The sequence below is a fragment of the Eulemur rufifrons genome, chromosome 8 (assembly GCF_041146395.1).
Source record: "Eulemur rufifrons isolate Redbay chromosome 8, OSU_ERuf_1, whole genome shotgun sequence".
NCBI classification, from domain to species: Eukaryota; Metazoa; Chordata; class Mammalia; order Primates; family Lemuridae; genus Eulemur; species Eulemur rufifrons.
This window is the reverse complement of record NC_090990.1, coordinates 8156479-8228567: the sequence shown is the minus strand read 5'-3', so window position 1 is coordinate 8228567 and position 72089 is coordinate 8156479. Positions and strand designations below refer to the sequence as shown.

Here is a 72089-nt window from a genome sequence, read left to right as displayed (position 1 = left end):
ACTGAAGCAGGAGAGAGACTGTTTCCAGAAAGAAGGGACAGCCCACAGCTATAGAGAGGTTTTGGGCCCCAGGAGCCAACACCAGACCTCAGCCCGGCAAGGCTCCCTCTTGCAGGAGGATTTCCCACTGCCCCATCCCCGACCCTGCGGCTCTCGGTGGCCTGATGCTCTCTCAGGCCTTTGCTCTTCCCAACCTCTGCCTGTAGCAGACTGAATAAGAACCACTCCGAGAAATCAGTTCCTAATTCCTGGGATCCATGACTGTCACCTTGCGTATGCAAAAGCCATCTTTGCAGATGCGATTAAGTTAAGGATCTCAAGATGGGAATGATAGCTCTGGATTCACTGGGTGGGCCCTTGTTATAGGCTGATTTGTGTCTCCTGCCCCCACCAAGTTCATATGTTGGATTTCTGACTCCCAGAACCTCAGAGTGTGGCTGTATTTGGAGATAAGACCTTTAAAGGGGTAATTACAATGATGTCATTAGGGTGGGCCCTAAATGACTTTAGGGTGGGCCCTAATCCAACATGACTGGTGGCCTTACAAGATGAAGAATTTGGGCACAGACAGGTACAGAGGGAAGGACCACCTGAGGACCCAGGGAGAAGGTGGCATCTACAGCCAAGGAGAGAGGCCCTGGAAGAGACCAGCCCTGCGACACTTTGCGGACGTCCAGTCTGCAAGACTGTGAGACAGTAAATTTCTGTTCTTTAAGCCACCCAGTTGGTGGTATTTGTTACAGCAGCCTGCGTGGACTAATACAGCTCCGAATGCAATCACAGGTGTCCCTACTAAGACAGCGAGCTGGCAGGTACTGCTTTAGGTACTGCTCTGGGCATTGCTTTGGGTGCTGAGGCAGCATTGCCTAACTGAGTCAGGAAGTCTCCAAAGTTTCAAATTGCTCTGATCAAAACAGGATGGAGGCAGGACAAGTTCCAACCAGTTAGAACCCAGATGGTGAAACACCACCCCTTGTTAATTAAGCTGTTGCTTAAATAGAAAGGCAACAGGAACCCGGAGGCGGGTTCTCTTGTGCAGGGAAAACTTGCCTCTGCTCTGTGGAGTAGACTCTGTAGCTTCTGAATAAATCTCGCTTTCACTTTATACCGTCAGCTCGCTCCTGAGTTCTTTCTTGCGCGAAGCCAAGGACCTAGTTGGACTTCAGGTGGGAGTCACTTCCCTGTGTCACTATGACAGGAAGCAGAGGGGTACTTGGCCCATAAACACTGAAGGGAGGGAGACAGTGCCACTGTGGAAGCAGAGACTGGAGGGGCACAGGCACAAGTCAAGGAGTGTGACAGCCACCAGAAGATGGACGAAGCACGGAACTGATTCTGCCCCTGGAGTCCCCAGAGGGAACGAACCTTGCCGACACCTTGACTTCAGACTTCTTTCTTCCAGGACTGTGAAAGAAAACATTCTGTTCCTGTAAGCCACCACATTTATGGCAGTTTGTTACAGCAGCCACGAGAACAGATACACTCCCTAATTTAAACATATGACGCATCTTTAGTAGGGACCAGGTGCAGTTCTAGAAAGTGGAGTTATGAAGTACGGCAGAGATAAAAAGTGTTAGGTTACTTTCAGGAATATAAAACCTTAGCCATGTAGGACCTTTGACGTGGGTCGCAGGGCAGAGCCGGTGAGCAAGGCCCTTTGGGAATATTAATTCACCAAGTGTTTATTAAGAACCTACTACATGCGCAGGATTGTCCTAGGTACTGGGGTGGGGCGAGGGGGTTGTGAGACAGTGTCAGAGAGGATTTTTAAACTCCCTGTGCTCCCCAGAACTCTCCAGTATTCTACAGTGAGTCTAAGCATCATTTTTACTATTGGTTACTGTACTGGCAGACTTTCGTGTTCATGATCTCTCTTAATCCTCAGAACTGCTCATTTCCCCCTTCTATGGATGGGGAGAAGGAAAAGTGATTTGTTCAAGGTCGTGCAGATGAAAGGAGGGGAACCCTGTTTTGAAAACCAGGAAGACCAGCTTGCTGGGCAGAATCGGACTCAGCCCTCCGTTACGCACGGTTCACCTGGGGAGGCGAGAACCTCCCCCTGGACGTCGGCTGCGTGAGGCTGCTCTTCTGTCGATGAGCAGCGTAAGCAGATTAGAATAAAGGCACTTAAATCACGACCTGAGGGACTCAGGTTAGCCAAAAGAATGCACTTCTTGATGGAAAAGCACCAGAAATTGCTGACCAGGGAATGAATACAGAAAAGCTAACTCTGGATTTATTGAAAAATAGGAGGATAATTTCATCTGTCTGAGGGACTGTCCTGAGGACTCGGGAGCCCAGATGCCCCGACCGCTGTCACCTGGCACCCCTGGCTGCTGGAGAGAGGCCTTTCCCGCAAACACCTGAGACCTACTACTGCGCTTCCTCCAGGGGCGCCCAACGGGGCTTGGGCAGGGAGGGGCGAAACCGGCACAGGAGCATCTCAGATGCTGTCTGTGGACCACACGGCCGCCTCTTCCCCTCACTCAGGGGCCCCTGCCGGAACCAGCACTCGGGTTTCCAGTGTCCCAGGTCACCCCACCTACCAGCCACCGGGTGCATAAAAAGCCTACGTAAGATCTCTCCCTCTAACTCTCCCTCTAGGTTTAAAATAGTCTGTCTCTCTCTCTCTCTGTTCCTCTTTCTCTCTCTGTTTTCCCTCACTCACACACCCCCAGCACACATAGACTGAGGGCAAATATTGTTTTAAAAAAAATTATCTCCCTGAAGAACAGCTGTGTTAAAATCTCCCACCATGACCCTGGATACACTCTTAATTCCATCACTTATTGCTATACATATTGTGAGGTGATGTTAGCAGGTGTGCATGAATTTTTTTATTTATATCTTAGATATTGTATCTTTCAGGAGGATTGAGCCTGTTATTTTTATTGTTATGAAATGTTTCCCCTTATATCTAGGAATGTCTTTTACCTCAAGGTCTACTTTGTCTCATACTAAAATAACACTAGCTTTCTCTTGGTTAGTGTTTACATGGTATATCTTTTCCATCCTTTTACTGTCAGTCTTCCTGTATCTCATATGAGAGCTGTGTCTCTCGGAAGAGCATCGTGTTGGATTTTTTTCTTCTTCGTTCATTAATTGGAATATCTAATCCACTTACATATACAATGTTATCATCGACACATCTGGGTTTATGTCAACTATCTTATTATTTGTTTTCTATTTGTCAAACTGTTTTATCTTATTTATTCTATTTTTTCTTGCCTTCTTTTGGATTAATCAAGTACATTTTATTATAATTAGCCCTTTAGAAGCTTTTTAATTACACATTTTTCACCCTTCTATTAGTGGTTACCATAGAAATAATGACACACATCCTTGGCTTACTAGAGTCTAATATAAATCACCACTTTTACTGCTTTGTGGCCAACTCAAGGAATTTATAACACTAAATTTCTTTACTTTCACCTGCCTTTGTGCTAAAGTGGTTATATATTTTAGTTCTACATATATTTTAAACAACCTTCTTGCACTATATTTTACTTATCATAAAATTCACCATCTCAAGTGTACAAGTCAATGATGTTTAGTAAATTTGGCCAAGTGGTGCAACTATCACCATAAATTAGTTTTATAGCTTTTTAATCCCACAATAAAATCTCTTCACGTCCATTTACAGTTAATGCTCATTCCCACTTCTAGCCCCAGGCAACCACTAACCTACTTTCTGTGTCTATAAACTTCCCTTTTCTGAACATTTCATGTAAGCGAAATCACAATGTGTGGTCTTTTGTGTGTGGCTTCTTTCATTTAAGCATGATATTCTTGAGGTTCATCCATGACGTAACGTGTCAATAGTGTATTCTTTTTATTGCCAAATAGTATTCCGTGCATAATATACCACATTTTGTCCGTCCATCACCAACTGATGAACATTTAGGTTATTTCCACTTTCTGGCTATTGTGAACAATGCTGCTGTGAGCATCTGCATGAAAGCCTGTGTGTGGACGTGTGTTTTTTATTTCTCTCGGGTACACAGCTAGAAGTGGAATTGCTGGGTTGTATGATAGTTTTATCTTTAACTTTTTAAGTAACTGCCAAACTGTTTTCCAAAGTGGCTGTACCACTTTACATTCCCACCAGTAACATATGAGGTTCCCATTTCTCCATATCCTTGTCAACATTTTTTTTTATTTTATTATGTTTATTTATTTATTTTATTATAGCCATTCTTGTAATGTGAAAGAGTACCTCATTGTGATTTTAATTTGCACTTCCCTAAGGACTAACGATGTTGAGTATATTTTCATGTGCTTATTACCCATTTGTATATCTTCTTCAATGTACCATATAGGCTTCTTTTTGATTGGGTTACTTGTCTTTACATATATTATTTGTTTTACAAAATCAATCAATACTTAGATAATTACCCTTTTTATTGGACTTCTACCCTTCCTGCATTTCGGTTCTTCCTTCTGGGATCATGTTTTCTTCTACCTGAAAACTCCCTTTGGTAGGATTTCTTTTAGTATGGTCTGCTGACAACAAGTTCTCTATATGTTTTGTTTGTCTGAAAACACCTTTATTTAACCTTTGTGTTTTAAGGTGATTTTCTATAGATGTGGAGTTCTAGGTGACTGGTATCTTCTTTCTGTGCTCTAAAGATGATGTTCCACTGTCTTTTGGTTTTCACTAAATTAGGGAACTCCGCTATTTGTCTTGTTGTTCTTTTGAAGGAAATGTCTTATTTCTTCTGATCTTCTCTTTGTTTTTGGTTAAGTTTTATGCTGGGCTGGACACAGTGGCTCATGCCTGTAATCCTAGCACTCTGGGAGGCCAAAGGAGGAGGATCACTTGAGCTCAGGAGTTCGAGACGAGCCTGAGCAAGAGTGAGACCCCATCTTTACTAAAAATAGAAAAAATTAGGCGGGTATGGAGGCATGTGCCCGTAGTCCCAGCTACTTGGGAGGCTGAGGCAGGAGGATTGCTTGAGCCCAGGAGTTTGAGGTTGCTGTGAGCCAGGCTGATGCCATGGCACTCTAGCCCAGGCAACAGAGCAAGACTCTGTCTCAAAACAAAAAAAAAAAAAAAGTTTTATGATGATGTGCCTGTGACAGTCCTCTTTGTACTTACTATACTTGGAGTTTGTAGAATTTCTTGGCTCTATGGCTTGATGATGTTCATCAGTTTTGAAAAATTCTTGGCCACTATCTGTTCAAATATTGCTCCTGTTCTGTTCTCTCTCTTCTCATTCTGGAACTTCAATTACACATATTAGATCTTTGAACATGTGCCATATGTCTCTTACTCTCTTTCTGTATTTCCCATCACTTTTTTCTCTTCATCCTTCAGTGTGTATATTACCTGTTGATCTTCCAAAGGTTGCTAATCCTCTTTTCTGCTGTGTCTAATCTGTTGTTAAACCTGTATATTGAGTTAATGTCAGCTAAAGTATTTGTCAGTTCTAGAGCTGTCATCTGATTTTTTAATAGATTCTAGTTCTTTGATAAAATTATCCATCTTTTCTTCTATTTTGTTAAGCATATTAACCACAATTATTTTAATGCCCATGTCTATTATAAATAACTGCAAGTCTTGCCTTGGTTTGGGTTTATTTGGTCCTGTTTCCTAGCAGGCCTGGGCTTTTGTATTGGATGCCAGCGACTGTGAATGAACAAGTATAGAAAGAATTTGAGGCTCTGGTGAATTACATCTTCCTCCAGAGATGACTTGTTTTGCTTGGGGTACAGTGGAGGCAAAATCACTGAATCCAGATGAGGACTGAGGAATTTGGAGCTGGGACTCAATCTTTTCTGAGGGCTGCTCTATTTTCAATTCACTCTAACTCCTAAAATATAGCCATTCCAGGACACTACCTGGAATTACCAAGAGGACAGTCCCTGATTTCAATATTGTCTGCCCAGACCCATGAGACCCTGCTTTGCTTTCCTGTCTTTTAGCTAGGTTTCTTTTCAATGTCTTAGCTCTCAGCTCCAAGCAGCTTACAACTGCCAGATGCCTTAAGGGGGCAACACAGCAGAATATTGGACTAACGTCACTGGGCTTTTCTTCCCTCCATTACCTGGTTCCCTAATTTCTGCCTTGGTAGCTCCTTGATGTTCTCAAACACAGAATTTGGTTGCTGTTAGTGGTGGTGGTGACAGTAAGTTTTGTTTGTTTTATTTGGGGCCAGTTTTCCTAGTTGTTCTCATTAAGGACATTGTCTGCAACAAGTTTCTCTTCCATTATTGGAAAGAAAATCTGAAACACAGCTGCACTTGTTCTAAAGTGCCATTTGCTGCCAAAACTCCAAAATACAGAGCCCCCAGGAAAGGATGCTTCCTGGGAAAGAATATACAAATTCCATTTGCTTTATTTAAGCACTTGCCAAGAAATCACTGTCCCTGACTTGATTTGCCAACATCTGGGGCTACCAAAGTGAAAGGTAAGCAGAGAGGAGACCTGTCCAACCTAAACATGAAGCATAGCATGGGTGACCATGTGTTGAGGACCAAAGACTCCCTGAGCTGTTCCCGATTCATCTTCAGCATATAGTAGATAATAAATGCCTGAAAAAGGGGAGGGAGTTGTTTGAAAGGGCGTGTGGAAAGGCCTGAAAGAGCCCCATCTTCCCACATACTACTGGTTGACTTCTACATGCAGATTGTTCTCACTTAATATTATAGATGCATTTCAGAACTTTTAGGTATAAATAAAATACACATTATCAGATATTTAAAATGAATTCTATTTAAGAATCTTTGCAACAACTCATTCTGCATTTTAAAAAAATTGAACTGAACACAAGTAAGCTCCCATTAAGAGTAGCGGCAAAAATTTTTTCAACCCCAGTCACATACGAGGCACTGCGTGGTTTTTTTCCTATTAATTTTTCAGTTCACTCAATCTCTCTTCTGTTGTGTCCAACCTATATATTGAGTTAACTTCAGTTATAGTATTTTTCAATTTTAGAGTTGCCACCGAGTGCTTTTTGTGGATTCTATTTCTATGATACATTATCTGATATGTTTATATCATAAAACTAGAATATATAGTGTATATCCTATACTGCATATTACATATGTACACTAGGATGATAGATACATATCAGATAATATATATATTCTAGTATATACATTCTAGTTTTCTGATATACATATAAATTTATACAACTTTATACACAAACATATATCATCTTATTCACTCTTTAAGACTTTGAAACGGATGTACAAGTAATTATCCCCATCCTACAGATGGGGAAATTGGGGCTCTGGGGTGTGAAGTGGCTTGCCCAAAGCTTCAGCCAGTAGTGTCATGGTCAGCTGTTAAATTCAAACCTAACTCCAAAGTTCGTGTTCCATCTACTATCATGCTGTAAACTCCAATATTTACATCATAAGTTTCCTTAATTCAAGAGCCAACTACACGGGTGTTGGGGCTTATATGCCAGCGCTAGCACTGTCTGTTAGAAATGTGATTTCCCATCGGTGAGTGGGAGATCAGTGCACTAGCTCCCTGAACCCTTCACACCTCGCTTGCTCAGTTCCAAGCCATCACGTGACATCCCCAAAGGCCAGAGTCTTGGACAACACCCAAAGTTCTCTTACGTAGACTAACAGCAGCACAGGACATCAGTCAAGATCACAGGCTCTATTGCCAGACTACTTGGGTTTGAATCCCAGTTTCTAGCCTTCCCAGCTGTGACAGCTTGCTCAAGTCTCTTGCACTTTTCTGAGCCTCACTTTCTGCATTGGAAAATGAGAACAACAATAGTTCAGCCTGTTGGGAGAATTAAATATCAGAATATATGTATAGGCTTAGCACACGTAAGTACCGAAGGCTTATTACTATACTAATACAATTCCATTTCATCTCAAGGTGAAAACGCTCAGCTAACATTTGTAAAGGGCAGCCCTGTGCTGAGTTTAGGGACTAGATTGACGAGCAAGACCCAGTTCCCACCTTCAAGGAGATCTCGGTCGCTCAGAGGAGATGGGCAAAGAAACACGACCGAAGGAGACAGAGTGAGTCTTGCCGGAGGAGTAAATACAACGATTGGGAGAACAGTGATCAGAGCAACTGCTTCCAGCATTGGGTCTTAAAGGATAGAAATGATTTCGACAGGCAAAGAGAGAGAGAGAAAAACAGCAAGCCAAAGTCACGGTCATGCGACATGCCTGGAAAGTAGGATTGAGAGTGTTCACCACCAATCCCATCTCCTCCCGGGAACCACTGCGGGAGGTTTTCCAGCATCGTCTACCACCCGCGTTCATTTGTTCCACTCGCAGGAATTTCACAGACTTTGGCAAAAGCACAATTGACATTAAATTTATAGGTAAGGATTTGCCACCAGCTGAGCTGCGGGCTTATCTTTCTCACAGCTGCCTTTTGTAGACAGCCCTTTCCAGAAGCTTCTGTGGGGAGGGAAGTCTCAAGGTGAGGGCTCCTCTCACTTCCCCAGTGGAGGTTTACAGAAAATCTGAGGCATGCTTCATCCTTGAGACAACTCAGCCTTCCTTTATACTTTGTCACAATTTATCTGGCAGAGAGGCAACAGTTGCTTTTGCTCCTGTGAGCCGAGCAATAATTCATGGCTGTTCCTTATCTGTTATGCATCTACTCCATACTAGTTACCAGGGAGAAATGCCTATGTTGTTAAAAAGGATTGGTACAGCTATTCCCATTTATCCAAAGGTGGAGAGAGATTCTTGGTAATTTTACTTCAGAATGGTTTCCCCTTTGGGACTGTATAAAATCACATCTTTGGCCTCTTGGTGGTTTTCTTTTAAGGATTCATCCATCCATCCAATCCATTCATTCATTCATTCCCACACAATGGTAAGGGCATCAGCCTTAGAAGAATTCATACCTGGGTTAGAAGACCTAACCTGCCACTAACCAGGCATGGGGCTTAGGAAAGTTACTCTACCTTTCTGAACCTCACTGGGTCACAATATCAATCAAACAAGCATAGCACCTGCCACATAGCAAGTACTCAATGAATGATTAGCTATTATTCTCACCATTAAAGTGATCATTCAACAAACATTAGCCTGACATGAGGGCAGGATTTGGGTTTGTTCTCTCCACGGCTGCGCCCACAGCATCTAGAACTGAGCCAGGCACAAAGCACAGATTCAATAAACATTTGTCAATGAATGAATGAACACTGACTTTGTACCAGACCCTGCCAGACTTGGTGGATATTTTTTAATGGCGGGAAAAAATGCAATGTGGGATCCTAAATGGGACCCTGAAACAGAAAGAAGACATTAATGGAAAATCTGGTGAAATCCAAATAAAGCCTCGATATCTTTTCTCAGTGTCTATTTTTTAATAAAGTTTTAATTTTGGAATCATTTTAGAAAATTATCAAATGAGACTTTCAGAAGAAAAAGATTCAAAGAGGACCAAAAATATATATGCTCGGTATCATCCTTCCCAGATTTTGGAACAGTTCAGATAGCAAACATTTATCAACAAACCCATTTTACTGGCGATTGTGAGTCAGACCCAGAGCCAGACTGCCTGGGTTTGAGTCCTGGCCCTCCCGTTTCCTAGCTGTGTTACTATGTCCACCTAGCGCCTCCCCTCTGGGCCTCCATTTCCTCATCTTTAAAATGGGGATAAAAATGATGCCTATCCCATGGTGATGACATGAGAATTTATTGATTTAATATGTTTAATGAGCTGAGGATTGTTGCCTAGGACATATAAGTGAAGGTAAACTACTTAATAACCTTATTCCTTCTTGTACAGATGAGTTATTAAATGTAAAACTTAAGCTGCATAATTTTGTAAGGTGTTTCATACAAATACATTTACCAATCAGAAAATTTAATTGTGGGGCATTTGCATCCTGATTTTTGATTCTGAAATAGCTCAGTCTAAGCCTATAAGAAGAATTAACATTAATATGCCAGGGGCCAAACACACACACACACACACACACACACACACACAAATGACAGTCATTGGGGATTGTCCCTGTTTTTTATTATCCACGCCCTTGATCTTCTCTCATTAGTCTGGATAATGGGGAAGTCAGGACACTGTTATAATGCATGAGTGCTTCTGGCTTAATCTTCCCTGAGTCTGCAATGCTAAGCCTCAACTCAGCACCTTTCAAGAAAAAGGTACCTGTCCACGCGTGCGCACAAGAAAACACACGCCCCTCTGGCTGAAAAACATCGGCAGTTCCCAAAGAAGCAATTTGCTTCAGTCACACCCGGCCAGGCTTTCCTGCACCGCAAAACACAGCAATTAAAACATGTCAGGGAAGCTGCACTGCTATTTGGAGGGAGATTTACTAATTTGTGTTTACGGTTTACAAATCAAATCATAGCTGTGTACTTGGACCATTACGGTTGTGTAATAAAAATATGGTAACCACTTTTATTTTGCAGAAACTATCATTTCCTTAGATTTTGCAATTCACTAACATTAATTGGCAAAATTGAATTCTTCTAGCATGAAAGGAGATGAATGGCTCTTCATTATTTAATCAGGGGAAACCTAGATGCCCGGACCACAGGATTTCATTGGAATGTGGAGCAGCTTCTTGCTTCATTCAAGTCCAGACAAGACAGGCTTTGCAGGGGAGGAAAAAGTCCCTGAAGGTCTAGAGCCCGGGACTTCCAAGGCCTTGGGGCAGATCTGTGGGAGTTATCTTGGCTGGCCAAGAGGGGTCAGTCTAGGACCTCCTAAGGACCATTGGACTTTTCTCTTTCCAACCCACAACTGAGTGACTATTATGGGATGACTAGGAAAGCACAGATTAAATCTGGCACTTTGCTCTAGAATATCAGTTCTGGCAAACTCCCATGAATGCTACAAAACCTACTGCCTCAGTAAAACCTTCTCCAATGACTCTCGCTCTTTGCTTGTGTTTCAAGTGTAGTACCTTAGCTTACCTACCTATCGATAAACTCCCCCACAAGACTGGGATCCACGAGGACAGGGACCGTGTCTATGTTTTCCCCAAACCTAGCATAGCAACTGTCACAAAGTAGGTGTTCCATGGAAGAGGGGGCAAGAGAAAGGGAAGAAGAGGGAGAAATGGCTTAGCAGGTCCCATTGTGTCAGGCGGCTATTGCTGCAGTAAGGCTGGGTAATGACGCCCAAGCCCAGTGGCTTATGAGAAGCATTTATTTCTCACCTGTGGACCTCCAGGTAGGCTACACCGTGTTGCTGTGGACTGGTTTGGCTTCAGGCTGCAGGTTGGGTTCAGATCTACCACATGGAGAAGCAGCTTCTCCAGGGCATGTTCTTCTCACATAGCAGAAATGTGAGACTTTGAGCTAAATCATACCAGCACGTTTAAAGTTTCTGTTTGAATCCTATCCATCAACATTTCATTGGCCAAATCAAATCATATGACCAAGTCCAACATCAAATGGCAGGGGGAGGGGCAGGACTTTCCATCTCTGCTGCTGAGATGCAGAGCAAATCTGCATGGCAAGGAGCGTGGAAATATATATATATATATATATATATATTTTTTTTTTTTTTTTTTTTTTTGAGACAGAGTCTCACTCTGTTGTCCGGACTAGAGTGCTGTGGCATTAGCCTAGCTCACAGCAACCTCAAACTCCTAGGCTCAAATGATCCTCCTGCCTCAGCCTCCCGGGTAGCTGGGACTAGAGGCATGCACCACCATGCCCAGCTTTTTTTTTTTTTTCTATTTTTAGTTGTTTGGCTAATTTCTTTCTATTTTTTTTTTTTTTTTAGTAGATATGGGGTCTCGCTCTTGCTCAAGCTGGTCTTGAACTCCTGAGCTCAAGCAATCCTCCTGCCTTGGCCTCCCAGAGTGCTAGGATTACAGGCGTGAGCCACAGCGCCCAGCCGATTTATATTAATATACAGGAAGGGAGTGAAGAGGGACCAACAGAGGGCAATGGTTAAGCGTTAAGCTCCAAAGTCAGATTGCCCGAGTTCAAATCCCGACTCCAGCCCACTAAGATTGTGCCCCTGGGGAAGTGACTCAAACACTCAGTGCCTCGGCTTTCCCAGGTAACAAACGGACATAACAATAATACCTATTTCAGGGGCCTGCTCTGAGGACCTAATGAAAAGGTCCATGCAAAGCATTTAGCACAAGGTCTGGTTTTAGCACGTGCTCAGTAAATTCTACCTGTAAGTTTAATCCTCTCCCTTCCTCTCATCGGAGGAAACACCCAAACACTCTCCCCAAAACACCAGACTTCCCAGCCCCCATCCTTTCCTTATGCCAACCCGCCTGTGGACAGACTCCCTAGTTTCTCCCCAGTTGGTCCACCTGTTTTATGCCATTCATACGATCCTTTTATTAACACCAAGTAGATCTTTAGTAGCTGCTCAAAGTGCCCTCAGACGTCAGGCTTACAGCCGGCACCAGAGCCCCAGGCTGACATTGACGTGAGCGTCACCAAAGTCATTCTGCCCATAAAGAAGGTGTCGCAGTGATGGATGGCTGCAGGCTTCCGAGCTGCAGTGTGCCTCCCGGACAATCCATCTTTCCCTGGAAGCCAGAACACAGCCGTGAAGATAAAGAGAGCGCAGTGGGAGTCAACCTCACTCCCCGGTGGATGCGCAGGGTACAGCAGCAGCCTGAATTTTCAACTGGATTAAATCAGGACAAAGGAGTTCACGACAAAACACGGGTAGGTGCCTCGCAGGTGCCGCTCCTGGGTCCAAGGGGCCCAATCCCACGTTAGAATCAAAGAGCCTTGAAGCGGAGCCAGACCTCGGTCACCAGCTGGCTCAGCGCTACCTTCTCAAAACCGTTTTACAAACCAGAAAGCTAATGTGCAGGGGGAGAAATCCCTCCAATCCACAGCTAGTCTGGGGACAGAACAAGGATTAGAATCTATCCCATTAGGTCTCTTTCTCCAAAATTAGATATCAGGAAAAAGAAAAAGATTTTCTTAAATGGAGCATTTTTTTTACCCCAAGGCATTTACTCATTCAAAAATTAAAGATTACAATATTTTATAAGAGGGTGGTGCTTAGCTCACTTTGAAGAATTCTCCTACCTGGAACGTCACTCCTCCCCTCAAATATGGCCATGACCTTCACCACCACGCAAAGCCTGTTGGTTGAATATTTTATTTAGAACCAGAACACGGTGTTTTGTATTTTTTTTTTAATTATGTTGGCCACACATAGTACAGACAACGGCATTCTGGATGTGGTGAGTTTCTAAACTCTACTTCTAAACTCGTTCCTTCCTGATTTGCGGTTCAGAAAACTAGTGAGAAGCCTGGTTCCAAAAGCAATACTGACTCCGTGTGACCTTGGGCAAGCCACTTACCATTTCTAAGCCTCGGTGTCATCAGAATAAAAGGAAAAGAGAAATAGTTCCCAACTCGTACGGATTCAACGAGATGCTACACACGATGCCAGGTGTATAGCAAGTTCTCAGACAAAGCTGTTACTAAGGTCGTGGTTGTCACCATCATGGTCATGTCAGCATCCATGACCCAGCAGGACCCAGCAGAAGGAAGTAAGACAATGGGATCATCCTCCACCCACACTGCTTAACAATATGGGAAAGCCCTTCCAGAAGAATCCCAGATGCTTCATGTTTTTAGAGCCCCAGGTTGCTAGTTTGCAGAAATCTGATCTTCCCCTGAAACCTGAGCAATGAAACTTCTGACCACTCTGCGGGAACATGCCCTCTGGTCCCTCAGCTCTGTGGTTAAGAGTTTGAACTCTGATGGAGTCAGGTTGGAATCCCAGCTCTGCCACTGACTTGGCCCTCCTTTCTGTTCTTTGAACATACTACCAGGCTTGTTCCCACTGTAGTGTCTTTGCACAGGCTCTGCCTGGAATGCAACCCTGCCTCCTTCATCACTCAGGTCTCAGCCCAATGCGGCCCTTGTATAGCAGCCTCTGAGTACCATGAACACTGTAGTCCCTTCCACCCTGCACATCCACCTTCCTCTGTTTTAATCACTGTGCAACCTTATAAGTAACTGAATATGGGTTTGTTTCTGGCTTCCCCACTAAGATGTAAGCTCCGTGGGGACAGGGACCTTCTCCATCCTGTGTCCACGGTCTTGTCCATGCCTAAAAATGTGCCTGGCTCAAAACAGGCCCTCAACCAAGAGCTGCTGAATGAAAGAATGGAACAGTAAAGTTGCGATTCGGACACAGGTCTGGTGGTGCAAAGACCAAGATCTCAGCCTACCTTCCTTGGCTCTTTGTCCGGCTGTTTCTAACCCTGCCTTCTGCTGTGACACACAGAACAAAACACTTCTTCCTTTGTGAAACTCTTCAGGTGTCTGAAAACAGCTCCTAGGCCCCATTTTTAAGTCCTCTGTGAAACACCCTGTCATGCTTAGCTGTGTTTCACACAAAAAGGTTTCAAGACCTGGTTTAAGGTCCCTGTGCGACCTCCTGATTCCTCAGGGTCCTTCCTCTCCAATTGCCCTAGGACTACATGCACCCTGGGGAAGGCAGCCTGACCTTCCTGTGGGTCTATTAGCACAGGCACCTCGACATTCCACTTCTATTAACAAGCCCCAAGTCTGCATAATGTTTAATCTCAAAAGGCTTCTGAAAGGGCTTGATGGAGCAGGGAAATTGAGTCACATACAAAAACATGAAGGCCACTTGAAGACACTGAAAATATGGCATCTCTTTATCAGCATAGCTGCCACGCTGCAATGACAGAATCCCGCATGAAGGTTTTCATGGAAAGTGATAGGGACTTTACTTTTAGCTACTTTAAGACAAATGCATATTTAAAATGTATATTTTTGCAGGTTTTTTTCTTTGAGCACAACAGCAATATTAACCTTTGAAAGGGACTGAAAATCATAGATGATGAATGTTTCTTGTCTCCTTAGCTATTCCCCTTGAAGCCCTAACTTGGAAAAATGGCAAATGAGGAGGATGCTATTTTAACTGTCACCGCAATATTAAATGTAATCTGTCACTCACGCCAGCAGTTCGTCACCTTAAGATACTGATTTGTGCTCGGGAAAATTTACAGCCATTTATTGCAGTCATGCACTGAAGTTCCCAGGAGATTTTTTAACTCTTAAAACAAAGATAAATCTTCCTCTCATTTTCAGTGCCTGGTTATTTTTACTCATTAATAAGAGGGACCTGTAAGTTTCACTTTAATCAGGACCCAATGTCACTCTCCATGTGTGTACATGCCTTTGCACAAAGGAGGCTTGAAATCAGGGAAAAGGCTGGGGAAAAGCAGAAGAAAGTCATCGTGTGACTCAGAAACACAAGTGGGGGTTGTTCATCGCTTCATTCTTGTGTTAAACATTAAATTAGAAAATTTCAAGGTGAGAAAGGAAAGTGCCTCCACGTCATGTAGGCAGGGATGCCAACGAACGAATGGTAAGCATCTGTTCTCCCAGCAGGGATGGACACTGTTCATCGGTGGTCTCAGCCAGCCAGGGCAGAGCCAGACTGGTGTGTCCCTGCCCTGCCCACTGTGGCAGGAACGGCACAGTGAGCTCAGAGCACAGGGAAGCACCAGGTGCTGTCAGAGCCAGCAGCACCCCAACCCAGTTTGGGGGAGAATCGGTGGAAGCTTCTTGGGAGAAATGACTTACAAGTGGAGACCCAAGCCTAGTAATTTTAAGACTGTATAGAGGCTGGGTCAGATCTAGACTCCTCAAAATGAAAAAAACAAAGGTAGAGAAGGAACGTTATCAAACCAAATCACTGGTCTTCCCCACCACCCCACACATGGCCCTCCCGAGTCTCTACCGTCTCAGTCAATGGCCACCCCATCGTAGGACCACTCAGGGTAGACACTCTGATGGTCAGCATCAACTCTGCTCTTGTTCTCACATCCCAACATTCAATCATCAGCAAATCCTGTGAGCGCTATCTTCAAAATATATCCTGACTCTTGTTCTGTCTCCCTGTGCTGGAGTCCAAGTCACAGCCACACTGGACTGGACTCCCTGCCTCTGTCCTCTAATTCTTATGGTCCATCGTCAACACAGCAGCCAGAGGGGGCTTCGAACTTGTATGTCAGTCAAGGCACTTTTCCATTCAAAGGCTTCTCACAGCACCCATTTCACCCATAAGAAAAGCCAAGTTCCTTCCAATAGTCTGCAAGGTCCTAAGCGATCTCCATATCTCAACCCAAAGCACCTCTCCGCCCTCCCTTCCTACTTCTTCCTCCTCATTCACTCCCTACCTTGACATTCCTTAATCTATGCCAGGGTCTTTACACCTCATCTGCCAGGAGCACCTGCTCCCAGGTACTCACACCTCTTTCAGATCTTTGCCCAAACGTCACCTCCACATTGAGGCTTTCTCCAACCACCCAATTTAAAATTGAACCCAAGCCCCCACATCTCCATCCCCTTTTGATGCTTTACTTTGCGCTCAAAGATAAGAATATTCTTTCAACATAACCACAATAGATTATCTCACCAGGTGGGAAACTTTTTGTAACTACAGAAAAGTACAAAGAACTACACCAGCCCTAGGAAAGGAATGAAGTCCTGACACCTGCACCAACACGGACGAGCCCTGAAAACATTCCAAGTGAAAGGAGCCCGTCACACACAGGCCACGTCACCTATGATTCCATTTACACAAACTGTCCAGAAGAGGTAAATACATAGCTACAAAAAGCAGATCAGTGGTCACCTAGGGCCGGGGGGGACAGAGAAGTCAAGGGTACCTAAAGAGCACAGGGGTTTATGCGAGGTGATGAAAAGGCTCTAAATTTGACTTTGCTGATGGGTGCACATACCTCTGAATATACTAAAAACCACTGAATTGCACACTTTAAATGGGCGAATTGTATGGTATATGAATTAAATCTCACTAAAGCTGTTTTTAAAAAAAGAACAAAAAATAAACAAAGAAAGAAAGAAAGAACTATATCACCCAGAATTAAAACGTGATCACTGTTTCAGCTTTTTTTAATAAAAGAAAATATTACTGACATTTAATTCCCCTTCATAGCCTTTTAAATTTTGTCACATTAAAAAACTTATTTAAAATGTTTTATTTGCAGTTTGAATACCACCGTCTTCAACCTTTAAACCCCACCCCCACTCTTCCCTCTGGAACTTTAGTCCTTGTTTACATGGATTTACTTTGAGGGGCCTTTCCAGTCCCAGCCACCTTGGGATGACAAGGGTCTCAGGGAACCACCAAGTCCAGGCGTGTAGAGGGGCTGGAGCAGGTCTGGAAGCAGTGAGCACCCAGAGCAGTTAACTACACTGGACCCTTGAACACCACAGATTTGAACTGTGCAGGTCGAGTTATAAACAGATGTTCTTCCATCTCTGCCACCCGAGACAGCAAGACCAGCCTCTCCTCTCCCTCGTCTTCCTCAGCCTACTGAACACGAAGACGACGAGAATGAAGACCTTTGTGATGATCCACTTCCACTTAATGAATAGTAAATATGTTTTCTCTTCTTTATGATTTGCTCAATAACTAGTTTACTTTATTGTAAGAATACAGCATATAATACATATAACATATAACATATGTGTTAATCGACTGTTATTGGTGAGGCTTCTTTCTGGTCAACAGTAGGCTTTAGTAGTTAAGTTTTGGGGGAGTCAAAAGTTACATGCAGGCCGGGCGCGGTGGCTCACGTCTGTAATCCTAGCACTCTGGGAGGCCGAGGTGGGCGGATCGTTTGAGCTCAGGAGTTCGAGACCAGCCTGAGCAAGAGCGAGACCCCATCTCTACCAAAAATAGAAAGAAATTATATGGACAGTTAAAAATATATATAGAAAAATTAGCCGGGCATGGTGGCGCATGCCTGTAGTCCCAGCTACTCGGGAGGCTGAGACAGGAGGATCGCTTGAGCTCAGGAGTTTGAGGTTGCTGTGAGCTAGGCTGACGCCACGGCACTCACTCTAGCCTGGGCAACAGAGAGAGACTCTGTCTCAAAAAAAAAAAAAAAAAAGTTACATGCAGATTTTTCTACGGCGGCGGGGGTGTTGGCACCCCAACCCCTGCACTGTTCAAGGGCCGACTGTGTCCCCACTCCAGCTGCTGTGAGCACATTGCTCTGAGCCAGACACCGGACCAGTACACCTGAGTAGCCCACCAACCTCATTCGTTAGAGTCTAAGTCCTGCATCTGCTATGGCTGCCCAGTGTTCTAAGCACTAAACTACAGAAATAAAATCGTACAGCTTTAGACAACACTACCAAAAGTAAGAAAAAACCTTCCCAGAGAGCCAGATTTCTGGCCCAAACTGGGGAGCTCTGGCAGGTGACCCTGCCGCTGACTCTGGAGCTGGACAGGGTGTCCTCATGCCAGCTGCCCCGGATGGCCCCGCCAGCCTCTGAGGCTGTGACTTGCTGAGTCATGTCTTCTCAGGGTGACCAGAAACTGTGCGTTTAAAGCTGTCAAAATCTGGGCGAGAAGGTAACCTCAGGCTGTGCTTAACCATGACAACTGTCCTCGCTCAGGGGCAGACCACAGCAAAAACCCAAAGCACAGCATGCACGGCTGGCTCAGCCAGGTGGTGCCGAAAAGCAGCCCCAAATAAACCCTTCCCCTAGCAAGCCAGGTGCAGAGTGTAGCCATCCAGATAGAAATGTGATCCCAGGGGATATTACCAAGGGATTTCCAACGGGAAAGAGAAATACCAGCACCTTCTCCCTCTGAGAGTATATTCATTCGGAACTCACAGAGCACCAGGTTAAAGGCTGGGAGGTAAATAAACACAGGCCTGGCTTTCCAGTGGCCCAGCGCCCGACTCACACATGTTCTTTCTGGATGTCCACGGGAGCCAGAACTTTCCTGGAAGAATATAAGAGGGGAAGGACTGATGGCCCATAAAGAAGAGACAGAGCCACGTCTTGGGGTCATGGACTTCCCCAAAACGCTACAGAAAAGGCAGAGAAAGGCAAGGCCCAGGCACCCAAGGGTGAGATTCTAAGCCCCTCCTTCCCCAGTTCTTCTTCAACATCAGATTCAGACCCTGGTAACTTATTGCACCATTACATGTGTCAGACCCTGCACAGAGTAGCAAAGGAATAAGAGAGATGGGAAAAATCCCATTCCCTGGTCTCAAATGGCTCATGACCTGATTGTAGACTACAACAAAAATGGAAACAATGATAGTGCAAGGCAGGACAAAGTGTGAGGAGGGGATTACAAAGTACAAAGATAACAGGATATGATTCCCAGACTTCTGGGTTTCATAGAACAGAAAGATACAAAGGAACTTGGAGGAGATGCTCATGGATTAGAACAGGGGTCAGTAAACTACAGCCCATGGCCAAGTCTGGCCCACTGCCTCTTTTTGTAAATAAAGTTTTACTGGCACACAGCCACAATCATTCACTTGCATATTACCTACGGAGGCTTTCACATCACAATGGCAGAGTTGAGCAGTTGTGACAGACACCATCTTGCCTGCAAAGCTAAAAATATTTATTATCAGGACCTTTACAGAGAAAGTTTTCTGACCTCTGCATTAGAAGATTAGATATTGAAAAGATACGTATTCACAAACTGACCATGAATCAATAAAATCCTAATAAAATTACATTTCGATTTCATTGTGAATACTGATAAACTGAGTATAAAAGGTAGCATGCAAATGCAAAGCATCAGAACAATCAAGGCAATCTAACTTTGAGGGACCTTTTCCAATATCGACCATCCTTGGACAAAAAATACCTCAAAGAATGACAAAGACGAGGCATATAGAGGTTTGGCATGGGTCTGGGACACAGTGAACACACAGGACAGTTAGCTACTGCCATTCCAAATGCTATGTTCACATTCCTGTTGACATGTACACCTGGGCCACCAACCTCACCTGTTAGACTCCAAGCAATGCTGGGGGACTTACACTCTTAAAAGGCAAGCCTCACATGCCACAGTAATTAAAACAGTGTCCTGCAAGTACAGTAGAGGCAAATGGGTCTGTAGAACAGAAGAGAGTCAAAGACAGACTACACACAGATGGACACTGGATTCATGACAAAGAGCACTTCAGATCACAGGGGGAAAGGATACTCTTCCTAAAATACATCTCTGGGTAAATAGCGTATTCATAAGGAAAAGAAAGAATCATGACCCCAACTCACACCATATACAAAAATCAATTTCAGATAGATTTTAGATCCAAATGTAAAAGGTAAAACAATAAAGTTTCCACAAAATAACATAAAAGAATATCTTTCTGACCTGAGGGTAGGTAAAGATTTCTTAAATAGGACACAAAAAGTACTATCCATAAAGGAAAATATTCATATTGTAGATTACATTAAAATGATAAATTTTAGGCAAGCCACATATCTGCCATCCATATGGCTCAAGGACTGGTACTCACATTATATATAAACTTTTACAATTTAATTAGGAAAAGACAGATAAAGCAATAAAGAAATGGACAAAAACCTTGAGCAAACACTTTATAAAAGAAGATATCTAAATGTCCAGTTTAAAAATATGTTCATGCTCATTAGGCATCAGGAAAATGCAAATGGAAATAGCAATGATTTGCTACTCTGTAAGCAACAAAATGGCTTAAATGAAAAATACAGACAATACCAAGTATTGGCAATGACATGGAGCAACTGGAACTCTCCTATATTTTGATGAGAGTGTAAATTGGTGCAACCATTCAGGAAGATGGTCAGCACCTAAAGCACAGGCACACCCATGATCCAGTTCTTCTATTCCTAGAGATGTGTGTGCACATATATACCAAAAACTTGAACAAGAATTCACTGTTATATACTTTCCATAATGGCCAAAAACTGTAAACAACCTGAAGGAACATTAATAGAATGGACAAATTAAATGTATGTGATATATTCATACAGCAAGATACTGTGTAGCAATGAAAAATAAACAGCTATTGCTACACAAAACAATGTAAAGGATTCCCATAAGTGGTTGAGCAAAAGAAACCAGATAGAGTATGCTTTCTATAAGATCAAAAACAGGCAAAACTGCACTATATTATCAGAAGTCAGGATAGAGGTCACCCTTGGGAGAAGTTGGGAAATGACAGAAAGAAGGAGTTTTCCAAGCATAGATACGTGCATATTTTTTGTATGCTATACTCCAGTTTTAAAAGTTTCATTGTCCCTGTGTGGACAAGGATAAGTTTGCTAATTGTTTACTTTGCTGAGTATAAACATTAGAAAAACCTGCCATCTAATCTCACTTTTATTCTAAAAAAGAAAAAAACATTTGAACACCAAAAAGCCCATGAAGAAAAAGGTTAGGATAAAGGAGTCCATTAAATTGAGTAAATCTGACTTTATGAAAGAGTTTTAAACAAGGCTTTAAAAACCATCTGTATGCCCACAACTCCCAAATTTCCATCTCCAGCCCAGTCCTGCCTCCCCACCTTGGCTTGTATTCCAACTATATTCTCACCACCTGCCCTTGAATATCTCATAGTTGTCTCAACCCTAATGTGATCTGACCCCAACCTTCTGCCCCAGAGTTCCTCTACCCGTAGCTGTCACCATCTCCGTGGATGGTAACGCCACCCTTCCAAAGATTTGGAACAAAAACCTTGGAGTAACTTCTGACCCCTCTCTCCTGTAGCCTGTGTCCCATCCATTGGGAAATTCTATTGACCCTACCTTCCAAATGCATCCAGAATCCAGCCATTCCCTGTCACTTCTACTGCCACCACTCCGGTTGAAGGCAGGCATCGTAATGTGATATGTATCAGTGGTATTACACACATGTGTCTGCATGCATGCGTGCACACATACAGCATCACATTTCACCTAGATTACCCATAACTGGCAACTGACATTCCTGCCCCTATAATCTGTTCCCCACACAGAAGACAGGTTGATTCTTGAAAAGCTGAAGTCAGAACCTGTATTTCCTCTGCTCAAAAGCCCAAGTCCTTACAGTGGTCTATAAGCTCTTCTACCATCTGTTTGCCTCATCTCCCACGATCCCAATCCCCCCTTCACCTCCCTCAAACACCGCAGGAGCTGTCTCCCCTGGAGCCTTTGCCTTAGCTGTTTCCTTCCTAGATATCTGCACAGCTCGCTCCCTTCCTCTTCCTCACTTTGCTCAAATGCCGCCTTCCCAGCCAGGCCTCCCTGGACCACTTTATTTAATAAGGTGACCTGCCCCCCCGCTTCCCCCCTCCACCCATCACACTCCCAAGTTTCCTTAAGTTTTCCACTTTCTCTTTTTTCCATACCCTTCTAACACTACCTAATTTACTTACTTTGCTTATTTTTTATGATCTATTTCCACTGCTAGAGTACCAGCTCCAGGAGGACAAGGATCATTGTCTATTTTTGTTTATTCACATATTCCAAGCAGCTACAGGAATGTCCGGCACATAGTAGGTGCTCCACAAATATTTTCAAGTGAATATACTTGTGGTATTGTCCCTGGGTTTCTCTTTTTGTGGCAGATGGACATTGGGAACCACTGAGAAGTTCCAGTCAGTTTGGGGTTCCCAGAAAGAAATCTCAGAGATCTCAGAGACTCTCAATGTTGTCATCAGTCACCTGATATTTACTGAGCGCCTACTCTGCATCACACGCTATCCAGGCACTGAGGATACAGCAGTGCATGTAAAAGGCTGCCCCTGGGAAGGCCACTTTCTAGGGGTAGGAGAGAGAGAAACGGCTACACAATGAGGTCACTTCAAAGAGTGAGGAAATTTAAGGTATGTGGATGTGCTAAAGCATAACTGGGGAGGGGCGGCGCCACTTTAGATAGCAGTGAAAGAAGGAAACAGACATGCAGTCATGGGGGAGGGGGTCAGAGAACATTCTAGAAGTGATGGAAGCCTTTGGAAAGTCTTTAATCTCGCTTTCTGCTGAGTGGAGAACAGTCTGAAAGTGGGCAAGAGTGAAACAGCTCCTGCAGGAGAGGCAGAAGGGTAGAAAAAAGTCACCAGCAACGAGGAGCTGCCCTAGTTTTTATTCTTTCAGTGGAGAACAGTATTTTCCCCCAGCTTTACTACGGTATAACTGACAAACAGGAATATGTTTGTGGTGCACAACGTGATGCTTTGATATACAGGCATACCTTAGAGATACCGCGGGTTCAGCTTCGGACGACTGCAATAAAGAGAATGTTGCAATGAAGTGAATCACACGAATGCTTTGGTTTCCCAGTGCATATAAAGTTATGTTTACACTATGCTGTAGTCTATTAAATGTGCAGTATCATTGTGTCTAAAAAATGTATACACTTTAATTAATAAATTCTTTATTGCTAAAAAAATGCTAACTATCATCTGAGCTGTTAGCGAGTCTTACTCTTTTTTGCTGGTGGAGGGTCGTGGTCCACACTGACAGCTGCTGACTGATCAGGGTGGGGGCTGCTGAAGGCTGGGATGGCTGTGACAATTCTTCACACAACACAACAACGAAGTTTGCCACGTGGATGGACTCTTCCTTGCAGGAAAGATTTCTCTGTAGCAAGTGATGCTGTTTGATAGCACTTGACCCACAGAAGAACGTCTTTCAAAATTGGAGTCGACCTGCTCAAACCCTGCCACTGCTTCATCAACTAAGTTTATGTAATATCCTAAATCTTTTCTTGTCGTTTCAACAATGTTCACGGCATCTTCACCAGGAGTAGATTCCATCGCAAGAAACCACTTTCTTTGCTCATCCATAAGAAATAGCTCCTCATCTGTTCAAGTTTTGTCATGAGAGTACAGCAATTTGGTCACATCCTCAGGCTCCACTTTTAATATTCTAGTTCTCTTGCTATTTCTACCACACCTGAAGTTCTTTCCTCCACTAAGTCTTGAATTGCTCAAAGTCATCCATGAGGGTTGAAATTAACTTCTTCCAAACGCCTGTTAATGTTGATATTTTGACATCTTCCCTTGAATCTTTAATGTTCATAAGGGCATCTAGAATGGTGAATCATTTCCAAAAGGTTTTCAATTTACTTTGCCCAGATCCACCAGAAAAATCACTATCTATGGCTGCTATAGCCTTACAAAATGTGTTGCTTAAATAATAAGACTTAAAAGTCCAAATTACTTCCTGATCCATGGGCTACAGAATGGATATTGTGTTAGCAGGCACAAAAACAACATTGATTTCCTTACACATCTTCATCAGAGCTTTTGGGTGACCAGGTGCATTGTCAATGAGCAGTGACATTTTCAAAGGAATATTTTTTACTGAGCAGTAGGTCTCAACAGTGGGCTTAAAATCTTCAGCAAACCATGCTATAAACAGATGTGCTGTCATCCAGGCTTTGCTGCTCTGTTTACAGAGCACAAGCAGAGTAGATTCAGCATAATTCTTATGAGCCCTGGGATTTTCGGAATGGTAAATGAGCATCAATCCCTCTGCTATTTTGTGAGCAACAAGAACAGAGACTTTGTTCTGTCCACTTCTCTATGTGTAGCACCTGGCACGTAGGAGTGCCGGATGATGGGTGGGGAAAATGAATGTTAATTAGAGCAGTCTTCGGGCACCTACTACCTACACTAAGAAGTTTGAGCAGGCTAAGACACAGCCTCCCTCTCCCAGTGCTTAGCATCCCAGCGGGAGTCTAGGACACAGGCCCAGGAGACCATCGGAAAGCATAAGACAGAACATAATCACCACTGCCGACACATGCTGCGTGGCATCCCTTCGTCAAGCAAACACCATTATTACCCCCATCTGGGGACACACCCCTCCCCCATCACATGCAGCTCTTGGGGGACTCTCCAGCCAGGGCCTTACTCCCCCACAGAACAGGTGGGCCCATGACCAAACTGCATCCAAGAGGACCCCGGCTCCTGGACATCCACATCTGGCCTACAGGATACAAGCACCAAATGCAGCCCTCATCAATGTTGCCCTAACGCCAGTCTTTTCTAAAGCCTGGTTCGCTCCTCTCCTTGGGTTCTCTGAAATCTCCCTAATGAATTTTTTTTCCCATCTCCCTCCTCTCTCTCTCCCCTCTCTTCCCCCTCCTCTCCCTGCCCTCCTCTCTCCTCCCCTCCTCTCCCTGCCCTCCTCTCTCCTCCCCTCCCCCCTTTATGTCTCCCCACCTCTCTCTCCTCCTCTATGCGGCTCACAACCAAAGAATCCTAATCAAAGCAAGGAGTAAGCGCAGAAACGTGGCACACATAAGGGAGGGGGGGTGTGGTGGGGCCGGGTCCAGGCTCAGGCCTCTCTCTCTGGTGCTGAAAAGTGCACAGCAAGGCATGTGGTCTCATGCCCTGCATCCTCTCCACTGCTCCCCCCTTCATGGAGATTAGCCACCAGATGTGAGACATTCCAACCAGCAAGGAAGCAGAGGGCAGCAGAGGCGCTAGAGAGGGAGGGAGGAAACCCTGGAGCACATAGCCGGGGCTGGGGCAGAGGGGAAGGAGGAGGAGTCACCAGACACTCACTGAGGGGATGGGACTCCCTCCCACCATCCACAAGGGCCACATTATGACTTTCATGGGCCTTGGGGCACTTTTGCCTTTGTGGGTTCTTTCTTCCATAAAATATATTAAAAATTATAGTTTGTGACTATGTTGATATAAAGACAAATATATTAATGTTACCGATGAAAACATTTTTGTCAACCTCAAAGTACATTTGTTCCTTTTTCTTTCTTTTTTTTTTTTTAAAGAAATTTAAAGTATTTTGCAAGTCCCTAAAAGTGTTGGTTCCCCACGCACTGTCATCCACCCAAGGGGTTGCTAGACTTCTTTTTGTTCCACCATAAGAAAACTCTCCTGGCTGGGGAGAGATGACTATATATGTATGTGTGTCTGTGTTTGTGTGAGTGTATATGCACTCACATACATGTATACATATTTATATACTATCCACATACACATGCTTACATGTATGTGTATACGTGTGCACATTTATGCATATGTGGGATTTGTGTTTTCTATTCCTGTGTAACAAATCACCACAAAGTTGGCAGCTCAAAGGCAACACCCTCCCACAATCTCTGTTCCCGAGAGTCAGAGGTCCGGGCACTGCATCACTGGGTCCTCTGCTCAGGGCCTCACTGGGCTGCAATCAAGGAGACAGCTGGCTGCGTTCTCATCCAGGGGTTCTCAGAAAGATCCGTTTCAAGCTCAAATGGACTGTTGGCAGGATTTATTTTCTTGTGGTTGTCTGACTGAGGTCCCCATTTTCCAGCTACCTGCCACTCAGGGGTCACTCTCGGCTCCCGGGGCTGTCCGCAGGCCCTTGTCACCAGGCCTTCTCACAATGCAGCCGTTTGCTTTGTCAAGGTCAGCAGGAGAACCTCTCCCTAGCTGGCTAAGGAGTCCTGTACATCCTGTGCTCACGGGAGGGACACCCCATCATCTTTGCCGTACAATAAAACCCAGTCAAGGGAGCGACATCCCATCGCACTCACAGATCCCACCCAGCAGGGGCTGGGAACCTCGAGAGCCATCTTAGAACCCCGCCTACCGCAGGATCTTTAGCTACATTAGCTTGGCGCTGTGCCGGGTGTTGCTCTGTGGCATGCATATAAGTGTTAATACTTTGAGGTTGATGATAAGATTAAGCCCATGTTACATTTGAGGGACCCTGATGCTCAGGAGGGTAAAGTGAGCTGCCAGGCCCACAAAGCATCCCCTAGTGCAGAGTGCCGTAGCCGAGGTCAAAGTAAGGTGATACTGAGACTTCTAAGTATGAGTAGTTTCCTTGTCATTTTTAGCAAAACTGGACCCCACCAGACTGGTACTGAATCAAACTTAGTACCCTGCCTGCTCATACTGGTACCTAGTTCCCCGTCCCCAGAGCAAATGGCACACGAGTGGAAATTCCTTCAACACATCTGTGCTGGCTGTGAACCCTAGTGCATTGGTTCTGAAGCCTTACCCTGCAGCAGAACCACCAGGAGAGTTGATTGAAACTCAGATCACTGGGCCTCATCCGTAGAGTCTTTAATTCAACAGGTCTCCCCGAGGGGCCCAAGAATCTGCATTTCTAATGAGTTCCCAGGAGATGCTGATCCAAAGGATCCCACTTTGCGAACCACTGCATTATTTTAATGATTTTCAAACCACCAGAAGCAGGAGCCCCTCAAGGCTCTTGTTGAATAAACAGGCCACAGTGAGACCCAATCATCAGAATTTCAGGGGGGGGGGAGCTGAGAGCATGTATTTCAAACAAATTTCCCAAGTGATTAAGAAACACTGAAGTCAGAAAACCATTCCAAAAAGGGATAGTCCCCTCCAGGGTTTCTTGTTTGGCCAAAGTGGGCTTGAATTGGAAAAGTTTGAGAAGTCCTAGCTAAAAGGAGAGCTGAGAGCCGAGCTCAGCTATTATCTTCCCTGAGGCCAGCAGAAAACCAGATTTACAAGTCTGGAAGAATTGCCTTGCTAGGGAAGGAGCCCTTAGGGAAAAGTGTAGCAGCACAATCAACTCCTGACCTTACCAGGCCCAGAACTCTCCTATCTCTCCATCTTGCAGGGCAGCCCTGTGGAGCAGCAACTGTGGCCTTAGCCTCTAGCTCCTCTGCAGGCCCGGGAAGCTGGAGATTCCTGCCCAAAAAGACCAAATCCACAGCACAAGCTACCTGGAAAGATCCACTTCGAGGCCCATCTCTTCCCACAAGTCTCCTCTGCCTGACCAGACAGAGGCCACACAGAACATTGCTTTAGTTTGTACTCATGAGAGTCTCTCCAATTTTCTAAAATCCCCTAGCTGTTCCCGATGTTTGTCTATCTGAGCTGGCAAGGACGAGGGTCTGCATCTCCGTGCCGCAGAACACCTTGTCTTGGGGAGAAACTAGTAGGAGCTTAGTAAGTGCCTCCCGCTGGGCTACATGAGCCCTAGGAGAGGTTCTACTGCCCCACCCATGCCACTGCCACGCTCAGCAGGAAGGTAAGGGACAGTCCCAGTCCCACTTAACACACTGACTGCCACAGGAGAAAAAAAAATGTTTTTACTTGGGGCCATGATGTTTTATTACGAAAATAGAATAAAAACTTTGAAAACAAAATGATCCTTTCTAATTTAATGAAAAACTAACTGTGTTGACTTCTATTCATTTCATCTACGTTTTTATAGAATTAATGTGTCAATATTAATTGTAAGAACATCAACAAGTAAGATTTTCACAAACCAACTGCGGGGTGTTGCCCAGGTTTTGCTTGACAAGGCCCTGCACTCAAAACTAGCATGATTTAAATACAACTCACACGACAGTTAATCTGTTCAGCCAGTGTTCCCAGGGGCCAAGGAGGACACAGCTCCTGGTCCCAGCCCAGGCTCTCCTCTGCTTTCTCTGTGCTGTACGGCTGGCAGGTACATCTTGGAGGGAATTATAGAATCCTGCCGTAGACAGGATTTCATTTTTATGGAAATGGAAATGCACTGCATCAATTTTATCATCCGATACATTTTTAAAGGTGAGTCTCATTTCCCCTGAGACAAGAGGTGATCGTGCAGGTGTTAACACGAGTTCTTCCCCTGTCGCAGCCTCTTCCTCTAGACTTGAAGGAAGAGAAGTTCAGCACTGGCCCTGGAAGTTGAGTTCATTGGAATGTCTTAGACGGAACTTGTTTATCTCACCAAGCGGCACACAGTTTCTCGTGGCCTTCTATCTCCAGTGTGTGCTCACATACAAATTGCACAAATCACCAACTCGGCAGCCACCAAAAGAGCCCCAGGAAACGGAGTTTTCATGAGGAACCACCACAGACTCCTTAGGCACAGGAGGGGAGAACAGAATTCTCTTCCCCGCTGGGAGGACTGAAGTGCCGCAGTGCCCACCAAGAGCAAGACTTGTCCCGCGTGCTGGGTGGGAGCTGCACAGGGGAAGCCAAGGGCTCCGCTCAGACGCAGCCTTTGGGCAGTGACAGCTGGTCTTTGTGCTACTCCAAGCACGTGGTCCCCAAATGCTTTCCATGCACTTTTATAGAATCCGCATAGTTCCTACCTTACAGAATTGCCATCCCCATTATACATAAAAAGCTGTGGTTCAGAGATTTAAAATAATGACAAAGGGAAAAAATAACTTGTCCAAAGTCACACGATCAATAAATAGCTGAGCACAGCCAGAACTCAAATCTGACACCGAAGCCACACCCTTAATTTCTTCTATGCTCTTGTCGAATCACCTAGAAGGGGACATCTGGGGGCCCAAACCCAACCCCAACTTCTGGTGGATGATTTTTCTCTTCATCGGTCATGTTTTCCCTTCTTGCAAAGCTGCATCATGCCTTATAAAACTTTTGATTTAAGGACACAAGGACATATTGTTATATCATAAGGCAAAGGTAATAGGACATATATACACACACACCCCTACATATATACTCAAAATGCCTCTACCTGGCCTTCTAGGTGGTGTATATTATGGGGTGGATTTTAAAATGAAATTTTCAAAAGGGGAGAATTATTACAGCCCTGGAGGGAAGTGATGTTTCCCTTTGGCATCAGAAAGCAGGACAATCTCATCCCTTCCCAGTCAGCCACGATGGATTACAATTGCTTGTTACGGAAAAGCACCTAGAAACTGGGTGGGAGCTAAGCCTCGTTTAAAGTACTCAGCCCAAACGTGCATTCTGGGGGCAGCATCGGGGCTCATCCTGATCAGCCTTCTCCACTCAGGAGTCAGGTTGACAACCGCCATCTGGGTTTGAATGAAGGTTCCTCGAGCCCATATTTGAAGGGGATTCCATGAAGCTCAGACAATGGGCCAGAGCTGCCTCTGGTCTCCCTTCTATGTTTCCATCCCTGCATTTCCCCCACCCCATTCTCACAGGGCTTAACTCAGACCACATCTTTCCATAAGGCTGTCAGGAGTCCTCTGTCCTCATAAATGCTTAATTAGTCCCATTACAGTTTCAAACCAGACTTTAATCATAAGAAGCCAAGAAAGACATTTTATCCTAAAAAAGCCCAAGCACTGAATATTGATTTGTGATTCTCTGAAGACAATGTGGGCATAGGGACAGGTGGGTAGCAAGGCAGGGTGCAAGAAGTCCATTTGGGGGGAAAATCCCTGAGATAGAACAGATATAGACAGATTCACCCTTATTCATCACTTCACCACCCTCCAAGGCTAGACTCGCCACCTAGGAAAGAAAGAAATCTATACCTCCCTCCTTACCCTCCTGCCCCTGAAAGAAGAACATAGCCTTTTGCAGGTTTAAGATGTTTTTATCGTCAGGCATCCCAGGAGGGAGAATGACCCAAACAGTCTTATCCCCTAATTGAAACCACCCCAGATGTTGCCTGGACTGTGACCTTGCAGACACACACATTGTTGTCGTTGTTTTTGTTGCTGCTGCTGCTGCTGTTTAAAAACCAGAGCAATTAGATGTGTCACCAATCCCACGATTCAAGGTTGGATAACAGGATTATCAGCAACCTTGTACTTCCATAAGAAATGTTTATACCTAAATGCCACCCAAATGCCCATCTTTCCTTCTGTAAAGAGACCTCATGGGGATAAGAAAGCACTTATCTACCTGCACAGAATTCGTGGACATCACCTGTCTTCAGGTCACAGGAAGAGCCAGGAGAAGAGGCTAAACTCACAGGCTTGACCCCGTTGGCAAAAGAAAGCAGCCCACGGAATTGGCACTTTCTCTCTTTGTTCTTATAAGATGTGTTTATTTTACATTCTCCTCCAGCTCACAGAAGCTCTTAGCAGCTCTGCCATGATGCTATTTGGGGTGAGTACAGGTCCTATAACTATGAATTTTTGCACACACAACAAATTTTGCAGCTCAGTATCCCAGCTCGGGCCTGTTCCACCACTCGAGAAGTTTATGACCCTTGAAAGTGAAGTGCAGGCCCCACAATTCTTTAGTCTATCAAGGGACAAGATAATAGCGAAGGGTTCTTCTTGTGCTCTGCTGGGCTCATTTATCAGTGATCAACGCTTTACCAAGAAAAGCTATTAAGTCTCAGCTGTCTGCCTTTTGGGCTCACCACGGCTCCAGGGTTCTATTCCCAAGGGCCAGTGGCCCCAAAGGAACTTTTGTTTAAATTGGGGACAACCAGGGTGGTACCACCTGACAAACAGGATTTTAAATGAACCCTTTAGTACTCAGGGGAATGAGCTATTTCAGCTGGAGCTTTGTTGGCCAAAGAGTTGTCAAGGCCAAAGAACTAAGGTTCAGCCATAAGCTTTGTGCAAGAAAGCGTGTACTTCTTTGAAACCCCCTAACTTTCTCATGACCTTTCTCATTACCCTCAAAGGAAAGTAGCTGGCCCTTCATGCTAGAGCAGGCAAGAGAGTCTTTCTAAACCACAGGACAACATGTTGACGCTGCGTGTTTTTCATGGGCTGGCCAGCTTTCTGAACAACCCCGGTTACAGGCTCCCTGATGGACCTAAAAATAAACCACATCTCCAGTATAGAACAAAGTCCAAGAATTCTGTTTCAACCAGAAAAATTGACTGCTAAAATGTGCTGGAACTTTCTTTAAATTATTCAATTTCTGAGGGCCAGTGGAGAGTGAACACTCTCTGCGCCTTGTCTTCTATTCCTTCTGCTTCTAATATTGCTAATCCGTGTTGTGAATTTGTGCACCAGGATGGCTTTCTTCAGACTCCACTGATTCCCATAGGGACTCAACTCCAGTGTAGGATAAGTACATTCTCTTTTCCTCCATGAACTACAACCACACAACCTTATAACTTCACCAGCGTGGGCACCAGAAGCATCATTCAAGCTAAAAAAAATGTTACTCCCAAACCCATCCAGAAACATCTCACTGGGAGACTGAGCTTTCACCAGAATCTAGCCTGGGGGTTACCAGACTAACCTGACCTTGTGTTTCCCAGAAAACACTTTGAAACTGGGAAAGGACAGCAGATGTTTGGTTTGTTTCTGGAAGGGCTGTTGGACAATGGGGTAATGTCAGTGGCTCCAGGGACAGTTTACCTTTAGACTCTCCTCCTGGATAAGAGGGTTTGGACCTGTGGAGGTAGGGATGGAATGATGCCTGACTCCGAACACTGGTGTGAGGGACACGAAGTGTGCTTTCAGGTTCCCGTGGGACTCTGGGCCTGGAGGGGGTGCCCTGTGGCTCTAGAAGGTTCCATTTCATGGTGGAGATAACCACTCAGGGTTATCTCCAGCTGCAAAAACACTTTACATCAAGGTTTTAGCCACTCACTGAGGACAGGGATACGACATCAAGAGAGGCAGGAACAAAAACCACCCACACAGATATTTCTTCCCTCTGAGTTAATGGAGCCAGGAAGCCCACCACGACCACTCCACATATCACCCAAGGACACTGGTGGTTTCCCTTTGCAACAGCCTCCACAAGGCTGTCAGTCTTAGTTTCCAAAGAATCACAAGAAGCATGGCATGGCCTCTTGGGACTTGGCTGACTGTCCCCAGGAACGAAGCTTTGCTGCAGAGCACCAGTTTCAGGAATGCGTCCTCTCTCCTGCGACTATGACACCTGTGGCTGCAGAGGGGGCACACTGTACAACAGCAGCCAGTCCTGGTCCCAGCCCTGCCCTGATTTGAGCAATGCCCACTGGCACAGAGTGAGTTCCCCAGAGATTCCCGGGTGGATGTCTTGTCCAGTGTCTGAAGCAAAGGTGATGACAAGGAATAAATGCAAGTCCTGTTACTGGCCATGGGAATGGAAGATTCCAGGGGTCAGGTGGGAGCAGAAACCAGGGTCAATCACACACATGGAAGCCAAGAGACAAAGTTAGACCAGATGAACAGGAAATGGTCAGCCAGGGAACCTGGGCCAGCCCGACCATTGCAGACAGCAGCCTCTGGCCAGCATGAGCTAAGCCCAGCCTTTCTGCCCGCCCCCCGCCCCCCGCCCCCCGCCCCGGGCTTTGCAAGTGTTGCTCTCTCTCATAATCCAGTGGCGTTATCCTTCAGTCCTGGGAAAAGCAGCCCACTCCAGGTGGTCACGCATTTCTCTCACCAGCCTTGAGAGTCTTTGGTATATTTCTTTTTCAGGGAATGAATATATTGAATCAGGGGGCAGGGAAAAAGTCTACAAAACATTTAGAAATATAATGGGCATCCTTAGAAATACAAAGCTGAACTCTCCAAGTAAAGGAAATCTACTGTGGCAGGCTGAAAAATAGACCCCAAAAGATATCCACATCCTAGTCCCCGGAACTTGTAAATGTTACATTATTTGGGGAAAAGGTCTCTGCAGATGTGATTAAGGATCTAGTGATGGAGCGATTGTCCTGGACTGTCTGGGTGGGTTCTACATGCCATTCCAGGTGTCTTTATGGGGACACAGAGGGAAATCACACACAGAAGAGAAGGAACGATGGGATCACGGAGGCCAGAGTGGGGCCTCTGAGGGGAGGCAGCCTCTCAAGGCCCTGGTTCCAGTCCAGTGATACCGATTTTGGACTGCTGGCTCCCAAACAGTGAGAGAATAGATTTCTGCTGTTTTAAGCCACCAAGGTTGCGGTAATTTGTTACAACAGCCACAGGAAACTAATGCATCCATAAAGCGAACTAATGAAAAAAATGCAAAATTACAAACCAGAGTGATAGCACACACTAAAACTTTGGCTGTTCAGAGGCATCTGCTGATCTTATAAAACAGATGCTAGAGTTTTACGGCCACAGGAGGTCGATAACAAGGACTTAGGTTCCGCGGTGACAGAGGAGTTAGAACTGCACTTTCACAGGCACACACTCCCAAGCCAGCTGTCTCAGAGGACTCACCATCACCAGGGACAGGTGGGACTTGGAGACAGGTGCTGCACACAGGCAAAGGGAGATGAGGATGCCTGTCTGTCCGGGTCCGAGTCCTGGATTAGGGGGCTGGGGAGTGATCCCCCTTAATAACTCATTACCTCAAGCCTGCCCTCTAATGAATTGGGGTTCAAATTTATATTGCTAATACTTGGGAGCTTATGGAAATCCCCAGCCTTATGGTAATGATATCTCACAGACAAAATCCCCAGAATGAGCTCAAAATGCAAACTGACAAAGTGCATGAGGTAAGACGCTATATTGGACGTGAGTCAACAGAAAAACAGAACAAGTGTACCCAGGAGTGCCAGAAATGGATTATAAAATTCCTTTATCAGATAAGTATGACTTTAAATGATTAAATAAAAGATAAGATCGTGAGCAAGAGAGACAAGAGATTACTTTTTTAAGAAATACCTAGAAGATTTGAAAATTACTCAATTAGAACTCCTAGGGGTTAAAAAAAAAAGACACTAAATGAAAAATGGATTGCCTGAGTTCAGCTGAAGATGAGACATAGCTAGAAAGAAAAATGAACCGGAAGATAGTTTCTAAAGTCATTTTTCTGAATGCAGCAGAGAGACAAAGATAGAAAATATGAAAAGGAGTCAGATTGAGAAGTCCAGTTCAGGGCATGAGGGAATTGCTAAAGGTAGGGATAGAAAGAGTAGAAAAAGAATCATTGTTCAAAGAAATAAGTGGTTGGACATTTTTCAGAACTTAGACACAAATCTGCAGATCTGAGAAGCACAAACCCCAAATAGAATAAATAAAATTAGATCCACTCCTAGACACATTGTTGTGAAACTACAGAGGACAGGACAGGACACAGGTTTTAAGAGAAAATCCATAGAAAAGGCAGATCACCCACAGAGGAATGACCCCAAGATCAACAGAGGCCAAAAGCAACAATAGAAGCCACAAGACAGAGGAATATCACACCCTCCATGCTGAGAGGAAATAGCTTAGAAATCTATATCCAGCTGGTCTCACTCAACAGCAGCCAAAATATAACTAAAACTTTTGGAGATCCAGCCATGGGGTCTTTGTTGTGTCTGGTCCTGGCCTCCACTGTGGATTGGTCCCAACCATCTATGATCATCTCACCTGTGACTGGCCTGGTCCCTAGAATCCAACTTTTCCAACCTGGGTGTTCTCCTTCCAATAGTCTCTGCTTAACAGGTGTGGCCTGCTGGGGGTGGGGAGGAGGTGCAAGGGGCTCTCTTCCTGAGATACCATTCCCTTTCACCTGTTTGGGTGCTGGCCATTTCCTCTGTGCTGATGAAGGTGCCTGCTGACCTCCCGCCTCCCAGGGCAATCCCACTGGCTTCCCCACCCTCCACTCCCCTGGCCAATCCTACCGCTAGTCCCCTACGCAGCCGTTGGGTCGACTGCCTTGGGTGAAGGGCTGATCTGGCTGTAGACTCTGCCTTCATCTCCAGACAGATCTGTCTGCATTTCCTGGTAGACGCTCTCTGAGGGGTGGCCCACGTCTCTCTTCTGACAAAGGGCCAGGAGCTCTCACCTCTTCCTGGAGTCCTCTTGTCTCCAGTGCTCCATATTTGCAGTTACCAGAGACTCAGAGGGACTCACCACAGTACATTCCTTTTGAAATTCACTTCTCAGCATGGAACCAAGGCCAAGACTCTGGTCTTTCAAGTACCCAGGAGCCCTTCCTTCTCAGAGCAGCTCAAAATCCCTCCAAACCTCTCCAGAGCCTGGCTGTCGGCCTCCTGCTCAGCTCAGCTCCCCTCTAGGGCCCTGGGACAGCAGAGATGAAAACACTCTCCTCTCCTTTTCTTTACTCCTGTTCCCCAGCCAGTACTCTCTTAAGTGACCTGACCTGTCCTCAACATAGGTGACTGGTAATGACTTCAAGGAGATCGAAAAGAATATGTCCCCTTTCAGGAAGTCCTGAAATGCAGGCGGAGCCCAGTCTGGCCCCTCGGCTACCACCGTGGCTTTGCCTTTGTCCTTAGGTGGGAGCCCACTGGACTGACCCTCCCTTTGGTGTCAAGGTTGAGTCCCCCTCCCAGCCACCTTGGCACTAGACCCCACAGGTTAAAACAAAAGGCAAATGCAGGTGCTAGAGAGGATAGTGGATATAAAGGACGGACATAAAAGCCCAGACTTCACATCTATTTCATCCAGCCTATTCCTACCCTACATCCTTAGAAAGATAGATGAGATGCGAATCGGTCACAGGAACTGATATCCAAAAGAAAGATGTGGTCTAAGACCATAAAATAAACCATAAATGGTTTTTCATAAAGGTCCGAATGTCACTGCTCAGAGAGGTGGGGGGTGGGGATGGGGAGGTGGGAATCCCAGTAAGTACACACTAGAATATTATTTTTACATTTTCACAGTGTTTTACAGCACGATTTTTACAATCTTCCCTACTCCAAACATCACCTTGTCAGTGTTCAGCCTTGAACAATCCGCATTGCTCAGGGTTTTTTGCTGACCAGTGTGGAAACCCTCCCCACCTCCTTCTCCTCTTCCTGGACTGGATAACCTTGAGCCAAAAAACTGGAATGCCTTGGAGCCTCAGGACTATTTGTTTTGTTTCTATTCCCCAGCCCCTACCACGTCTTCAGGTCCCCATGACTGAGACCAGGAGAACACAGCAGTAGCTCCAGTGAAGTGCACTCATCACAGTCCCACGGCCGCCTCTGTCACACAGATGACACATAGGGAACAAAGCAAGGATTCCTTCCAAGAAGCTGACCTGGCAGCTGAACAGACATATGTGTTCACATGTGACAGAACTCAGACTTGTGCAAAGTGGTGGAATATCTCACACACGAGTGTGAAACAAGAGTGAAAGGTAGGACTGTCGCTGAGGCTGGAAGCAGCCCAAAAACTGGCCCAGGACACCTGCTAGGCAGGACAGAACACGTAAACCAGAGACTGCAACCTGGCGGCTCCCAGGCAGGACACAGCTGTCAGAGTCTTACCCTCTAGAATTTTATTTATTTATGATATTTTATTTTAACTTCAGAATATTGCATTTGGTAATACATATCCCAAAATTGGGAGGTTTCATAAGAAAATAAGCACAGGTTTCTCTTGGAAAATAAGATCTGGCAACACCAGCATCCCTGACAGTACTGCTACCGAACAACAGGCTAGCTTCTCAACACATGGAAGCCAATACCATGGCACCGGTTTTTGAGAAAAGAAAGTTTTATTATGAGTCGATTGATGAGGACACAGAAGGCTATGGCTTGAATCTGTCTCCCCGATCTGGGGGTGGGTTGATCTTTTATGGCATTGCTGACCAGCTCCAGGTGATGCCAACGCCGCCAGCCTGCCGGGCTGATAGTGTTAACAATTAGGAGGTTAAAGCTTTTCCCCACTGCACACACCCTGACAGCCTGACTTGCAATTTTGGCTCTGCGCCATCTGCAACAACTTAAGCAATGGTTAATTGGTTTGAGCTGGTCCTGTGGTTACGACACCACTGAGAAGTGGCACCCAGCTCACCTGACCTGTCTGGTCCCTGTTTCAGAGCAAATATCCACTTCTTCCCATGACTGTCCTTTTAACCTTAAACTACTTCCTCCGGGATCAGATGCTCCACATTTTGTTTAAGTAATATTTAAATTGTATTTATTCAGCTGCCTCGTATTAAGGGTAACCACACAATTTAACATGCAAACAATGACATGCTTGAGAATGAATGTCGATACTGTTAATTATACCAGGAAGAGAGACACAAACCCCAGGCAAACTGGGTCCAACGCAGACCCTTCTTTAAACACTCTTCTTTTGTGATCGGTGAATGGAAATTTTCATGACCCTGTTGATTCTTGGCCATGGGAATCAAGAAAAGAAAAAATGTTGAGTTTTATTTTTTTTAAACGGCAATGATTAGCCAAGGAAAACAAGTAGCAATTTTTTACTGGTCAAAAAGACATGACCACAAGAAATGTTTTAATTCCTAATGTTGCTAAACTTTGTCTCACTAAACAAGACACAGCAATTGCACTAATAACAAATAGTGTTAGTGATAGTGATAGCAAATGTTTCTATGTAATGCATTCTGTGCCAGGCACGGAGATAAACACTTTATACATAGTAACTCATTGTCAGATTCACCACAACCCTATGAAATAGTCAACTATTATCCTCATTTTAGAGATGAGGAAAGTGTGGCACAGAGAACTTAAGGTACTTGCCCAAGGTCACACAGCTAGTGAACGGTAGAACTGGGATTTGAACCCAAGACGTTGAGTTCTTAGGTCCATGCTAGTGATCACGTGCCCTTGCCTCTGACAAATAGGTCTCTGGGGAAATAAATCTGCTTCTCGTGTAAGGAAATGTGGGCAGACTGTGCTGCTCACAGGCGAGGGCCACTGCACACGCTTCTTACTCCAATGCTGTAAGGCCCCGACTTGGCTCTGTTGCTTTTTCCTCAAACAAGCGTCATAGGTGGGAACTTCTTACGGTCAGCTGGTGGTCTAAGGGGCGTCACTGACAGTAAGCGCCTGCACTGTCAGCTGCATGAATCCCAAGGAGATCACCAGGGACTGGTAAGAAATACTTCCCCTTGGGACCGAGGGTGGGAAATCGGGCAGGGAGGGGCTGCTGGAGGAGAGGAAGGAGTGTCGCGTGCCCACCACGTGGTCTGCTATACCCAACACATGTGTAAAGCCTAGAGTTCAGAGTACTCAATTCGATCAGCCCAAGGGACTACGGGAATAAATTGTTTTCCCCACTGCCCTCAATCTCTCAAGCCACCTTAAGGATGATCAAGAAGAATTAGCCTTGAGAAAGAGAATGAACACAACCACAATTTTGCTTTGCAAGGTTCCACTAACACCATTTTATCATACTAACAGCTTCTCATGAGGATGGCAGCCATCCTGGAAAATGACTCGTGATTTGGTTTAAAACAGACACAGCAACATCTTCCTGGTGAAAACTGTAACGCAGCCATCTGTCACCAGCACCAGACGAGGTTCGGAGGAGTCAGAGATGTCCAAGACATAGTTCCTGACCTCAGGAAGCTCAGAGTCTAACACAGACGACATCGATGAACAGAAATTACAACACAACATAACATGTTATGAACAGTAACTATAACCCCAGTGGTAAGAGATTCCACACGCACTCAACAAACATTGATTTGCTGGCATAGATGTTCAACCAACATTTCTGGAAATGAATTTCTGGAGGAAAGTCTGGAAGGGAGAACAGGAGTAAATAGAGACTTCAGGTCCAGATGGCTTGAATTTGAATCCTGGCTCAGTCACCGACTAGTTAAGAGAAATACTTCCCTCTACGGGCCTTAGTTTCCCCATCCATAAAATGGGGATGATTTTACTTGTCTTATGAGGTTGTGACAAGGATGAAACAAAGTAACATGTAAAGCCCTTAGCACAATGACCATTCCAGAATAAGCACTCACTAAGACTCACCTATGGTTGTGCTCAATGGTGGCCAGAGGTTAGCCACACTAAATCTTTGTCTGGAAAACTGTTTCCACCAGAGAAACAGCCAGGCAAGAAGCACCTGGGATCTACAGGAAAACCTTAAAGCCGTGTTCCCATTGCCGCGGATGGAGAGATAGGAAGCATTCTCTTTCTTTGCTCACTTCATCTGTTTAACTTTGGCAAAAGCACCCAATGTGCTCAGCTCCCAAAAAATGTTATAATATTAAGGAAATCGGACAAATGTTATTATATTAATATAATAGTTCCCTCCCCTCTTGGTTATAAATCTGGCAAGTAGTTTCCAAATATATACAGGCTCTATATTCAGAAGGTCCCTATATTGTTCAAAAGGCAAGGAAAGGGGTTCAGCTGGCGGCCTTCAGAAGGAACATGATAATAAAGTGAAAAGATGACCAGACCTCAGCTCTAGGTACCAGCCAGACAGACGAGACAGACAGGCTGGCTTGCATTTGTCCGAGTTTCTGCATGGCACAGGGCAGGGGACCAACCTTCACTGATCATGCAAATGAGCAGCCTTGCAGAGCAGCTGCAGTCCAGGTGAGGAAGTCTTGTCACTTTCCTGTCCTCACCTCCCTCCTCCTTGAGCTGGGCCCAGATCCCTGCAGCGTCAGCAGGACATATTGGACAGAATGACTTTAGTCGTTCTGATCAAGCCAAGTAAGACTGCAGAAATGCTTTCCACCCAAATAAGGCGAGTTGGAAATCAACCACAGTGACACAGGGGCAGCTTAGCAAGTCAGAGCCTGCCTGGCACAAGAGACAAATCCCCACAAGCTGTGGTCTGCAAACTGTGGTCACCCAACCAACAGCTGCCAGCCAGGGGATGGGACAAAAGCCCTCTGCAGAGACACAGCCAAATGCCAGGTCAGGGGGATGCCCGGTGAAGCATTTTGGGGGCCCAGGAGAAGATGGACAAGGGGAATCATTCAGCCACGATGAGGGCAATAGCACAGCACCCCGAGTCTGTAGTGCCTGCACCCTCAGAGTCCTCCTGACATCCTCAGTAAGACATCAGAACAGCCAAGCACCTGAGTTATGCTGGATGTTGTGATGTCAGCTGAGGCACTTCCTGGGAGTGTGGCCTTAAGTTCTCACCTGAAGGAGGTCAGACAGGAAGACTGGACAATGGCAGCCTCCATCGTCACACCTGCTCAGCCAGGCTAAATGGTCATCTACCATTTTGGGCTAAGGCAGGTGACAGAGGCAAAGGGAAATAGTCAGGGTTGGGGTAAGAAATAGAGGAGAACTAACTGCTTCATAGGATGAGCTGCTCAGGAGTGGGATGAAGGACCATGGAGAGGCACAAGAGTGTGCAATAGCACCAAAGCCACCAAAGATCCAGAATACTGTGCTCTCCTCCAAATCCTCGAACAAGACAAGACGTGTTTTTAAAAACCCTTTCCAGGAGCTGCGGGATTGCCTTTTTTGAGTACAGGCTTGGGGGTTGGGCTGACTGAGGTTTAAATTCCAACTCTATCAGCATCAGAGTCTCACCTGTTAACTAGGAGAGGCACCACCCCCTCTGCAGGATGGAGTGAAGATGAGGTGGATGTGATGTTGTCCAGCTCCAGTGCTATAGATTTGGACACATGGCAGGAACTCTGTTCTTACTAGAACTTTCAGATCTACTCTAAATGCCTCCTGAAGCAACTCCTGCTACACGGGCATGGGGGCCCAGGGGTGGTGCAGGAGGATATGAGACAGCCAAGGCACCAGCAGCCTCAGAGGTACCCTCAAGAAAGCACCTGTCAGAGCCAAACTCTCAGGCTTGAGCCCTTTCTCGTCAACCCACACACCTTCTGTCCACACCATGCTGTGCTCCCTAGGCTGGTCCAGGGCAAGGGTCAGCAAAGTTTTGGTTTTTTCTGCAGATAATAAAGCCAGATAATAAATATGGTCTCAGTCACAACTACTCAACTCTACCGCTGCAGCACAAAAGCAGCCAAGACAACACGTGTATGTGAACGGGCATGGCTGCGTGCTCATCAGAGTTTACTTACAAAAGCAAGCGGTAAGCCAGATTTGGTGCCAAGACCATAGTCTGCCAGCCCCTCGTTCGAAGCTCACACAGCCAGCAACAGCTGAACGGGACTGAAGGAGAAAGAACACCACACTCTTTCCACCGCCCCCCAGAACTTTATGCTCCCACTGCTGCTAATTGGCCAGAGTTTATATTGGTCTCACCTATGCCCAATTTCACCCTTTCTGCCAGAAACCTTCCCTTACCTCCCTAAATCCTAGATGTCCTTTCATGCTCCTCCCTGTCCCACCTCCTCCCCATTAAGCATCCCTACTGCTCCATTCTCAGAAATCAACTTCTTCTCCTAAGACATGAGATACTTATATATAAAAAATTAACCCAAGTCATCACCTGGGACCATGACATTTTGAGGTTAAAGGCACACGCTTGAGTGTCAGACCAAGACTTACCTTCCCACATGGCATGAACATGAGCACGCAGGCAACCCCTGAGTGTTTCCTTTGCCTGTGGAAATTGGTTAGGGTTTCTAAAAATTATGTGAGCTAGTTTATATAAAACATATAGCAAGGGTGGTTCAGAAAATGGCATTGTTAAAAAGTCACACTGTGTATAATTCTCTTTTCCTCGATATGCGTTTACCTTTACCGCCAGCTACGTTATCATCCCCTTGAGTACGGGCCACAACCTACTCTCCAGGCCCCGTGGGTCCTAGCGCCATGCACAGCACATAGTAGCTACTCAATGAATACGTGGGATTGGGGGCTGCCCCTCACTTGTGAGCAGACATGATTAACCCGGCAGTTCTAAGCCCCTGGAGTCTGCCACTGATTTTCACATACATTTAAGATCTCATTTGTGATACTAACCAGGCTGCAAATGGCCGGCTGGAGACGTATCTGTGTTTGCTCTCAATTCCTTTTGCCTCCTAATTGAGTGAGCTCTTTTGACTTAGAGGTTAATTATCCTTCTTTGCGTTTCTTCGGGGAGACTGCTCTCCCAGGAGACTGCTGGTCATTATTATTCCATGTTGCATCGCTCTCTTGACATAAAGGATTTTTTTTTAAAAAGAGACAGAGGATTTCATGGCCTGATTTAGGCCTGGGTGCTCCCAAAAGAAAGAGAAAGAAGCCGCAGGGGAGGCACTTTAGAAATCCAATCTGCCTTCCCACAGGAACCTCAGAGAAGTGGAAAGGCACAGGAACCTTGGTCAAGGGAAGCGTCCCAGCCCTCCTTCTGTGTACAAGTAGACGCACCTAAGCTCTCACAGATCAAATATTCCACAGATGTGAGGAGCGGGACAGTCTCAACCTTCCAGACAAATCAGAATCAAGTTGGCGGTGCAGACAGGGACAGTCAGCACCTCCATCTTCTATTACCAAGGGCAGCTGTGCTCCTCCCTGCATACGGAGATGCCCTGCCAGGCCCGTGAAAGGATGCTTTCCACGTTTGAACTTATTTAATCTTTGCAATGACTTTCTGAAGGAGTGTCTAGTATCCCCATTTTACAGATGAGGAAACTGAGGCACAGAGAGGCTAAGTAACTTGCCTGGGGTCACACAGCTCTTAGCAAATGAAACTGGGACTCAAATCCAGGCAGACAGCTCCAGAGCCCTCAAGCACCCACTCCACGAGCAGCCTCTCTGTGCAGACACATCCAGTCTTAGAAACCAGCTCGAGTTTGTCTTCTTCACTGAGCCATGCCCCTCTGAGCCCACAGAACCTCAGGCCTGGTGTGGCCTAGCACCCCTGAGTCCAGAGCTTTTGTTTTGCAGCTGGTGACAGATACCCCAGGGAAGGGGGTGGGGTCTGCAATTTCCAAGGTCATGCAACCTCCCAGTGAAAGCACCATCATCTAGTCATCTCCCGCAGACTCTTACAGTGTTCTCACCACCTTCCTGAGACCCACAGCCAAAATGCACAATTAACACTTAGACACCCAGAAACGGTTGGAGGAACACATGGTCCTTTTCCCAACAGGAATACACTCAGGAAAGGCAGGAAAACAGGCATCCTATTCCTATGTGTCTCCAAGCTGAAGCACACATCAAGCACCATATGTGGGCTCGAACAGGGTGACTGTTTGCACCAAGCCATCCACCCTCACCAGGTTTGCTTTGTGACCAAATGCACATCCTAGCAAGATGGCTGGCATGGGTTAAGGCTGCACCCATGCCAACTTTTCCGTTCTGAACAAAACATGAGCCATTTGGAAGACAAATTCATGAGCAAAGATGGGCAAGGAATTCCCACAGCAGAGTCAGAGGCTGGGAGAGGCTGCTCAGAGCAGACACTATTACGAACATTGAAGGTACCCCAGCAGTGGCTGCTGAGGCACGGATGAAACACCGCCCCTAGGGGCAGAGAGAGGCAAGGTGACAGAGAGGCAACTAGTCTGGGATTGGCACCTGCCCCCAAAAGATGGCCACAATCACCACATCATCAGATCCCTCCCTCATCCTCCAGGAGGCCATGGAGAAAGTCAATGATGAAAGACAAACAGGGACCCTCACTCATCATGCCCAAGTGGCACATTCAGTCTCATGGCAAGTCCTAAAAACTTTATTGTTTAAAGTGATAAATGCCAGGCAATCATGTCACTGGCTGAGTCTCACATCCCAAATTACATCAAGAAGGATGAGGCAGGCAGGGAGACAGACAGACACACACACAGATCTCCACTGTCGGTGACCCCTGATGGCACCCCCACCACCCATTCTCTGGGCACATCACACCACATGCTTCCTACCTGCTTCCATAAGTTGGCACTGCTGACCAAAGACGTGGGAGAATGTGACCGGGCCTGTGGCAGAACCAGATGTCGCCAGCGTGGATTCCATGGCTCTCTTGGGGTCTTTGGTGTTGGTCATATGGAAGTGTCCAGACCCCTAGAGTGTCCCAGCAAAGGACATGGTCACTTGGTCACTGGCTCAGGAACTGTAGATCTGAGGCTACTTGTTACTTTCAAGAAAATGTCCCCGTCCCCAGAGTTTATAGTGTGTCTTCCTCTTACCACCCTTTTCCTTGCAGTTTTTCTGAAACACCAGTGAAGTAAAAACTGAAATCCTATAGGGCTTCACTGCAGGAGTTCTGAGCAGAAGAAAAATCTAAGTTCTAAGTTTCCCTCTCCCGACCCCCACCAGGAGTTGTTTCCTCTTGTCCTGGAAGGGTGACTGGGACTGGGCCCCCAGTCTACATCCCTGGGGTCACCTGGAAGGGGCAGAGCACCGGGAGCTGCTCAGCCGCGGCCGCGTTCCAGCGCCAGCTGCAGGCGAAGCGCTACCCGGGCTCGGCCGCGTCTCCTTCCCGCGGAGCAGCGCAGGGAGCGAGGCCGCCGGGGGCCCTCCGGGATTCTGGCCTCGCAGGCGCCGCCCGGCTCCCGCAGCGCCCACCCTGGGCTCCGGGGTCCCCTCGTCCCCACGCGATCGCCGCGGTCCCGGGTCCCGCGCGTCCCGCCGCAGCCAGGGGGAGAGAGCGAGGTGCGCACGGCGCGGACTCTCTACGCTCCGGACCCACCGGGGTCCTTGGCTCATCCTTCGCTAGATGCCTGCGCCTTCCGCTCCTCGCTGGGCGGTGGGGGGCCGACGGGATCACGGTCACCGAGCCCCTGCTCCGACCTGCTACAGCGGCCCCAGCCCGCCCCAGCCCGCTCCGACACCCCTTTTCCGTGATGCAAAAGGGCCTTTACTTGGAGATATTCTGGAAGCAGAGGGAAGTGCTAACTCAGCCCAGCAGGCTCCAGGGCTGCTGTAACCTCTTCATGCCCAAAGCCAAGGAAGTGCCAGGCACAGGAGACCAGACTGCTGAGGGTAAAACCCAAAGACCAAGAAGGGAAAAGGAGAAAAATGCTATCCATCCCCATGGCCCTTCTGTGACACACAGTCTGGGTGCTTCATCTTAGCCAACCCAGCCCTATTCTGGGTGAAGAATGATCTACCCCCTGCTCCAAACTCAAAGGGACAGTTTCTCTGGAAAAGGGGGAGGGGGAGTTCCCGTCACATGATTACAATGGCTATTTGGGTGGGTGTTGTGTCTTTATTTTGCTATTCTGTCTGCTAATTGTGAAAGTGCTGACTCTAGAGACGCTGCATCATCTCAGGCCAGTATTGGGGCTATTTTCTTTGGGGATTCAGCAGCGACATTGGCAGGACATTGGTAATCCCATTAGGCAGCACAAGTGCCAGGAGCCGTGTACCCACATGGTCAGCAAAGCAGCGGCAGTGAAAGCACCCAGGCCTGATTCCTCAGGAGGACTTCGGTTTAAAAAGCCATTGCCTCTTCTGTATTTAAGATAAAGAAGGTAACATTCCAACTGATCTGTGGGCCAGAAAGGCTCTCAAACAGAGCCCTTTTCATTAGAGCTCTTGGCCCACAAAGAAGTACAGCTCAGGGGTGTTCTGAGGGTTATTTGGGATGAGTGAGCAAGGCAGAGAAGCCTTGAAACACCTCCAAGAGCTCAAATAAAGTCTGATGTTGTGTTGATGTTTAAGACCATTCTCTCCGGCAACTGGGATCTATGACGAACAAGAGCTAGGGTCAGGAGAAGACCAGATCTCTTGTTAACTGTAGAAACCCCATGCAGGAAGGGAGATGGATCGGCTTCTCGAGTTCGAATGGAAATGCAAGTTATAATGCAATCAACGCGCTATATCAGCCACCACTAACAATACACAAGGTAAACCTTTATATGCTAATTCAACATGCAGATGTCTTCTGTTTGGCAAACTATGTTTCCCTCCCTTCTGCATACACCCAGTCCATTGCTTCTCACTGCTAAATGGTGTTTCATATATTAAATTTACCACATTTTACTCCATCTGCTCCCTCAGCACCAAACGACCAAGGTGTTGCCTGTGCTCTGCCTCTATAAACAACACAGTGATGACGTCATCCAGCATCAGGGGCATCAAGAAACATACCGTGTAAATCAGGACACTCAGAGTGAGTGGAGGCACTCTGCATAATTACACCAGGATAAGGGGCATAAACTAGGAGAGATGGATCTGCACAAGAATTTCCCTGGGAATTACTCAAAGATAAATGCAAATTTGATTTCATTAAATGCTTCCAAGCACTACTCCAGAACAGCCTTGCTGGTGTGTACGCCCACTAGTGCTGCCCGTGGTTGCCAGAGAGAATGGTCTGTGATGTCCCACAATTGCAGGATTCGGAGAAGAGCGTCTTCCATGACAAGGATAGGGATGCTCAATCACTTGACTACCTTAAACCATCAACACAAAGCCAGATTGAATTTGAACTCTTGGAAGACCTGTTCACAAGCCACCCAGTCCATGGGTTTCCCTTATGGCGCCTGCACTGACTGAGGCACCACTGTCATTGTTTATTGTATTTCCACATACGTGGGTCTGTTCTTGCGCTCTCTATCTTGTCTCACTGATGCAGGGTAGAGAGCGGTCAACGTTAACATTTTAAATGTCTTAGCCAACATTTTAAGAAGTCTGGATTTCAAATTTTTCAAAACAAGTCAGATTGGATAGCGTGGAGCCTGCATGTCTCATACTATAATCAACTGGAGCAGCAGTTATCCCCTTTATAGGGGGCACATGCCACCGTGTTACACCAAGCTTGGGCTGCGTTTGTTTACAACACAGCCCATTCCTTACAGAGACGTGTTCAGGTACTGAAAACTCCTCCAGAGATAAAGGTCAAAAGAAAACCACACTAGAGAAGTCACTGACTGATGTATTGGACTCTTGTTATATCTGCGCTAATAAAGATCGTTCATTCAATACCTATTTGATACCTATCCCTATGCTGACCACAGGTAGACAGAATAGTGATGCGGCATAGAAAGTGAAGGAGGGGAGTAGGAAGAGACAGAGAAGCAACACATCATCTATTAATAGCTACCTATTACCCGCCTATCTATGATAAACCCAAAAAATGATTAACCACACAAGCAGAAAAACCTACTGCACTGTGAATTATGACCATGAAAGTCTTGTCATTCCAACATAGGTGACAGCTAGAGCCTTCCAGTAAAGCTTTAAGGAGGGCGTATTAGACCTGGGTCTAAGAAGAGACTTGGGTTTGCTTTAGTGGAAAGAAGAGTTTTGGGTTGGGGGAGGGGATTGGGGCACAAGCAAGTCACAAGGGCAAGGCTAACTTAAATGCTGTGTTATACGGAAAAGGTTTTAAAAGGCTGCTTAGAGCTCTTTAGATAAGAAAGGATGTAAATTTGCTCTGGTCCAAATCAATGGTCATACCTTTACTTTTAATATCCCGTATACTTTAAAGTGACTTGTCCCAAAGGGCTACCTTAACTTTGCTCAGACTCATATTCTCACGGAAGTTAAGAGCTGATTCGACAGGTCAAGTGAGACTCAGCAAATATATTAACTGTTGTCACCCACCGTTCCCAAAAGGTACAGAGTACCACAGCCAGGTGTTATAGACAGAGAGAAGCAAAGTGAAGGGCAATTTAAAAAAAAAAAACAAAAAAAAAACATGGCACTGACCTTGGAGTGGCTTGTTTTATGATGCTTCATTTCTCATAGCAAAAGACCCTAAGTGGAGGCTGCTACATGACATGAGCCACGCTAGGAGCTCCACAGATAATAACATGCCCCCTTCCCAGATGAGGAAGCCCAGGCTTAGGAAAATTCATGTACTTCGTCCAAGATTACACAGCCAGAAAATTATACAGCCATGAGTAGGTAATCTACAAGATAAATGGGCCTACCGGTTCTCTGCTTTGAAACTAGCTACTACCTATTTCATTGAGAAGTCATACTATTGACTCGTATTTCACAAAGCTTTCCATATAGACTCAAGGTTCCCAGCAAGTCTTAATAAATCTCTATTTTAAAAATATGTTTAAGTAGCTTCATTAAGATATAATTCACATGCCATACAATTCACCCATTTAAAGTGCACAATTCAATGGTTTTTAGTGTATGCACAGATATGTCAATCATCAACACATCCAATGTTAGAATATTTTCACCACCTCAAAAGAAGCGAGTACACTTAGCTATCACCCCCTACTTCACTATACCCTCTTAACCCTAAGCAATCACTAATCTACTTCTCTATCTATTAATTTCCCTATTATGGACTTTTATATGAACAGAATCATGTAATATGTGGATTTTTATGTCTGGCTTCTTTCACTTGGCACAATGTTTTCAAGGTTCATCCAACTTGTAACATATATCAGTATTTCTTTTTATGACTGAATACTATTCCATTGTATGGATATACCCCATTTTGTTTATCCATTCAGCTGCTGATGAACATTTGGGTTTTTCATCATGAATAATGTGCTATACACGTTTGTGTACAATTTTTTGATATGGGCATTTGCTTTTATTTCTCTTGGGTGTGTATATATACACCTTGGAGTGGGATTGCTGGGTCATATGGTAACTCTGTAATCATTTGAGGAATTGCAAAACTGTTTCCCAGTGGCCTCACCATTTTACATTCCACCCACTGTAAATCAGGGTTCCAGTTTCTTCATATCCTCACCAATGCAATAGTGTTTTGATGCAGTGCTAAGCACTAAGTTATTCTAGTGACTTTAAAGGTGGCAGAGGCTAAAATTATAATTGGCTTAAAGGGAATTTAATTAAATTTCAAAACAGACTCATTTATAAAGTTAACCCTTTCTTTTGCTAGAGAAATCACTGATCAATAAATCCAAACCAGAAAGAGATAATGTTATCTTTTATTCTGTCACAACAGAATTCATAGAAATAAACATAATGTTTCTCTGGAGAAATTTATGATGTTTCATCATCATAATTATCTTCATCATCCCTAGGTCTTAAATTAGTCCTATAATTTTATAAATCCTATCCAGCACTGAATCAAAAATAACTAGGTATCTATTTTCCTTCCCTCCTGAATAATCCAAGTCAATGCGAAATATTGGGCAAGAGAGGTGGAAATCCATGCCAGAGGAGTGGGTGGCGGAGCCCGATGCTGAGTCAGAACCCCGGTGAGATGAAGGGGACCTGTGAGGTGAGGAGGGAGGGCAGCGAGCCTGTAGGGCCGGAGCCCAGGTGGGGTGAGTGAGGCATTCGCACAAGGAACAGCAGCAGCAGCAGATTGGTTGCACAGGATGGGATTGAGCAAATAAGTAAACATACTGAGGATAATGAGAGCCTGGCTTCTCAGCGTTAGAGACAAGAGAAAGCAAGAATGAAATCTACGGTGTTGAATAGAAATTGTAAATATTGTTGTGAACACATGGTTTTTAATCTATAAACAGGTACATAAATAAATCTAGATTTAGATGTACATGTGTGTACACGTGCGCACATGTGTGTCAGTATATACATACTATTAACATATTCCCTAATTTTGTCCACTGAGAGGGCCTGGGAACAATGACACCCAAGGAGCAATGAGCTCTCCTAGAAATCAAGATCTGGGCTCTAAACACCATTCCTTTATTAAAAGGAAGTATAGCTGATTGATCCAGGGCCGATGCAAGGAAAACACAAGAAGAGCTTGACATCTTGTTTAGTTAGAAAGGAAGGAACTGCTCAAAGATGGATGGAGACATTCCAAAAAGATACAAAAGCCAGTTGGAAGAAACTCCCACTGACCAAATCAAGGATAATTTGAGCATAAAAAAATGATAATAGTGAATTATAACTCATTGAATAGAAATATATACCTCCATATGGATGCCTGGATAAATATATAAATATATTCATAAATAAATACATAGAGAGAGAGATAGAAGAAAAAGTCTTAGAATGCCAACCAAGAAATATAAGAAATGATAGAACTGGAAAATTGACATTTGACAGCCTTTCATAGTTATAATTCAAGCAGGAAATAGCAATAAATGCTAAAACTAGTAGATGAAAGTTTGATGAGAAATTATATACTTACAGCCTCAAACTATGTCTCTACAAGGTCTTTATTAATCTCAAAAAGAGAAAGGAGTGACTTTACAGTGTACAAACCTGGAAGACATCATCATAATCAAAGTTAATTACAAAGTTAGCATCATTAGTACTAGGATAAATCAAAATCACATACTAACCTAATAGGATGCAATAAGAAAAACTTAGCATCACTTCTGTAATATTCCTGACCAAGATTCATTAATTGAATCTAATCATGAAAAAAATTACATAAACCCACACTGAAGAACATTCTACAAAATAACTGTCCCATAATCTTTAAAAGTGGCAGGGTCATCAAAGTTAAGGAAAATCCAAGGAATTGTTCCAAGTCAAAAGCAAATGAAAAGGCAGGGCAGCTAAATGCAACCTGTGATCTGAATTCTTTCAATAAAACTTGAATGGAGCCTTTGAATTAGATAGCAGTGATGGATCAATGTTAATTCCTTGAGTCTGACAGTTGTACTATAGTTAATAGGAGAATGCCTTTGATGTGTGGGAAAGCACACTAAAACATTTGAGAGTCATAGGGCATCATATCTACAACATATGTTTACATGGCTTGGGGGTGCAGAGTTTGTGGCACTATTCCTGCAGTTTTCCTATAGTTTGAGAAAAATAAGAGATGTACAAAGACAACATGGTCAGAAAGCAAGAGAAACAGACAAGAGAAAGAAAACCACCGGCAACCCAAACAACTCCAGTGTCAGACACAGACCACAACAAGATTGCTTCACATGGTCAGGGAAATGGGGCAAGGTAGAGAATTTTGGAAAAGGATTGGAAACTATAAAAATTTGCCAAACTGATATTAGACACAGGTGGAAAGAATTACTGAACCGGAAGATGAGTCAGAAGAGAGTCAGAATGAAGCAACATAAACAACAGGACGAAAAGACAGAGGAAAGAATGTGATATAGAGATTCAGTTAAAAGATCTAACCTAGGTTTATTTGCCATCCCTGAAAACAAGAAGAGAAGCGGGAGAAAAGGAGTAGCAGCAACATCAGGAGAGATACCTGATGATACCTGTGATGGTTAACTGCACGTCAGCTTGACTGCGTTAAGGGATAGCTGGTTATTTCTGAGTCTGTCTGAAAGAGTGTTTCTGGAATAGATTAGCATTTGAGTCAGTAGACTGAGTAGAGAAGATCCACCCTCACCAATGTGGGCAGGCATCTGTTGAGGCCAGAATAGAACAAAAAACAGAGGAAGGCAATCTCTCTTTTTCTTTCTCTCTCTCTCTCCCCTTGAGCTGGGACATTCACTTCTACTCTCTTCGGATATTGGAACTCCTGGTTCTCCAGCCTTCAGACCCCAGGACTCACACCAGCACTCCCTGTCCCGGTTCTCAGGCCGTCAGCCTTGGACTGGGAGTTACATCGGCTATCCTGGGTCACAGGCCTTTGGACTCAGACTGAATTTCAGGCTTCCCTGAGTCTCCAGCTTGCAAACAGTGGATCATGGGACTTCTTGGCTTCCATAATCACATGAGCCAATGCCCACTTCTATTTGTTCTGTTTTTCTGAAGGAAGGGAAGGAGGGAAAGAAAAGAAGGAACGAAGGAAGGAGGGAGGGAGGGAGGGAGGGGAAGGAAGGAAGGAGGGAGGAAGGAGAGAGGGAGGGAGGCAGGAAAGAAGGAGGAAGGGAGGGAGGAAGGAAGGAAAGAAACAAAACAAAATAGAGAAAGAAAGTTGCTATAGTTCTGTTATCATCAAAGTAGATTTTATGATAAAAAAGTTCTAGCAACCAAAAATATTCTTTATAATAGCAAAATGATCAATTCAACAAGCCTCCAAACATGAGGCAAAAAGTGACGAACTATGAGGAAAACTAAATCCACAAGTGAAAAATAGAAAATCTAAACAAAACACAATCTAGAAAAATTGAACATAATTAACATATTGGCCAACGGACGTATACAATGGATTATTTGTACCCAACAATTACAGACTACAAATTCTTTAAAAAAAAAAAAAAAAAAAGAACATTACAAAAATTGTCCCTATGCCAGACCTTACTTCAAGTCTCAAAAAATGTCAAAAGTATAAAAGGAAACTTTCCTAATCTGATAAAGAGTTTGTATTCAAAAGCCTGCGGAAAAGATCATTCACGATGGTGAAATATTGAAAGCTTCCTCTTAAGATCAGGAATGAGACAAAAATGACCACTATCATCACTTCTATGCATCATTATATTGAAAGTAAAAGAAATGAGATTTGAGGTTTGAAATAGAATAACAGAATTTTCACTATTTGCAGTTGACATGATTGTGGTAGAAAATCCAAAAAGCAAAGTCTACAGATAAATTCTTACAATAAATTTGCAAAGTTGCTAGAAATAAGATATATATTAAAAAGTAAATTGTAGTTCAATACACAAAACAGAAAAATAAAATTTTTAAAATATAACAATAGCATCCAAACATATCAAACAATTAGGAATATAATGCAAAACCTTCACGACCACTCTACAGAAAGCTATAAAAGATGGACATAAAGTAAGGAAACCTAAACAAATGAAGAAATGCACCACTGAGTCATGATTCAATGACTCAATGTTATAAAAGTTTCAATTCTCCCAAATTAGTCTACAGATTTAATCAGATCAAAATTTGAACAGATTATCTGTAAAAACTGACCAAGATTATTGTAAAATTTGATTGAAACGATAAAGGGCCAATAGCTCTTGAAAAAGGCCACCAAAAATGAGGACTTGCTCTCCCAGACTATCTAGACAGGTTATTAAGCTTCAGTAATTAAGAGTATGGTATTGGCCTGCAGATATGCAAATAGACCAATATGGAGAATGAAGGGTCCAGAAACTGGCTCACACATGGCATTATGACAAAGCTGTCACTACAGACCACTGAGCATTGATGCTGATGAGATGTTAAATGGTGCTCAATCAACTGGAAATCCATATAGGAGAAGAAAGTGAAATTTGACTCTCACCTCACACCATAGAAAAAAGTCAGTAACAGGTGGATTGTAGATTTGGGATTGAAATCAAAACAAAACTTTTTGACAATGATAGACTATCTCTATGACCCTGATGGAGGTGGGTAGGCAATAACTTCCTAAACAGGACACAAGAAGCACTAGCCATAAAGGAAAAGATTGATAAATGACACATCAAAGTTAAGGACTTCTCCCATTCTGTGGTTTGCCTTTCCACACTCTTACTATTGCCTCTTGATGAAGAAAAGAAATTTGCAACACCTATAACCAAGAAACAATTCATATGTCCATTATAGAAAGAACGCTCTCAAATCAATAAGACTAAAGAACTCAATTAAAACATAGGCAAGAGGCTTGGACAAGTACGCCACAAAAGGAGTATTTACAATGACCAATGTGGTACGATGCTGCCCTGCATTACTCATCAGGAAACGCAAATTAAAACCACAATGAAATTCAAACATACATCCACCATGACAGCCAACATTTGACTGACAATTCCAAGTGTTAGCAAAGGTGTGGAGCAACAGGAATTCTCATATACCATTGTTCAAAGTATAAAGTGGTACAAATATTAACTTTGGACAACTGTCTGCCATAGTATTTTAAAGTTTAGCAACCACCTACTCTCTATGACCTAGCAATTCTACTCCTAGGTATGTAGCAAAAAGAACGCACGCATGTGTGCACCCACATATTACCAGAATGTTCACAGAGGCATCCATTATTCATACCAGCCCCAAACTGAAAACAACGCAAATTCTCATCAACTGCAGAAGAAAATGAAAGAGCATATTCATACCAGGGAACACACGCAATGAAAGTGAGCAAACTACACACAGCGTGGATGATTCTCCAGGCTGCGGGGGACAACCAGACATAAAATACACGTATAACTATGTTTAGTTTTGTCTTTTTGAAGTTCACAGAATCATTGGCCGGAGGGGTCAGGATAGCGGTTACCTTTCGGGAGAGGGGCTGGTGACCAGGACAGAGCTCCGAGCTGCATCTCACAATCTGTGCTCTTGCTGTTGTTGTACTTCAATAAAATTCACTTTTGAACGTCTGAGTGGATACACACCAACTTTTAACAACTCTCACCGTAAAGCAGGACAACTGCGGCACTGTCATTGTGTTACTTCAGATTGTCCAAAACAAACCTGTACAGCTGTAATATTTTAAATAATTAAACACCGAATTGGGGCAATATGTTAGCTTTCACCGAGAAGGTGTTCAATTCCCCATCCACTGTTTCTGGAAAAGGCTTCACATTTGAGGAGCGACCTATTAAATGAAAGTGAGAGCTACTTTATCTTAGTGATGGCTTTGTTTCCCCTTGTTCTACCTAAGCTTTTTCCCCGAGTACAATAAAAAGTCTAAGATCAGATTCTAGGCAGTCTTTCTGCCTGGTTTTTAGAGCAATACCTGGCATGGACATGCCCTCAAACATTAATGGATGGAGGGGCGCAGTCTGAGACTTGGCGAACTGCCTCTCTGCTAGACGTGGGTTTCTCTAAGGAGCTAGTCGGAGCCGCATCATCAACCTTGGGCTTAGTTTTCTCCGTTTTGTGTCACTAGGGATAGCGTGTCATTGTTCGCCCAAACTAGGGCACTGGAAGGTGAAAGGGGTGCTATTAATAACGATGTCAGTACATTAGGCGTAAACCAGGATCCTTCTAGCAAACTGGTTTGGAAGGTTATGAACCAGCCTGGTACTGAGAACTCACTACAGAAACTTCAAAATGTAAAGGGTCCCCCAGGATTCGAGCTGTGCTCTCAACCATGTTATTAAAACAGGGTAATTGTGCACTCTTACTTTCTCCATAACAGCTAATGCTATTAGCTCTGAAATAGAAACCTGTACTAAATGCATCTTTTATGAGACGTAGGGCCTTTTGTACTTTCCCTGCCTTATTTGCTGGGTGCCAAATACCATTTCTGGGCAGAAGACTGCCTGGGGCACACTTTGCCAACACGACAGACCTAACCTTTGTTCCAACTGCCTCTCTTAGGCTCTTCCACATTGATATGTGGGTGGAAATTCCAGGTTGTTAAAGACCAGGAGACCCCAGGTCTCACAGTAGGAGCTTAATAAATATTTGTTCAATGAATCACATGACACAGTGGCCTTCCAGAGACCTCTATTTGCTACGTCGCCTCCAAACATCGACCTTTTGCACCTGCTGCTTCCTCTGCCTAAAATGCTCCTACCCCCTCATCACCAAGTGAATTCCTTCCGGCCTTCGGTTCCCAGTTCTGACATCCTGTCCTCGTGGAAGACGTCTCTGATCGCCCTGGGTAGGTCTGTGTCTGTGTCACACACCCCACAGACCTCCTGGGAGGACTCAGATTCTGATCTGAGATTTGGTGACCTTTGTTTCCTAGGGTCCAGGCATTCCCTTCAGGCACAAAAGGGAAGGGGGCACCAAAAATCTCAGCAGTCAAGATAAATAACTAAATGCAAAACCTTCCATGATAAATGCAAAATAGAAATCTTAAAAAAAAGGCAGGATCACAAGGCAGGGCTTACTCACATACAGGTTGCTGAGTCCTGTCCCCAAGTTGCTGGCCCAGGAGGATTTGCATGTCTAACACGCTCCCAGGGGACGCTGTCGCTGCTGACCCACCTGCTGTAGAGCATGCTCACCACACCTCCCACCCCACCCCACATCAAGGGACAGAAAAGCAATTGTTAATACTTCCATGCCTGGAGAAGCAATGGGCAGAAACAGCATCCACGTCTAAGCAGCTGTTGCACCAAAAGATCAATCAATATATTTGACAGTCTGGTTCCCTGGAGTAGGCTGGATAACGCCCCCACCCCAAAAATGCCCATGTCCTAATACCCAGAAGCTGTGAATATGTCACCTTACATAGCAAAAGGGACATTGCAGATCTCATGACATTAAGGATTTTGAGATGGGGAGACTACCCTGGTCATCGGGGTAGGTCTCACATCATCTCAGGGGTCCTTGTAAGCGTAGGGGCCGTGCAATAGTGGAGGCAGAGCCTGGAGTGATGTGCTCTGAAGATGGAGGAAAGGGCCTCAAGCCGGGGAGAACGGGGAGCCTCTATAACCAGGCCAGGACATCAGCACCATTTCATTTCTGTTATTTCTGCAAACACCTCGGGGCCTCTGCGTGTGCTGCTCTCCTGAGCTGGGATGTTTGTGCCGAGTCCTGTTCAGGGCCCTATACACAAACATCTCCAACAGCAAGGAAAGGAAATGGTGCAGCTCCTAGTAGGACCCGACACAGGACGCCAGAGGTTAACACAGGATGGCTAACCTCTGAGATCTCGCTCGGCAATTCCGGTAGACGACAGGTAACAAATGCCCAACTCACAAGGCTTGGACAGCAAGGGGATTTATCATCACCAAACCAGTCCCAAGGTAGGTGTTATGGATTGAACTGTGTCCCCCTAAAAGTTCACATGTGGAAGTCCTACCTCAGAATGTGACCTTGGAGACAGCTCCTTACAGAGGCAGCCCAGCTAAAACAATGTCACTAGGGTGGGCCCTGAACCAATATGACTGATGTCCTTATTAAAAGGGGACATTTGGACACAGGCACACACAGAAGGAAAACGCTATGTGGAGATGTAGGCAGAGATCAGGGTGGAGCTTTTACAGGCCAAGGGATGCCACAGATTTCCAGAAAACCACCAGAAACTGCTGAGAGGCCTGGGACAGATGGTCTCTCACAGTCCTCAGAAACAGCCACCCCTGCCAACCCACCTTGATCTCAGAACCGCAGCCTCCAGAATTGTGAGACAATGAACGTCTGTTGCTGGAGCCACCTATGTTGTGGCACTTCATTACAGCAGCCCTGGCAGACTAAGAGAGCTGGGCGCTGCAGTGATCCTGAACTCCTCGGGCCAACAGCATGGTCTGGGACCCAGGTCCCCTCCACCACCGTGTGCTGCCGCCCTCAGCAAGTCAGCATCTCCTCATGATCTCAAAATAGCTGCCACGGACCGGCGTGAGAAGGTCCAGGAAAGAAGGGCTATTTCTCCCTCATGCAACTCATCAAGGGAAGAGAAACCCTTTTTAGGAGTTCCCTGAGAAACTGTCCCTCACCTCTCACTGGCCACTAGCGTGGAATGCTAGGAATGGTTCACCCCATACCAGATTTCCCCCGGAGCTGGGTAGAAGGCAGGTGAAGGGTGGACCCAGGGCTGACTTATCCACTGAATGGAGCAGGCACAGGGCCTAGAGCCAACAATATCTTTAGGGCCCCACAGGATGTTTTGTTTCTCCCAATAAGTGAGGTATTAATATAAACATTGAATGTCATGTATATAAATACTAATATAAATTTTTAGTATTTTTATAGAGGAAGGAGCCCCCAAAGGCAAAAGTGCCCAGGACCCATGAAAGTCACAACGCAGCCCTGGGTGGACACCTCTGCCTGCAAAGGAGAGAGGATAAAAGGCTATTGGGTGAGACCAGTTGAGTTTGCTACAACTCAACACACAGAAGGAAGACACAGCCATCAGTGACAGTAGCTCACCATGGCGTGGATTTTCCAAGCATAAATGGGGTAAGGGGTGGTTGTACAGCCAAACAAAATCCTCTCCCATTGCCCAATAATTGATACCCCTTGTGGAAGAGTGAACAACCTCCCCCCCACCTTTTTGGTTTGCAAGTTTCTTGTTGTTATGAACTGAATTGTGTCCCCTCTAAAATTCACATGTTGACACCCTAACCCCCAGTGTGACTATATATGGAGGCAGGATCTTTAAGGGCAGGCCCCTAACCCAGTAGGACTGGTGTCCTCATAAGAAAGGGATATGGTGCACAAAGGAAAAGCCATGGGAGGACACAAAAGGTGGCCCCCTGTGAGCCAGGAAGAAAGGCCCCACCAGAAAGCAACCCTGCCAGCACCTTCACCTTGAACATCCGGCTTCCAGAACTGTGAGAAAATAAATATCTGTTGTTTAAGCCACCCCATCTGTGGCACTCTCTCACAGCAGCTCGAGCAGACTAACATATTCTTCCAGCTCCACCCCCTCATTTTACAGGGGGCAACTATGCCAGGAACTTGTCCAAGTTGAAGCAGAGCTTGGCCTAGAATCTGATCCACCTGGGGTGAAGGGGGGGGGGTCTGCCTACCTCCCACGTGGCCCAGAAGAACACAGTCACTGCAGGTTGGGGCACCACTGAATTCATCACCTGCAGGTGTTAGCTGGGCTTCCTCCCACTCTTAGCCTTATAGCAGGTTTTATTTTTTATCTCTGGGCTGACTCCGCTGCATGTGGACCGTAGTGGTGTGGCCAAGTGCTCCCTAGATGGAAAGGAGGCCCGACTCCTCCACTAGCATGGAAGGAACAACCTCCTAATGACAGAGGGTGAGGGGGGAGGAAACAAACTCATGCGCTTAATCAGAAAAATAGAGTTTGCAGGAGCAGCACTAATTCATCAAAGCGCAGCCAATGCAGAGACGTGGGCTCCACTGCCATCAGCCCAGTGAACACACGGCAGAAGCGATCGAGCACAAGAGGCAAAGAACAATAATTCCTTCCAAGAGCCCCTGGGTGATTGTGGAGTTTTCACACAAATAAAGAGGAACTGATTAATCAAAGATGGTGAACTAAAACTGCTCGCTATCTCCCGGGACACAAACAAGATCCAAACTTGATAGTGCTTTGCGTGCTTTTCCTCCCTTTCCGAGTTTGAGCCCCCTCTTCCGTCAAGATGAAATGCGACACGAGCAGATTTTTAACGAGGCCGCTGCTTGGCCATCTCAGCTTCATTTCTTTTCCTAAATAATCGATAACACGTGGGTCACGGCTGCTATAAACGTCAAGCCACAATTTGTGACTAACACCCGTGCAAATTGGTCCAGGCGGCCCTTGACCGGAGGCCTCCCCCACCGTAGCCAGAAAGGAACAATAAAAATGCTCAAGGCTGTGGTGGCATTTTTCTTCCTATCAGCTCTCAGTGGAGGAGGCTCGAGATTTCATTTAATCCTGCAGACTCCCTGGGAGGGAGGGAGTCACGGCCTGAGGTTTTCCATGATGCTCCGTTGACCTTGGAAAGTTCAAGGACTCCAGGGGGATGGAAAGAGCACAGACACTGATCTTTAAGAGTTCAAGTTCTTGGGCAGAGCGACCTGTCACTCTTAGAGACCAACAGGGAAGAGCTATGATTCTGCAGACAACAGTAATGACCCTGCCTCTGGGTGCTTGCACCTGCAATTCTCTTAGCTTGTAATGTTTCACTTCCTTCTTGCCCCTTCCCTTGGCTAACTGTCCTTGCCATTCTGGTTTCGGCTTCATTGTTTCTTCCTCCAGGAAGTCTTCTTTGATCTCCTGGGCTGGGTTGGGCATTTCCTCTATGTTCCCATAGTTTATAGGACTTATAGACCCTGGTTTTCCCAACAGCACTTACTCCTTCCAGCAACAGAACTCGTATTCTGTGGGAGGTCCCCCTGCAACAGCCTCCCATAGGAGGCTGCCAACCAAGGGTTCTGCCCTCCTCTAGCCAAACGAGTAGACACAGGGCCAAAATTCAGTCAAATTCTCACACCAGGCAACCTGATATTGATCAAGGTGAGGAAAATGGTGAGAACAAATTTGTCTTAAAGGTATAGAGTCCAGAAGAGACTCCTTAGATCCCAGAGGCGCCCACTCCTGCCCTTTCTGAGCCTGGCTGTTCAGCTTCTCCTTCAATCCCATGAACCATTCCATAGCCTCCCAGTGCACAGTCTTTGGCCGAGCTTAGCCAGAATCACCTTCTGTTGCTTATAATTAAAGAATCCTAAGATCCTCTAACGTCCCTCCCATCACTCTAGGTAGTGCCTGCCTAAGAGCAGTGGCTGTCACTCACCTGTGGACCCCCAGTGCCTCGCACAGGGCCTGGTACGTGGCAGCTCCTCACTGGTTTATTGAGTGGAAACTCCCTGTGCTAATCACTAAGTGAGGCTGCTTTGATCTGCTTGTGTCAAGAGCTGTCAAACCGACACGTGCCACGTACTGACAAAGCTGCTCAGGGATGCAAGCGCCTGGAGACAAATGTGACATAGTAGAAACACATCAGGCTCCGAGGCAGGCGCTTGCAGGAAGAGTGCGAACTCATCAAAGCACAGCCAACGCGGCGACATTCGCTCGGGACCCATTGAAAAGCAAGTACATTTTACTGCAAAGAATGTTCCAGAACAATGCAGATAAACATGTATATATAATTCAATTGATCTGGCTTTGTATCCGGCTGCCCTTTTGATCTGCCGTCTGAAAACTGTCCCATCTCCTTTCCTCCCACCTCCCAGATGAGCTTAGGAAGTCATTTGTGTCTGAGAGATTAAACACTGTTCATCTTAGATCAGGCATCAACAACATTTCTCTGCAAAGAGCAGAGAGGAAATATTTCAGGCTTTGCAAGCCACACTGTCTCTGTCTCAACGACTTGGCTTTGCTGTCGCCGTGCAAAAGCAGCCATAGATGACATGTAAGCCAATGAGCATGGCCGTACGGCAACAAAACTTTATTTATGGACATTGAAACTTGAATTGCATACAATTTTCAGGTGTCACAAAGTATTCTTTTGATTTTTTTTTCAGCCATTAAAAAATGTAAAAACCATTCTTGGCTCAAGAGCTGTGGGCCATGTTTGGCTGAGGTTTGCTGGTCCTAATCTAGGTGGCAGTTTAATTGCTCACCTGTGACATACGGTGACCACCATCGGCTGCTCACCCCCCTGCCCACTTGAAGGACCCAGGAAGGAACCTGCGAGGTAAGGAACCTGCAGAGGAAGCACAGAGATGAATCTTGTAGACCAGGCGGGGCAGGGAGTGGTGGTTAAAAGCCATAGAATCAGACCCAGGAGAGAATTCTATCACTCCTGCTTGCTACTTGTGTAGCTTCCCAGCAATTTAGTCAACTTTTCCAAGCCTTGGTTTTCTCTTACGAAAAATGGGCCTGTCCTGCCACATGAGGTTGTGAGGATTCCGTGGTTAATACCCTGTGGAAAGCACCTGTCACAGAGCCTGGCACCCAGCAAGAGCTTAACAGTGGTTGGCTGGTCACACAGGGGAGGAACAGGACATTTCCATGTTTTAAATGTCAACATAGATGTAACTATGAAGAATGTAGGTACGTTTACAGATCATACCTACAGAACAATGTCTGTACAGAATGAGTTTGCCGAACCCTGACATAGATGAAGAATTGTGTTTGATCTCCCAGATAAGAATGATTTCTAAGCTCTTCTGGGAGACAGGAAGGGACAAGACAGTGTCCAGAGGCAGATCATCAGGGCAGCTGGAAGGTACTGAGGTCACCCACCTCCTGCTGACATCCCACTTGGGCAGCAGAAACTCAGCAGGGTTTTCCCCTAATGTCCCTTTTCTTCTCCCTCTCCTTAACTGCTAAGACTTAGCTCTGTATTCAGACTAAGGGGCCCTTAAGTCGTAAACAGTCCCCTTTAAGTTACGTTGTCCCAGTCTCAGTCTGCAACCAGTTCCACAGCCTTCCCTGTCACACTGAGCAGGTGGCCCTCAGCCTTCATGGATGAGTAAGTCAACAAGCTTGGATGACACGGTTGGTTCGTCCAGACAATCCTTAAACAACAGTCAGTAATCTTTAATCTTTTCACTGCCACGAACTCTAACAATTACCTGTGGTGGGGAAATTCCACGTACATGTAAGTGGTGGAAAGTTCTAGAATTATCCACGGGGAGAAAGAGAGTAGGAGGAGAGAGTAGCAGATGAGATCCCAGATCCCTCCTCCCAGAAAGGACTGACTGCCCAGCTGCTGGCTTGGGGCTCTGCAGGGTTGCCTCAGCTGCAGAAGAGGCCCAAGGTCACATCCTTCCTGGGGCCGTCACCCCTAGTGACCAAAAATGGCAGATACATGAAGGCCTGGCCATTCTGGCCCAATGTGAGTACTGCAATGGGCCATTTCGGCTTCCGAGCAAGCCGTGGGGTCAGCCGAGGCATTGCAGTGGACTTCTCCCTCTGTCCAGGCCTGATTCTGCCTCCTCCCCAAGGTGGACGCCAGGAGCAGTCCCTTAAAAACTCCCTTAGCATTAACTGTGGCTCAAGGTCTCCTTCCCAGAGAACCCAGTAGCGACAGCGGAGCGGTTAGGAGCATTATCTCCAAAGTCCAAGTCCCTGGCCGGATCGGGCTGAGCCACTCAGTGTGAAAGTCTGCAACCTTTGCAGGCCTCAACCTCTTACCTAGAAAATACTCAGTTCCTTTTAACAGGGTCTGAATAAAATAAGCATGCAAGGCACCCAATCCAGTGCCAGCCCTGAGAAGCGTAACTCAATAATGCCAGGATTCTAGAAGGAGGTCCATGGCGTCACGCTGCTCCTCCTGGATTTGCCCCTGAAGGAATGAGAAGTCTCAGACAGGCTAGGGTCGAGCAGGAAAGAGGAGTCTAGAACACTACGGGAAATTAGGCCCCATCACCTGAAGCCACAAGGATGTGTGTCCAATGCTCACTGTTTTGTAGTGCATGAGACCTGCTTCCAACCAGGCACAGGACAGTGTGTATTATATTACATAAAAAGGGAGAACCCAGACAGAGCACAGAAAGGTTGGGTGCATATCTGTTTTCCCCAGCCTTGCACAAGGCCAGGCACACGGTGGCACTGGAATTTCTAATGGATGAACAATTAACTGGGGGAAGGGGAAGCAATGGCCAAGATGAATTCATCCAAACACTGGAGCCTCTGGCTCTGTGTCAGGTGTTCAAGGTACAAGGGACACAGCCGTGGACAAGATGATCCATGTCCTCATGGAGCTTAGAGCCTGACAGGGTGGACATAGATTAAACAGGCAATCACAGAACCGTAAGTGCAAGGGACAAGTGCCACGATACCCACAAAGGGTGTGAAGAGATCGACAGGGGCCCCCTACTTAAACTAAGGGTCAGAGAAGTGTTTACATCAAGAAAGGGACACTTAACAAGTACCAACCTGATGGGTAAATCAGCGGGTAATCGGGCAGGAGTGGGGATGGGGAGGACAGGCAGGGCACGTGCTGAGGAAAGGACACGCAAGTGTGTTCTAGCAACAGCTGGAGCACAGCCAGAGGCAGCACGGCGGGAGGCGACACTGGAACAGAAGGCAGCGACCAGACCACTAGAGCCTCACGGGCCCTAAGTCCTGGGGTTTTCTCTTATGCACAATGGGGAGGTTTTGGAAGGGTTTAATCCAAGTCATGTCCTTATTTGAGTTTCAGAGAGATATCCCTGGCTGTAGAAGAGAGGTGGCCACTGCAGGGCAGCTGGGAGAGGTGGGGAAAGTCATTCCAGCCATGGCAGCTCGGGCTGGGATGGTCGGGAAGGACTGGAAAGATGGATGTAGGTGGGAGATGTTTCAGGCTCGGGATAAAGGAGGTGAAGAAAGAATATCAAGAGTGACTTCCAGGCTCACAGAGCGGGCAAATGAGAGGAGGCATGAGTGCTTCAGTGAAGTGGGGATTTTGGAGGGAGGAGCTCAGAGCCTGGGCTAAACAGTGTCCCCTGAAATTCACGTCCACCCAGCACCTGGGAATGCGACCTTATTTGGAAATAGTGTCTTGGCAGATGCAATCAAGTTAAGATGTGGTCACATCTGCCTTCCGTCCACATTAGAATTTGGTGCTAACCCAACTGCTGGTGCCCATACAAGAAGGAAACTGGGACGCAGACACGTGCCGGGGAAAAGCCACGTGAAGATGGCAGCAGAGACTGGAGATACACTGCACAAGCCACGGACACCAAGGATCGCTGCAAGAACAAGGAAGGACAAAGAATGATCCTCCTTGAGAGCCTTCAGGGAAAGCACAGCCCTGCTGGCACCCCTAGAACTGTGATAGATAAATTTTTGTTGCTTTAAGCCCCCTAGCTGATGGTAATTTGTTAGGGCAGTCCTAGGGAAATAATGCAGCCCCTGAATTGCGAATCTGGAAGCAGCTGTTCTCTAGAGTACAAGTCTCAGTGGGGCAGAGGAGCCTCCCCTTCCCCACCTGCAGGCAGCCCTGGCTCTCATTTATCTCTTCAACCCAGATAGGCAGCAGCTGCGGGGTTTTTGTGTGTAAGTAACTCAGGGCCCTGCAACTTCAAGGTCTTCTGCCTGGCCAACCACACGTCTTATTTGCATGGCACCGAGACTCCAGTGATCAGGTAAGGTCCCCTGACGTCACAGAACCCAGTCCAACAGTGGGTGTGCTGGGGGGTGGCATTACAAATAACACAGGGTGGTAAGGGAAGCGCTGGCGGGAAGCTGGGGGCAGGACACCTAGGCCACTCTGCAGGGCCACGAGAAGACCCCCGGGAGAGACAATGGCAGAGAAACTTTCACAGAGTGAAAAAGAGGAGGTGGAAGAGAGGGGTCCTGAGCAGAGTATCCGGTGTGAACAAAGGGTCAAAGATGAGAAGGAGCACAGTGGGCCGGGAAGGGCAGGGTGTGTGGAGCAGGTGGGAACAGAGCAATGAGCTGGGGTCAGAGGGCCACCCAGGCCATGGTGACAGACTCAGACCCTGTGGCGTGATGGGAAGCCCTCTGAGAACCAGCCGTGAACAGGACATGGTCAGACTTGCGTGCTGATGGCTACGTACAAGGCAGATTTGAGTTCTTTTGGCTTAATGCTGATGTGGTCCGCAGGACCCCAGACTCCAGGCGGTCTCACATTAGCTTTCATTGTTTTTGCCTCAGTGCATGAGTCCCAACATTGCTACTTAGCACTTCCCCCCAAATAACCCAAAATACCTCGGAGTCCTGATCACTTAACAGGGTGCCAAATACCAGCTTGAGGGAACTGGGGTCATTAAAGGGAGGGAACTCGCAAATTTTCAGTGTGCCCGTGTCCTCGGCCATTACCAGAACCACCACCGTTCGTAGTGCGATGAATGAAGTCAGCACTTTACCCAGCATAGATTCGACAGAGTCCTCAGTGCAGAATTAGAAGCCAAATAGCTGACTTAGAGGCAACACAAAATTACTATATTTAGGTGTATCTAGAGCCAAAGGATTATATAAAAATAGGCAATTATGTAAAAACAAGTTCAATATTACCCAAATTCATTGAGATCCCATTGTTAAGGCAGTCCTCAGCTCAAAACTGTCTCAGCCAGTTTTGCACTGCTGTAAAGGAAATAGCTGAGGCTGGGTAATTTATAAAGAAAAGAGGTTTATTGGGCTTACAGTGCTGCAGGCTGTACGGGAAGCACGGCGCCAGCATGTGCATCTGGTGAGGGCTTCGGGGAGCTTCCAATTAAGGCAAAAGGTGAAGGAGGAGCAGGTGTGTCATAGGGCAAGACAGGGAGCGAGAGAGGGAGGAGGAGGGGCCGGTCTCTTTTTAACAATCAGATCTCGGGAGAACTGACAGAGCGAGAACTCACTCATTACCTCGGGGAGGGCACCAAGCCATTCAAGCGGGAATCTGCCCCCATGACCCACCCAAACACCTCCCACTAGGCCCCACCGCCAACACTGGGGATCAAATTTCAACATGAGATCTGGAGGGGACAAACATCCAAACCATATTACATATTAAAAGGTTAGTTTTTAATAATTTTGAGATATTGTTCATATGCTACACAAGTCAACCATTTAAAGTGTACAATTCAATGGTTTTTAGTCAATTCAGAGTTATGCAACCATCACCACTGTCTAAAAGGTCATTTTTAAGAAGCTCAGATTCATGACACACATTAGTAGCTCAATCTTTTTGGGTATTATAGACCCCTATTGGTTCCTGAAAATCACAGATTCTCTCCAGAAAGTTAGCACTCATGCTTACTTACAAGAACATTTTACATACAGCTTCAGGGAGTTCAGTGGGCAAAGTGGTTTCGTGTTCATTTTCACATGAAATTTCCTCTCCACCCCCACAATAATGACTCCTCGGAGAAAAGCAGTCAGGCTCGAATGTGCCAAATGCAAATGGACTGGCCACACCAACTCAGTTCATAGGCCCACTTCCAAGCACCGACGGACGCTTTTGCTCAACACTCCCACCTCAGTGCAGTCAGCCAGCTCCTGGGCCAAGAACATGAAAAATGCACTTTGTGGCCAGTCCATGATAAACTGCTCTCGGCAAAAGACATGCAGGTTATTTACTCTCCCTGAACATTATAATCAAACTGATGTGACAAGGACAAATTTGGAGTCTACAATTCAAGATCCCCACACTTCTAAGATGTGCCAATAAACAGAGTTCAGATGGGAACAATGAGACATACTGCAGTTAGGGATCTTTGGGTATAACACCGTGAACTAAAATAAAATCCTAAGAACCCCCCTGACTGAATGAACCCCCTCTCAGCCAAGGGGACTACAGAGAAACCTTAAAACTGAGTTCCCAGCCATGATGGGAGGTCAGACATGCCTCATTATACCCCCTCCCCTGCTAACAGCCATCCGGCTTTTTTCCTTAACGGATATACAGAAACCAATCTCATTATCTACTCCTCCCTATTAGTGGTTTCAGCACTACAACTAACCAGCATTCATTCCTGCTAAGAGACCAACCATGGAGGGTTTTAACCAGTCTACAGAGCATACACAGAGAGGGTTTTTGTGCCCTTGCTTCACCTTTTTTGACACCAGAGGGCTGCCATTTTCTGAACATGAACCCATAAAGGGGCATAAAGCTCAACTGCGCATGCACATTTCTTTCATAAATATTCATGACTTCGCCCATAGCTTGTTAAATATGTATATGTGGCCACCCTGCTCAGCATAAACTCCTGTTCCATTGTCCCTCCCTCGGAACATGTGTTTCTGGCTTCTGGCCAGGGCTCTGCTTCCCAGCCTGTTGGAATGGCCAGTTACAGGCTGCAACCCTTTATGAGAAATAAAGCTCTCCTTTCCAGATTCATGAACCTGGCCATTTTTTTTTTTTTTTTTCCAATTAACAAGACACAGGATTCTGGCTAGTAAATGAAGAGAATTTATTGGAAAGAAATTGGGAATTTGCAGAACCCATATGAAGGTAGGGAAACCTGAAATGGAAATTGTCAATATGGTGGGCTTGCCCCCTTTTGGCTGTCTAGACTCCAAAATCATTGGGCGGCTATATGACCCAGTCTTGGCAAATCCCACCCTCCCCACTGAGACTTTGAATCTGGAGTGAGTGGTAGAGACAAAGGGACAACTAGGAATAATTCCAGGGTAGCTATGGCAGTTAGCTTAATGACGTAGCAGCATGTATTAGCAGATATAAATTTGTTCTGGTGGACTGTTTCCACTAAAATATGATTTTCATGCTTCCTACTTCTTAATGCCCTAGAGCATCTTTGGTCCATGCCCATGTTCTAAGTCTGGTCCTTCAGCCTCCCACCAATTCCTAGTTTCCATATCCTTCCACTAAATTCCTTTTTCTTACTTAAGAAAGCCACAGTCAGTACTGTAGCTTGCAACAAAAACCTGCATTGATTCAAGAACATCTAAGACATCTCCAAGGGCTTGGAAGCAGGACTTCAAAAGCCATGCAAGGCACAACTACCTGATTAGGGAATAACAGCTGAAATGCATGATTGCCAACCATTTTTTTCTGGTGTTGCATCACTCCCTCATAATTCTTTTTTTTTTTTTTAATTATAATTCACTTTAATTAGTGACTATGGAAGTGAAGCCACAGGCTGGTGGGCAGAGAGCCTGGCATGGCAGCTGCGTGACAGCCAGGAGGGAGGGGCGTCCAGGCCAGTGAAGCTGGTGGCCTCAGCAACACAGGCGTGGGAATGGGCCTGGGGACCTGGGAGTCCCATCTGCCTGCCTACTGCGTTTGCTCCGTGCTAGTCTCACTGCCTCCTGTGAACCTGGAGGGCCCCTTCCTCCACCTCTTCCTCCCCTTATCACTGCCATTGCCACGGCCACCATTGCCACCTGCACTATCAGAGGTCTCATCGCTCTGGTCCACTCCGACCCTGTCCCCATTTTACAGATGGGGAAATGGTAGCTCAGACATCTGAGGAACTGGCCCAAGATCACTCCTCTTGGTCTGTCTGTGCCCAGAGCCGTGGTTCTTGTCCCTATGTTTGTGTTTCCCTTGTCCCCGAGTGGGGGTCCTCCTGTTCCGCTCCCTGCAGGGCCTTGTCAGCCTCCCACTCCAGCCCCCGCCTCCTCCCCGAGGATGAGGACTCCCAGCCTCAGCCCGCCTCCCTACAGGGCTCTGGGACTGGCTGGCGCGTGGTCTCCAGGCCCGGCCGAGATCTCCTACCTTGAGAAACAGAGCTCCCTTGGAGGCCAGGGCATCGGAGTCCCGCCTGTCGGGGTAACAGTGAGAGGCCACGTCCATGACGGGGTAGCAGCTGGCAAAGAAGAGGCCGCAGTTGAGATGAAGCTGCAGCAGCCTTGGCAGCCGTAGACCCCAATATCGTACAGGATGTACTCGGTAGCCATGCAGCTGGTCTTTCAACTTGGTGGCCGCCCGCTTGTCTAACACCTCCTGCAGGCACAGGAAGTCCACGTTGGCAGGGAAGAAGGCTGAGACCTCATAGTCAAAGGCCTCGTCCGTCCGGGTGCCACACCTTGCGTGCTGCTGCCTTCTTCACCGCAGAGTCCTAGTACAGGAGCCTGCTGTTGGCACCCAGCTCCCCCTTGCAGCCTTCGGGCCTGGCTCTCACCTTCACCAGGGATTCCCTGGAGGCTGAGGGGCTGCCCAGGCTCCCCGAGTCTCTGTCCCACTGACGGTGGTTGGGTGTCTGGCCCCTCGAGCCCCCACCAGCCCCATTCCTGGCCTGGCTCCCGGGGGCAGGGTCCTCGCCTTCATTCAGGTGGCAGGCCCCCCTTCTCACCACCGCCACTGACGCGCACAGTGCAGGAGTCCTCAAGGCCGCAGCCAGCCAGCTCCCCCGAGGCCAGGCCAGGCCGTTGGCGGCCTCGTCGCCTGTGTGCCGCCTGCCGTCACCCCTGTATTCCACAGAGGCTGTCCTCTTAATGGTCCTGGGGACAGCTGGGGCCACACCGTCTGCACCCTGCGGAGATACCAGGCTGCCAAAGCTGGGGCGCTGATGGAGGTGTTGGTGGGCGAGTGGATTGTAGACTTTGATCTGAGGCCAGGTGCCCCGATCTCCTTGGCCCGTGCTTGGGTGTTAACAAAGGTGGTTGCACCTGGCAAGCCAGTCGCACAGGAGGCGGAGATTGGTGGTGGCCAAGCAGAAGCTTTGGCCGGCCCCTGTGCCCTTCTACTCAGCAAGTAGGGCTGCCCCCCGGCCAGGCCCTGGTCTTTCAGCCGGGAGCAGGCGTTGGGCCGCCGGCGGACTGCAGGGGCGACCAGAAGAAGGACGCCACCAACGCGAAGGGCAGCGCAGCCACCAGGAGGGCCAGGCAGACGCGTGAAGAGGCGGCGCAGAGCAGGTGCAGGCCCCACGGGGCGTCCGTCTGCTGGCGCTTCTCGAAGGCGGTGGGTTTGAAGGAGGCCAGGAGCCCGTCCAGAGGCCGGTCACGTGGGAAGGTGAGGGCCCGGGACACACGGTGCAGGGCGGACAGACGGCTGTGAGGAAAGGGGGTCGCGTCCAAAACCATCGCGGCTCACTGCGGCCCTACTGCATGGTGTCTGCGGCTGTCGCGGGCACTTTCCTGAGGGACTGGGCGAGTTGGGGGGTCAGCCGGAGGAGGGTCACCTCCTGGTGACACGCGACTCTGGAGGGTCAGCGGCGCGAGTGGGCCATGCCGTCACGGGCTCCAGGGGGCCCTCACCTCAGTGGGCCACGCTGGGCCGCCAAGGCCTGCTGGAGAACCTGAGGAGGGGCCACTCGGACCTTGTAGTCCTTCTCTCTGCAGAGCGAAGTCACCCCGGAGTCCAGGCCTGCGCTGGAGGCGCCGCCACACCCTCCAGGACTCCAGGGCGAGGGCGTGGGCGCGGTGGTCCTGCAAAGTACGTGCAGCTGGAGGGCGTGGGGGCGGGGCCTGTGTGCCTGGATGGAGGGGCCGGGGCGAAGAGGGTTAACAGGTGGGGAGGATTCCGTGGGTGGGACGGTGAGCCCTCCAAGTGGACGGTGGGACCCAGGCCGGCGGCGGGCGCTGGGCGGTGTTGAGGTGGGGGTGGGGGGTAGGGAGCAGGGAAGAGGCGAATTCAAAGCTCCAGCCGCAGGGCCTGGGTTTGATCCGATAGGAGAACCAGAGCCTTGTATGTGATCTCTGACTCTCTCATAATTCAAAGTCTCAAATAAGGGCATCTGGCTGGCAGAGCCTGGGTCCCCTGCCTACTCCCAGGCTGTGATAGGATTGTGTAAGGAAGGACAAGCCCCATCAGCAACTAAACAGAGTGCAAACAACTGACTTGACTTGTCCTGATTAAACCACCGCACAGGGGAAGAAGTAAGCCCTCAAACCACCAGCAGATTGTTAGGAAGGGGAAATGGATGCTGAGCTGGCAAAATTGCCAGAGTCTATTACACATAATGAAGGTTCACCCTTTGAAAGACTGTGAGGCTATTATTCTCTCTGTAGTCTCCAAGCTGAGACAGGTTCTATATCCTCCCGGTACCTCTGGACTGAAAATATGTTTCAATAACTACAACACGTAAAAACTGACTTCACATGCAAACAGGAGTGCAGACATCTGTTACATCCTATGCCAGGTTTCCACGGGGCCTGGCTGGAAAACGGAAAACCTGGCAGAAGCAGAATTCCTTAATCCACATTTGTCTCATCTTTTATGTCTCCCAGATCAGAGTCATTCCTTATTCTTCTTTTACTCTCTTCTAACATGAAGTGACACCTTCTTCATAGAGATGACATACGACTTCCTATCACATACCAGGCACTGTGCAAAGCCACCTTTCCCAAAAGCCTTGCATTTCTGTTGTGCCTTCTTAAGTCATGTTTACCAACAGGTTTAGGTTGGAATTGTTATAAGGATGAAGTGTTTCCTTCTTTTAAAAGTAGTAGTTTAAATGTGATAGATTAAACATGCATTTGTATCAGTCCCTTCTCAAAACTCCAAGAGAATGACAATTTTTTTAATGGTAGAAACCTACTGAGACAATAAAAAGAAGAGAGATGACAGAAGGAGAAAATGTCAACAATCTTTGGAAACTGGAAGGGCAATATCCAAGATATAACTGGTTTAATGCAGAGAAAGCTGAAAGTGGAGTGCCTGCAGTAGGGGTGGCAGGTGGGATTGGAGGGCAATCAACAGAGCACTGTAGTCCATGCCATGGAAATCCAGAAAGGCTCAGGAATGGAAGGTAGCAGGCATTTCTGAAGGTAGTTGTTGGGGGAGGGCTGAAAAACAGAAAGATGGGTTGAAAGTCTGTAAGGAACACGTAGATGGCCCATACCCCTCCCTGTAATATGACGAAAAATGGCAAGTACACTCCAGAGAGCAGTTGAGCCAGAAAGTTCCTGGGCTCATGAATGCTAAGCACAACGAAAGGCAAGAGCTAGGGCTGCAGCGAAAACAGGGAAATGAAGAGAAAGTCTGGATATTGTATTTCTCCACTCAGCTCTCAGAATACTGGAGCCAGTCCTTTATCATCCCAATATAGCCCCTTCCAGGATTCCTCTGAGAGAACCGATCATCCCAGAGAGAAAACCTATAGATGCTGACACATAGGAGTCCTTGCTGAATGTCTAGGTCCCTACCCAAACATCCTGTGAGAGGCTCACCAGTAGACAAGCGTCACCTTGCACACAAGGTGCTTCCAGCCAGGTTTTGTGCCTCCCTGAAGTATGCCAAGACATCCTGGGACCAACTGACCCCCGAGGAAAGCATGATCTCCTAACCATAGTGGGTAAGAGCATGGACTCTAGAGCCAGAGGTCTGGGTTCAAATCCCAGCTCTGCCTTTTACCAGCTATGAGACTTGAACAAATGACTTCAGATCACTTCATAATACCTACCTTGTAAGATGTAGAGAATTATGTAAGTAAATACTCATAAAACCAACCAGAACAGTGCCTGGAATACAAAAGAACTGTACAATATTTAAATAAACGATCAAAAAAAAAAAAAAACCTCCCTAGAAACAGAATGTATATAAGATGACTGCAAAAAAATATGAGTTAGAGATGATTTTGTACCCATGAAATTATGGGATGCTGATACAGAGGATCAACAAAATAGAGCTCTTAAAAATCAAAAATGATACAATTTTGAAAAGAGAGAATTAGAGTCTAACATTGAGAAAATCTCACAGAAAATTATAGAACAAAAGGATTAAGAGCAAGAAAATAATTCAAAATAGGTCAATCCAGTAGCTAAACATCTAACTAATAGAAGTTCCAGAAAAAAATAAAAGAAACATTTCTTTCATAATATTCAAAGAAATGTAAGAAAGTTTCAGAATCCCAACAGAGTGCCCACCAAGTACAACAAAGGTAAAGGG

At 46.1% G+C, this 72089-nt stretch overlaps 1 pseudogene; it reads right to left on the bottom strand.

Moving 5' to 3' along the window:
- Positions 1–44222: 44222 nt before the first annotated feature.
- Positions 44223–69283, bottom strand: LOC138390246 (sphingomyelin phosphodiesterase 3-like; annotated as a pseudogene).
- Positions 69284–72089: the final 2806 nt, after the last annotated feature.